The following is a 70999-nucleotide window of genomic DNA, read 5'->3' on the forward strand; positions in this document are numbered from 1 at the left end:
TACAGTGTGCTGGATAAATGTCTGCGGAGGCAAAGAAACAGACATGTAAAAATATGTGTAGATGAATAAATCAATTGAACATTTCTCACTCAAGTTATACGGAAAGGTGCTGTTTGAACTGAGGCGTCCATACAGGGATTATGCCATTTCACACAGCCTTGTTTTTCTCTTGCGACGCGGGAGCGCGATGCTGCATGCGTCAGGCCTGTCGGCGGTCTTCACTGGAAGTGGTGGGTGCAGGTGTTTTAGTGGGAGAGGAAGGTGAGGCTTCGGGCTGCTCAGGGCCACAGGGGTTGTAGTGAGATGCTGGGGTCAGAGGACAGCTGGGAGTGGCCGCCTGTTAAAGAACTGTCTGCTGAGGCCCCGGGGAAGGGGAGGTTTCCTAGAGAGAGAACTTGGGGGGGGCAGGGGGAGGTCCAAGTTAGGGAAGGACAGTGACTAGCAGTCTCCCAGAACGTTGAAAGAAGGAGACATTTTGGTTCTCCAGCCTTCCTTTCCCTGGAGCAGTCTCCCCCCTCCCTGAACCTTCCAGACAGCGCGCCCTGTGCCCTGTGCGCCTCCCCCACAGCGCTCACCGCTCACCGGGGTGGAGGAGCAGCTGCTCTGTGGCTTCCACAGCGTAGGGTCTGTAAGGACAAAGGGCCTCGGCTGTCCCGTTCGCCTCTGTATCTCCGGCATCGAGGGCAGAGCTTGCCATCGAGGCGGAGCTCAGTATTTGTTGAGTGAACACAGGCTCGCGCGAGGGGATGGAAGGTGAGGCCCGATGCTCCACCTGCCACGCACGGTTGCGGAGAGGTTTGGAGGCAGCGTGACTTTCCTCGCCGCACTCGGGAGGCACCTGCTGCGGAGGCTGCCGGGGGAACGCGGCTGCGCTCCCCCTCGCAAGCTCGGCGGCACAGTCTGTGGCCCCGCGAGGGTTCCTGTGCCTGCGCCCGGCGTGGCCATGCTGAGGCCCCAGCTGCTTGTTCTGGGGAAGCAGCAGTCTCTCTCTCTTTCCCTTTTGTTCTTCTCCCCCCCTAAAATAATAAGCAGGTTTGGGGGCTCAGGGAAGGCTTGTGTCCTGGACAGTGCTCCAGAGGAGATGGGGGTGGGAAAGCCTTTGCTCCCCGTTTGCTGCCCCTCCTATAGCTGAAAGAGTCATTTCCAGGCCTGTCCCTTTCCAGGCCTGCTTCCCTACTGTTCCTTGCCCTTCAGATGGAGAGGGGCTTGTTGGGCGGCATGTAAGGGGAAGGAGGGTGGCTTGAGTAGATAAAACGGGCTAGGGAGGGCATGAGAAATGGCATTCTTTATTCATAAATAAAAACAGAAATAGTTTACATAGCCGAAAGGGGCATCAAAAAGAAAATAAAACAAAGCTGTCAAAAGCAAAGCAAACCAAACAAGAAACAACCAAGAGAAAAATAACTGTACATATTCTTCCAAATGCTAGTCCATCCAAAGGCAGCCTTGGCTGGGGGTTCCGGCTCTGCCTGCAGACGCAGCATGGACCCTCCATGCTGCAGGCAAGGGGAGCACCCACCTGCACAGGGTGAACGGCTCTGGCTCAGGAGAACTCGGGGCCCACAGGGAATGACCCTCCTGAAGCTGCTGCTCCAGCAGCCCAGCCTGGCTTACCTCTGGGCAGCCTCGGCTAGGTGAGGACAAGACCAGGGCAGGGGCTGAGGCTCAGCGGTTGCTTCTCAGGGAGAGATGGCCCCCAGCCCCCACAGAGGTTAGTGCCCACAGTGGGCAGAGTGTGCCCAGCAGGAGTCATCTGAACTATTGGTGGCCAGAGGAGACACGTGCAGTGGGCACTGGTGAGAGTCTGGTCATCCCAAGTCCCAGGGGCAGAATCCCCTCCTTGGAGAGGTGGTGCTGGATGCTGCTTTCTGCAGACAGCTGGAACATTTCGTGCCAGGTATTCTTTGGGGAGCAAGTGGGTGGGTCTGAGTGAGCTCTCATGCCAGCAGGAGTGCTCAGAGGGAAGGGCAGCGAAGAGGGAAGGGCAGTGAAGAGCTCACGCTGGCTGGGGCCAGGCTGCCTGCTCTGAGGCCCACGCAGTCGGACTGGACCTCCCCAGTCCCTGCTCAGCCTCTGCTGTTCACAGCCTCTTTCTGGAGAGGCTGGGTCTGGCATGGTCCAGGAGGAGTAAGGACGTTTTTCCAAAGGGAGGGGAAGAAAGCCACAGGGTGGTGAGGTTGCTATGTTACAGGACCCTGATGCACCCTGGTGCTACTGTGGGCCATACTGGGGCCTTGGGCTCGTGGCAGCTCAGGGAGGGATCCATGAGTTGGCTGAGGGCAGGGATGTGGGGTGCAGGGCACTGTCACGTCATGGTTAGCACCCACCTCCCCCAGTTAGCACCCACCACTTCTCAGGTGAAGGACTGCTCTTTGGGAGGGGTGTCTCCAGCCTGGGGAGGGGGCAGCAGCCCCTGTCTCTGTCCTGGGGGGCTGTCTCACGGGGAGGAAGAACGCAAGGCACGGGCTGGTGGAAATGGAGGGAGGAAGGGCCATGGCACAGGCAATGGGACATCTTTGATTGGGGGTCTGCACTATGCCCAGTGGCGGTAGTGCCCTCCAGGCAGGGAGGGGCTCTTGGCCTGTGGACTCCAGGTTTAAATCTGGTTTATGACTAAGAGCCATGGCTTCAAATTCCAGAAATGCTCAGGCATAGCTGAGCCCTGGGGATGGAAAGGCAGAGCCAACCGCAGGGAAGGTGGCCCTCCCCTCACCCCAGACTCAGGGAAGGAACGTGATGGGTCCTGGAGTGTCAGGGGCAGGAAGAGCAGCTCCACTCCCATGGGGTGGGGGGTAGGGGAGGGCTGTAGCCAAAGGTCAGAGGTCAGGGAGGTGGGTGGGGTAGGTGTGGAGCTGCTAAGACCCAGCCATTCTCATCCCCCATCCCCCTTGCCTCCGTGAGCCCTCCCAGCAGGCAGGCATGAGGCTCAGGAACCCGGCAAGGGCTGGCTGTCCTAAGAACAGCAGCTGTGGCTAGAGTCAAAAATAGCACATGGAACAGCCCGACTGCCTGCTAGATCTGGCTTGCTTCTGAAAACACAAGAAAGAAAAAAAAAAAAAATTCTGAAACAAGCAACTGAGACACCCTACCTTTGCTGTCCTCCCCCAGCTCTGCACACCTTCGGAAGGAAAGCAGCCTCCCCAGCACTGGCCCAGCTCCCGGCAGCTGCAGCCTCTGGCTTCTCCACAGTCCAGGGCTCTGTGGGGCTCAGGGTGGAGGGAGGCCAGCCAGTGGCCCTGGGGACCTTCATAAGGCTGTGTCTGCGCCTCTCACTCTCCCTGCCTGGGGCTCCGGCCACCCCTCCTGACCAGGAAGGACTCTTGTCTGAACTTGGCACTGGCGATGTGAAGGGAAAAGGTATGCCGCTGCCCAGGTCATCCTGAACCACCTCAGCGGATATAGGTTATTTTGGATCCAGCAAAGGCTTGATTCTTGGGGGAGAAAACAAGTTCAAAGTGGTCACTGGCCAACTTCAACCAGGCGGGGAAGCCCTGCCTCCAGACCCCACCAGGAACCATCTGGAGGCTCTCCTTTGTTCAAATGGAAAGCCACACTCACCCCGTGTCATGGTGCCTTCAATCTTCCCTTCCTAGCACCTCCCCAGGTCCTCAGTATCTATGGCTTTAAGAAAAGTGGTCACTGAGATTAAAGGCCACCAGCTGCCCAGAGCTGCTCACCTCCAGTTATCAGGACCTGCAGGGTCTGGCCTTGAGCTTCTCCCTCTGCCCCCTGTGGTCCTTGCTGAGTAGACTCTCCTGGGCTACCCAGCTCTTTCTCCCTTCTGTGGCTTGCTGGGATCAGGCCAGTGCTGATGTAGCGAAGCCAGGTTCTCCACACCCCACTCCAACCCCTGCACCCCCTTGGCCAGAGGAAGAGCTCAGGTTATGACAAGGATTCTGATCACCAATGGCTTCTTTCTATTTCCAAGGCATCCCAGTGTATCCAGGGGAGGGAGAATGTGGGAAGAGAGGTCACTGGCCTTCACCACAGCTGCCACCATCCCTGGGGGAGGGTATCTCTAAATATTTGAATAAAGGCCAAGGTTTAGGGAGACCTTAAGCAAATGATGGAGACCCCTGGGCCCATCTCTTGGGAGAGCTAGAGGTCTGGTGGGCTGCAGAATGGTGAGCACTGGACCACGGGAAAAGGAAAGAGAGGCTATGTGGCAGTCCCTCCTCTCCCCTCCACTTCTCTCCCCTTCAGGATCCCAGGTCTGCGTCAGGGCAGGCTTCTCTCAGAGAGGCCCAGTTACTGAGCAGGGAAGCAGGAGAGGGGAGCCCTCCTGGACAGGCTCTGCACCCCTGCCTCCAATGCCAGGTCCTAGCTCTCCCTCTCCCAGGAGGCCCCTCAGATCTCGGTGGCGATGATGTCCTCGTAGGGGATGTCAGCCCCTTCCAGGTCAATCTCCAAAGGCTCCCCCGCACCGTCCCTGTGGGCTAGCTGCTGCAGGGCCTTCTCCAGGCGCTGGTTCCGCTGGTACATGGCCAGGTAGCTCTGCTGTAGCTGCTTCTGGTACTGGATCACCTTCTCTTTCTCCTCCTTCCAAACCAGTCGCTCGTGCTGGAAGCCCGAGGACATCTGGTCGTGGCCTTGCCGCTCCTCCTTCAGCTCGGCCCGCAGCCTCTCCAACTCCCGCTGCAGCGCAGGGATGTCCTCAGAGAAGGTGGGCGCTGGCCCGGCTCCCAGCCCGGGCCCCCGGGACACGCAGTCCCGCTGCAGGGCGGCCTGGGCCCGCAGCTCCAGCAGCTCCTGCTCCAGCAGGTTCACCTTCTCCCGCAGGAGCTCGGACTCGTTCTTCTTGCGCTGCAGCTCGTTCTCGCAGACCTCCAGCTCCAGGCCCTTGGTGCGCAGAGCGCTCTCCAAATCCTGCGTCTTCATCTCCATGCCCTCCAGCTTGCCCCGCGTGTCCTTCAGCTGCGCCTTCAGACTGAGGATCTCACTGGCCTTGGCGTTGACCTCCATCTGGGACTCCTTCAGCTGCTGCTTCAGGAGAGAGATCTCCCCTGACTTCTGGCACACCTGCCGGGGGCGGGGAGGGAGAGAAGAGAGAGTGCCAGGAGGTGAGAGGGCATCGCCCAGGGCAGGCTACCTCTTCCCTGCCTCACAGAATGAAGCTGTCCTGACACGGGGCCTCCAGAGGGTTCCCAGGCATGCTGGTCTGAGTGACCCATGAGGGCCAAGCCCCTCCCTGAAGCTCATTTCATTCTGCAGTCTGGCTCGGTCTGTCCACATGACTCCCTCACCCTAATTCAGAGTAGAAATCTCAGTCGATACCTATGGCCATGTGTCCATCGATGGTCAGTGGTTTAATCTGCCCACTGCCAGCATCTCCAGCATCCACATTTAACATCAGTGGCACTGATTTCCATGTCTGCTACGTCTCCATCGCTGTGTTTATGCCCATACACTCTGACCTCACCCCTGCACACACCCAGCTCCTGTCCTCCCTACTGGGGTGAAGACCACATCCACACATTCGTCCCGTGACGAGCACTGTGCCTGGCTCAGAGGCAGGGCCTGATTCCTATCTACCAAATGATGGCGACTGTGACCTCCCTGCCTCTGGGCCTCCACCATTTCTATTCCTGTTCCCCAACAAAGTTGGCAAAGACCTGCAAACAAAACCAAAGGTGCTAAAGCAGATAGGTGTGTTTCTGGGTCTGGGCCATTCAGGGTCTTGAGTGGCTCAGAGGAAGACCAAGGCCAGTCTGGTTGTGTGTCACAGTGTACTTCCCGCTGCCCTGGGAAAGCTGGTAGAATGAAGCCAGCGCCTGGGGCTCTAACAGGAGGGATTCTGGAAGCCACTTTGGTATTTCCCACTTTTCCTCTCATGGTAGAAACCCCTTTGTTGTCATGAACCACCTTGGAAGCATTGACCGGGACCGAGAATACCTTTCAGGGACAAGCCTGTGTTTGTTTATGGAGGGAGCAGCACAGAGGCATGGTGGAGGCATGGGCCAGCTTGGGATCCTGACTTGACCACTTATGACCTGAGTGACCATTAGCATAGTGGCAATATGGTGCAGTGATGAAAAATGTGAACTCTGGGGCCAAGCTGTCAGCATCAAGTCCTGGCTCTGATACTTATTATGTGGTGGCCGTGGGCAAGCCATCTAACTAGCTATTCGCCATCATAACCTCTCTGTGCCTCAGTCTCCTTAACTGTAAATGGAGGATTAGTAACAGTAACTCCTCCATAGGGTAAGGAGTAGATGAGAGAACCTAGGGCCTGACACTTAATAAACACTCTATACATTATTATTATAAATATGTTTGAATATGTCTATGCTATTATAAATGCTTAATTGAACTTAACTTATTGTTTTGCTATATAGCCTGATTGAGGCTCACAGCAATGTCCAGCTTAGCTCTGGATGGGACAAACAAGGATGGATGCCTAATGCCAGCACTGGCTTATATAGCTTATATCTCTGAGGTGTCCCCAAGCCCAGGCTGAGAAACAGTGGCTAGGGCAGGTTCTGCTGTGCCCACATCCTTTCCACCCTGGGAAACCTGGCAAACAGGAAGCGACTCCCTTCCCACCTGTCCAGTTCTCCATCCATCTCTTCCATAGAAAGGGCCCTTTTCCTCTACTTCTGGTAACACTGTCCTTCTAACTTCCAGGACAAGTACAGAGAGCTCCAGTGCAAGCAGATGGTTGTGCTGTAGGGTGGTGGTGCTGGTCCAACCAGACACAATGGCATTCAGTCCCTTTCCAGGGTGGAGTCTGCCTGGGGTGAACCACAGAGCTGCTAGGTACACTCTCCCACCGGTCCCAGCACCACCTCCAGGGGCCTCCCAGTGAGAACAGCTGCCCTCAGGCAGCAGGATGTGGGGGTCAAGCTGGTTCTCCAGTGGCCAGGTGCAGAGCCTTCACTTCCAAGTGTGCCTGAGTGTGTGCATGTGCGCACGTGAGCCCTTTTCTTCCTGTCCTGTTTCCATCTCAGACGCTTGATAGAATCCCCACTGACACTTCTAGGGGGAGTGATCCATTCTGTCACTGCGACCTGCCACAAATGGGGTCACTCTCACCAGTGGGTGGAGGCCCTTCCCTCAAAAGTAATATATCCTCTCTCTCTCCTGGCTCTTGGACCAGCATGAACTCAGGTATGGCTGTGCTTCTATTGAGCCTGCTGTGAGCAGATGAAGCAAGCTGGCCCTTGCTTCTTATGGTTCAGCTAGGCCTTGCTTCTTATGGTTCAGCCTCTTGGTCAGTGACTTGGTCAATAAATTCAATTCTGCTAGGTACACTCTTCCACCGGTGCTGGGACCGGTGGAAGAGTGTACCTAGCAGACAGGGAGAAAGTGAGAAGCGCGGACTAACTGCATCCCTGGTATGGTTACCAGGAAGCCCCTCATTTGGATCATGAAGCCAGCCCTTTAGTGCAGTGTGCTGGGCGGCTTGTGTCTACACACCACTGGCCAGAACCTGGAGGAGGGGAGGGGCCCGGGCACCAAACATGGAGCACCCCCAGTCTCACCTCCCACTGGGTCTCTTCCAGCGCGGGGGCGAAGCTGGTCTTCTCCTTCTCGTAGGACCGCAGCTTGGTCTCCAGCAGGTCCTGCTCCTTCATGAGGCTCTCAAGCTCCTGCCGGAGCTGCCGCTTCTCTTGCTGGAGCTGGAGCACCTGCAGGTGCAGCACCTGCTGTGTGCGCTGGCTCTTCTGCGAGGCCGCCTTCAGCTTGCTGCTGCACTTCTGCTCGGAGCCCTCCAGCTCCTCCTGGTAGCGCCACTGCCGCTCCTCGTAGGCCTGGCTGGAGGCCAGCTCCTTCTCCTCAAAGCTGCGCCGCAGCTTCTGCAGCTCGCCCTCCCTCTCCAGCAGCTTGTGCTCCAGCTCCTGGATGGTGCACTCGTCCGTGGAGATGGGCGAGCGCACGCACGAGGAGCCCCTGTCTGCCTTGCCTGGGTGGGCCAGCTTGCTGCCCCCATCCGAGAAGGACAGCGCCTTCAGGCTCATCATGTTGCTGTCCTGGAGGAGGATGCCCTGGGTGATGTTGTGGGCCGAGCCCCCGAAACGGCTGGCGGGACCCACAGCTGTGACCAGAGGGTCCAGCTGGTAGCTGCTGCTGGTGCTGTGTGTGGGCAGGCTGGACATGGAGTTGCGGCCGGAATCAGAAAGAGCCCCAGAGCACAGGCCGGGCTTCAGCTCCTGCTCCTTGGGCTTGTCTGGAGCGGCGGGGTGCAGCTGGTGGCTGGTACTCTCGGGGGAGGCATGCAGGACTGCTCCTGATCGAGGCAGCACCGGCTTGAAGGCTGTAGGCCGCACGGCACCCTTCTCGGAGGCCTAGGGAGGAAAAGAACCATATGACCTATGTCTCCCTCCCCACCCAGCCACATGGCACCCTTCTTGGCCATAATCCTAGACGACCTCGCATGGTGCTCTGAAGCAGCCAATGTGCTGAATCTCTTGAGGAGAAGCAGTTCTGTGCCTGGAGGATGTCCTTAACAATCCCCTATGAACTGCCACCTGCCACCAGCTTGTCCCAGCCTCCTGAGATGGACAGCTCTGGCTCTGTCTCTGTGTGGCGTGGACAGGAGCGTTAGGCTGGGTGAGCATGGAGTCCCTGTAGAAGTCAACCCGTTGCTCACCTCCACTGCCCCTTCCAGTAGACTCCCCGGTGATCTCCTCAAAGGGTTGGGAGGGACACTTGACATAACCCTTTCCTTAAAATTGTCATTTTCATTGGTAGAGTACTATGCAATTTATAATCCCTTTAGTCTAAAAAGCTTAAGGCTCTGTGCAGACATACGGGGCCACTTCCTAGTGTATCAAAGCCAGTGTGGGGCCTGGGGATGAAATAGGAACATGGTTTTTGGCATCCACTGGTTGGCCCCATGAGAGCTTGATCTGGCATGAGGACTGGATTTCTGAGTATGAAGGACTCTTTTGCCCTCATTTCTGCTAAAGATGATGGCAAGAAACTCATTGCCCTCATCCAGCCAGTCGGCGGCTGGCCCGGCTTGAGAGGAGCCACCACGCCACCATGCAGCAAATGAGGAGTCTGCTAGCAAGAGAAGCTGTCAGCTCTCCAAGCGGACTCCCCATCTGCTCTTCCAGATGACACCAGAGCTCCCCCTCCTTCCCACGCACTTGAAAATGCTGCTGTTGGTCCTGCCTTGACAATCCAGCACATCCCGGGGGAGCTCAGAAAGCCTTTCATTTCCCCTTCGCTCACGGGCTCACCCAAGACTGACCAACATCTCGCTTCCGTTGCCTAACCTTTGATCTCTGCAGTGCGGCTGGGAATTTCCACCCTCACCAAGTTGCTCTGGCCTTTTGAAGATCTAAATGTTTCGGTCACCACTGCCATCCCTCCCTGCCCTGTGCTCTCCACCCATTTTGCTCTCCCCTGCCATTCCAGAGACCCCCACTTACCATTTCTAGCTGATTGGAAAAGGGCATGAGCTTCGGTGGGGTAGACGGGCCAAAGTCCACCCCAGCTTGGCCCCCTAAGTCTCCACTGGACAGTGCAGTATAATCAGGGTGGTGGGAGCCCCGGGCCTTCTGACTGACTTTGATGTAGAAAAAGTCTTCACTCTTTCCCATTTTGGAGCTGGACTTGCCATGACCCGAGTCCTGGGAGAAGCCGAATCTGAGCAGCCCGTCCGAGTACCGGTTGAGTTTCTTGAGGTGGGAGGATTTGCGCAGCTTGTACTGCGAGGCCCGGCAGTGCTTGCTGTGGAAGCCGTGGCCCGAGATGAGGCTACTGACGCTGCCCATGGCGACTCGGGGCCAGGGCCGGGCAGGGCAGCGCGGGAACCTGGTGCAGCTGCGAGGGGCAGTCCTGGCTCCCTGAGGGTACTGCGGTCATAGCACAGCCTCGCCGAGCCTGGAAGAGCGCAGACCTGGAAGAGACACCGAGCAGCGGTGAGCCAGGGCTAGTCACTGCGGTCCTGGGGGGTGACTTGAAGGGGGTTCTTACAGCAGGGTCTGGGCAGTGGAGAAGTGCATGTGTCTCTTAACAGAAGCTCAGTCCTGTCTCTAGGCTCTCCATTCTTCCTTTGTCCCCAAATTCAACAAACACTCACCAGGGGCCTGCTTCCCAAGGGCGCTTTTCTGAGCACGGACACAGCAGTGACTAAGACACTTTCGTCTCTGTGCTCACGGGCTCGTGTACAGTGCAAAGTGGATGGGCCATGAACAAACAACATGGACCATCTCAAGTGACAGAGGTGCTACGGGAAATAAAGCAGAGCACATGGGACGGAATTCGGGGGGGGTGTGTTTATACAGGGAGCATAAGGGAAGCCTCTCTGTTGGGGTATCACTTAAAGAGATACCCCAAAATGAGGGAGCACGTCACATGGGAATGTGGGGGAGAGAGAAGCAGCTCAGAAGTAGCCCCGCGTGGAAAGCCCCGAGTCCCTGAGGTGGAGAGTGCCTGGCACGTGGGAGGCCAGCGAGGAGACCAGGCGGCTGGAGGCCAGTTAGCAGGAGGAGAAGTCAGGAGCTAGCAGGCCTGGGCCACACAGAGCCTGGTGGCCTAAGGGCTTTGGCTGTTACTCTGATGGCTTTAAGCAGCAACACCATGATCTGCTGAGGCTGCAGAGGGTCCCTCTGGCTGCTGGGTGGAGAAGAGGCTGTTGAGGGGCCTGGGTGGACGTGGTGAGCCAATTATGTTAGGTGAGTGACTGCCATGGCTGGGCCAGGTGGTAGATTTGGATTAAATTTTAGATTTAATTTTAAGTTTCAGCTGATAGGATTTGCTACAGGAGCGAATGCATGGAGCAAGAGAAAGAGAAGAGTCCAGTCGAGTAACTAGAATAAGCCTGTTGCTGTTTATAGAGCTACAAAGATCACAGAAGGAGCCAGTTTAGGATGAAGTGGGGGTGGAAATGTCGGAGAAGACGTGGAGGGTGCTGGAGAGTGGGCGGTAGGAGGGGTGGGAGCTGCGGCGGCTGCAGGTTTCTATGTGGAAGCTGTTGCATGGAGAAGCCAGCTACGGGACTAGAAGAGGCCACCGAGGAAGCAAAGGCAGGAAGACGAGAGACGTCTGAGGACTGACCCGTGGTGGCAGCACTGTGAGGAGTATGAGGGAGAGAAACTGAGAAGCTTCCAGCGCCTGCAGGAGACCTGAGGGAGCCACGTAAGAAGCTGTCTCTGAGGATGGAGTCAGTACTGCTCACTGAGAAGCAGTCAGTGGACTTGGCCGCGGGGAGGTCATCAGTGGCCTCGCAAGAGCAGTTTTGGTGGTGTGGCGGGAGGAAAGGCCTGACTGGAGAGGGTTCCAGAGAGAAAGAGGAGGGAAATAATTACACCCTTGAACGCTGAGATGTATGTGATAGATGGTTTAGATTCCCAGTTATGCCTCCTGCCAGCTCTGACATGTGAGGTAAACTCTCTAACATCTTCAACCTCTTCAATCTTCAGCTTCATAAACTAATTCTAAGATACACTTAGTTTTTTAAAAAAGTAATAAGAACGCATCTTATAATAAACTTTGAAAACAATGACAACGACCTTGCCCTTCACTGGACAGAGGAATGAATACACTGGGATATCAATGCCAACACACGCACAGATTTAGGCAAATCTGTGAGCATAGGTCACATGATTTTCAAAGCAAAGAAAGGCTGTTGTCATTCACTGCAGGAGTGTTTCTTAGCCAGTCAAAACATAGCTGAGCCAATTAGGAAAGACAAAGCTATATGGTTAATAAAACAGGAAATCAGGAGGACCCTGCGCTCTTTATTCCATTCTAAATGATACTGTTGATCCTAAAGGGGCAAAAAATGTCCCAGGCAGGCTATGGAGAGTCGCATGTGCACAGTGGAAGGAGCCAGAAGACGCAACTCCGTGCGTGAAGGCCTGGATTCCACTGTGCACTGTCGTCCTGAAGGATCAAGCGGTTGGGTTAAGAATAAATATGTTCTATGTTCCATTAGTAAAAGCACAACACAGCAAAACATCACTGTGTAACTGTAATGTATGTTGTCCTAGGAAAAGCTTTTATTAAGTTGACGGCCTCCTAGAATCAAGGAGCCGCAGCCATACCTGCCCCCGAGGTTCGTTATGAGGCGCATGTGAGATACCACGATAAGCTAACGGGTGTGGACCAGGCACTCAGTACACGGCGCGCATTTTCTTTGGCATCTATTATTATGTTATTACCATTATTCCCTCCAGCGTTCACCATCCCTGTTGTCTTCAATGCCCCCCTTTTCCGGAATGAGTTTTCACTCTTCCACATGCAACTTTCCTGACTCCCATTCCCTGACAATATAGAGTTCCTGTGCTCATTTAACAGGTGACAATGACAGAATATACTTCTCATCCCCCAGGTCACCCATCTCTTAATCAGCTGAGGCCTTCAGGTCTTTGGAGGCAAAAATTCTTCTGTTTTCCATGTGTAGGAAAGCTATTTTCAGCCAAAAGACTCTCCTGCACTCTGCACAGTACACCCCTTGGGCAACTGGCGACTTATTTTTTTACCCATCCAATTGTACGTTTGTGAGCATCTGTATGGATAGTGTTGTGGAGATCAGGCAGATCGGGGTTTGAAAATCAACTTCCTTGAGGTTTCTTTGCTTACAAAATAAGAATAGTAACTATTTCAGAGGCCGAATATGAGGATGGAGCAGACTAACAGAAGTCAAGGGCAATGCTCAGCACGTGACAGGTGCGCTACAGATGTGTGATCAATGCAAGGACGAGGAGAGGGGTTGCCCTTGAGAAGCATAGAACACGTTCAGTTATAACTAGTATTAGGCAGACATGCTCCATGGATCTGTTTGTGTTCTCCTGTTCCAATGCCATCTCCTCTCGCCTGCAAATTTGTCTTTCCCCAGTCTGTTCATCTTAAGCATCTGAAGCGGCACAACCATCACACACCCTGGTGAAACCCTTCAAGGCTTCCCACTGTTCCTGGAGTAAAGCAGACTCCTTACCAAGTCCTGCAGGCCTCGAGCAGGCCTTGGCTTTGCCTGTTGCTCCAATCATATCTCACCCCATTCTTTCCTTGCTCATAACTACAATTACAGCCCCTCGGCTCTTTTCTGTTGGTTGAACACATCAAGCCTTTTCCCACCAAGGGCCTTCTGCGCCTGCTGTTGCCTTTGCTGACAAGTGTCTTCCCTTAGCTCTTCACACAGAATGTTCTCTCCTCCTTCAGTTCTCAACTCACATATCACCTCTGCAAGGTCACTATTCTGGTTACCCTGGGGAAAATCCATCTCCCTCATTACTTTTTGTCATCCCAATCTGTTTCTTTCTTTTGTAACACTTGCTTTAACCTGTAATAATCTTATTTTTAAATGTGTGTTCTGAACATGTCCACCAGAATATGAGCTCTGTGAGAGCAAAGACTTCGCATCTATAGCTCCTAGAACAAAACTGAGGAAGATGAGGCACACGCTCAGAGACCTGGACTGTGGAATTCAACTGACCAGGGATCCTGGTGGGGCCTCGACCTAAGTTCCATGAATCCATGCCACAGCACATTGCTGAGGGCTTTAGGAGGGGCTCAGAGATGTGAGGGGTCAGTCCTGGACAGCAAAGGGAGTTTCCAGGGTTGGGGAGAGAAAGCCTGGGGAAGAAATCAAGGTCATCGCCTCTGGCTATAGCTTCATTTCCTTTTGGGTGAATGACAACAAGGTTTTAAGTACAGGTGAGCCCCTTTGCTCCCTGAGCAGCAGCCTGGATGACTTGTGAAGCACATGCACTGTTCTAGGCTCTAGGGGAAGGAGAGGAAAAATCCAATGATGTGGGTAGCAATGGAGAAGAGATGGGTGAAGGACGGTGGCCTCTGGTCCTCCGACAGCATACTTAGTCTCTGATGCCTGCCCTTCCTCCACTCCCCAGGTCTTGACACACAGAGGAGCTTTGAAGTTTGAGATTATCCCCAGATCCACTTGGAGCTAAACTAATTACCTTTCAATGTCTGGACTTGTTCTGTTTTCAACTTGGAGAGAACATCTCAGAAAACTTGGCTGTGGTCCAGCCTAGTCCCCAGCCCTAGTTTTCCCACCCACCCACAGGGTTGCATCTCTGTGCTCAGGAAGGACAGGGTCAGGGGCACATTTCTATTCCTGGGAAACATATCCCACTGGCCAGGAGTATGTACTCAGGGTGGAAATAAGCACAAAGATCCTGGTGATTCAAACAGGAGAAAGGAAGAAGGAAGGACTGGGGAGGAAAAAGGGAAGGAATCATATACGGAACCTCACACTGAGTATGTTGGAGTAACCTTGTTCTGCATGACCTCCTACTGGCTTCAAAGAAGGAATCCAGCAAGAATTAGACTTCAGGTCTTAAGAGAAGAGAGGAGAAGAGAACAGCTAGTGGAAAAGGATCCCCCCAGGCTATACTTCTCAGAATCTGGCGCCAGAGAACTTAGGACACTTCCCCCCAGACGCAGTGCCAGCCCGTCTCCCCTCGCCCCCCACAAATGACTGTGGCTGCTACACCAGGGCAAGCAATGTCCTGGATCCTGTGGGACACTCTCAGCTTCAGGCTGCTTCTACTCCCACCACAGCCCCCTCCCCCCACTCCATTCTGTACCCTCCTTCTCAAAGGAAACCAGGGCTGATGCCACAGGACATGTGCTTCTCTGAGCATCCCTTCTAAAACATGGAGATAGAGGCATGGAGGTGAAGAGGGGCCTGTCTACACTCAGGAAGGTGAGAAATAATGCTACACAACCTCCCAACCCAAACCACAGGGAAGAGTAGCTCTGGCCCTGCCCATACCAATGCAAACTTCTGGCCCAGGGAGTGTGAGGATCCATATCTGCCCTCCCCTCTGCCCCAGGTCTAGAGAGGTCACCACAAAATCAGGATGCTCAGCCTCCAGCCACCTCACTCCTTCTCAGCCCCCCACATTTCCCTTCCTGCTCCCCGTTTTCTCTCCCTCCTTCACCCTCCCCATCTCTCCTCTTCTCCACTCCCTAGCAGGAGGGTCAACCAGGCACCCACAGCCATGCTGCAGGGCATCTCTGCTCTGCCTGGCCTTCTCCCACCAAGGAGGTGCCACCGCCCAGTGCATACAAGCTCGGGGAGGCTGTGCCAGCTCTGTGCGCAGCCTCCTCCAGCACCTAGGGTGAGCTGTGCTGCCCACTCTCAGGCCCACCCATTTGGGTGTGTCCCACTAACTGCTGTGCAATGTCACCTGCAGGCTGAGCCTAGAAGATGGGGCTACATGTGAGGAATTTATTTAATCATTTATTCAGTAAATATTTACTCAGCTCCTGACAGGGACCAAGTATGCAAAGTGCAGGGGGAGAGGGGAAAGGAGAACAGTAAGGACACAGAATAAAAAACTAAAGCCAAAGAGATAAGAGGAACAGGTGTGTGTGTGGGCGTGAGGGGGCATTTACTACTTCACTGGCAGTGCCTGGGGAAGGCCTCTGAGGACCAGGCAGCCTGATGAGAATTTTGATAGAATAGTCCCTTGGGGAGAAGAGCAGTGCAAAGGTCTGAGGTAGAGCAGTGGTTCTCAAGTGGGGTGACTTGGCAAATTTGGAGATTGTCATGACTTAATGACTGGGATCTAGTAGATGGAGCACAGGACAGCCCCTGTGACAAAGAATTATCTGACCCAAACTGTCAATAGAAATGAGGTTGAGGAGTCTGGTTTTAGAGGAACAGAAAGACAGTTTTTAGGACCTCAGTCCTGTCATTGACTGAATGTTCTAAAAACTGTCTTTCTGTTCCTCTAAAACATCGCTGCTGTGGAACAGCTCAGTGTGCCAGGAGACCTTTCTTCAGTGTTTCAGCTCCAGCTGGAGAAATCCATTCTTCAATCTTGGAAAGGCCAGCGATGCCTTGGTTTTTGAATGTGATCTGTTCCGGAAGACAGTTCGAGTTCCGAAATGTTTGAAAACCGAGGGATCAGCAGCTGACAGCCAGGCCTCAGGATCCTGCCCTCAGTGGAAGCCATGGGGCATGTTCGACTTCCGAGGCATGTTTGACTTCCGAGGCATGTTCGAAAACCAAAGCATTGACCTCCAAGTTTATGGTGTTTGCAAACTGAAATGTTCATCAACAGAGATGTTAGAAAACCGAGGTACATTCTCCTAACCAGAGAGGAGCTGGCTTATACAGATGGAAGTGCTGCCCCTTGTCCCTGATTGGTCAGAATAGAGCTGCTCTGATTGGTCACAGCTCCAATTGGATGGGGACAGCCTCAGCCCTATTGGTTGAATTGGGACGCCAGGAACGGCTATATAAGGGCTGGTTCAGCGAGCAGAGGCACAGCGCAGGCAGGCAGCTTAGCAGTCAAGGCGGGCAGTCTAATGCAGAAGCTTCTCCGCGAGTGCAGTTTGCTTGGGAGGCCCATGTGCAGGAATGGCTGGTAGGCTGTGTTTTTTAAAAGTTGAGCTCAGTTAGCCATCAGGAGCCCTTCTTAGTAGGTGCCTTTCTTTCTTTAAATTCAGGGTTCACAGTATGAACATGGAAGGAAGTTAGAGCTTAGCAAGTATTTGGAAAAATCACCAGTGCTGGTTATTGTTAGTGTTATTTTTCATGGTTCTCCGGGCCAGTTCGCTAAGATATTCAGTTATACAGATGGCTTACGGCAGGAGTGCCCTGCACTCCCAGATCTACCCGGTTGGCCACCAGCACTGCCTCAGTGGTATGAGGACTGTGGCTTTCCCACGATGCCCTTGTCCCTGGGGAGAGACAGACGGGGTGCCAAGTGTAACCCTCCCCTTTGCTGCAGAGCCTCGGGCCCTCTCTGGGCTGTTTCCAACCACAACATGAGGGGCTGGGTTCAGTTCAGGTCTTCTCTGAGACCTCTGGAGAAGCGAGTGAGCTATTTACCCCTCCTCAAAAAAAGTGTCTCCCCTCCAAGATTTGGCTATGACTTCTTAGGGTTCCTTTACCTGGAATGCCCCTTGATTGACCCAGGTTAAAAAGATTAATATATCCTGCTCTCAGGGGATCAAACATGAGCTTGGGGCTCTGAGGAGGAACAAATAACTTGGTCTTAGATTCTTGTCTTAACTGAAGACTCTTGGCTTTCCTTCAGGGATTGGGGAAGTGGGAGCAAGTGGAAGAAATGAAACTAAAGAAATTATTATCACCTCAGTGCAGCCTGCCCCTCCCAAACTCAGACTCCAGGCCCCACAGTCCCCCTTCCCAGGACTGGGACAGACTTCAGACCTACTTCAAAGGGGGTCATAAAATAAAAGGAGGGGCCAGGCAGTCAGAGGGGCAGCCACCCAGGCCGTGATGAGCAAGGCTCTGGGTAGACACCTCACCAATGCTTGCCCCTGGTCCTGATATGATGTTATTAGAGCTTTCTTTCTTCTATTTAATTTTCATCTTAATTGATTAAAATACCAAAATGCTACAAAAATAACCTGAGTAGCTCATGCAGAATTAACACTAGTATCATTTTGCAACCTCGGCTGCTTTAACATTTTGCCGGTTGGGACCCACTCACGTTGCTCCTTCACCTGCTGCAGAGTCATTCTAGCACACTGTGTTGACCATTTCCTATTCAGGTGTTTCCATTTTGTTGCTAAAACCCTCTTGTATATGATTACTTTGCCACATGTGTGTAAATTTTTGTAATATTTATTTTCCTTTAAGTCTTGGAAGGCACCTAGTTTTTAAAGCCCCTCCCCCTTAAATTGAGACTGTCAAGAAGAGGTGGCATCTGAGACCCATATTGGCCAATACATGAAAGGAGAGCAGCAACAGTGGGACCAGAGCCCCAAATTCCACTTTCCCATATTAGTCCAGGGTGGGGGAGGGGCACATCATTGTCATCAAGAAGAGTGTGCCATTGGCAGAGCAGAGGCAGGAGGGAGGACCCCAGTGACAGGGTCCGGTGAAGGAGTCCTGGCCAGAGATGTTGTCCTGCTGCAGGTGACAAAGAAACTTCCTGCTCTGAGGCAGCCTGGATACTGGTCAAAATTCCATAACATGGAAGCCGTGCAGGACCTTAGAGATCCTTTACCCTGACTCCTTCACAACGTAGAAGCTGCACAGAGGCCAAGAGCAGGGAAGGGATTTAGTTATATCAAAAGTTCTGGACTTGAAGCCAGTATCCTTTCCGTTTTCCCAAGAGGACAGGAGTTCCATTTTCCAGATTGGTGTGTGTGTTTGTGTGAGCAGCTCCCTGCCGTGTATGGGCCAAATGTGTAAGGGAATGTGTGTGTGTGTGTGTGTGTGCTGTGTGCACGCATTCACGTGTGTAAGGCTGCCTGATATGGCTGGGATTCCATCCTGTGAGCTCTCAACTCTTGGCACTGCTCCAATAACAGATGATTCCCCTGGGGGTTAGTGCCTGGGAAGCCAGAGCACGAAGCTGCGGCAGGCTCCGCATGGGCCCAGCCGTGGGCTATGGGGGAGCTGACCTGCCTCCAGCAAAGGCTGATGGTTGCCGGGCTGGGACCAGAGCTCTGCCTGCAGCTGTCTTCCTCACTCTGGGGGCATCACAGTCCAGCACAATTTCCAGTCTTAGCCCAGGGAGCTATGCCTTTGTTTTCTCGGTTCAGATCTATCTGTGGAACCTGGAGAACACACACTCACCGTTATTCATTCACATTGCCCTCCTGGGTAGGCCACATGCCAAATACCATGGAGGGTGCCTAGAAGAAGACAGGCAAGCCTCTCACAAAGAACTGCAACCTCACAGTGAGCCCTCAGCTTCCTTTCAAAGGAAGAATCCTGCCTCTTCCTGGCCTGGCTTGGGTCTCCCCACCTCGGCGGGGGAGCCTTGTAGGCAACAGGAAATCCCTCCACTGGATGCAGGCATTATGGTGCTCAGCTCCCCTGGTACTCAGCATGCAAGGCCTGGGGACAGCTCTCGCATTAAGGTGGAGGGTTATCTCTTCATTATCTTTAAACTTCCTTGAAGGCAGCAATGAAACCAGAGCTGCACTGTGTCCCACATAGTGTTAAGCACAGTGCTAAGGATACAACACACTCTCAGTGCATGTTTTCACAAAATCAGCTCTCAGGGATCACTGTCTGAGTGTGTGGAAGAGCAGGTGGGGCTCAGGGAGATGTGGATTAGGTTGGGTCCCACACATGCAGATCAGAAGCCAGGTCTAGAGAGCTAGAATCCAAATCTGGCTTCAACCCGAACTTCTAGCTCTTAGACTTTGAGTCAATGGTCACCTTGGGGAGAAGGAAATTGACTATCTCCTTCGTGTCCTTCACATCCCAGTCAAGTTCAAAAGTTTCAGCTGAGACAAAAAAAGCAAACAACAACAAAAACACAAAATAAAATAAAACAAAAAAACAAAAACAAACCAAGGCAATCTCTGTTTTCAAGGGAATGGTGGAAAGACAAGACAGGTAAATAAAAAGCATTTTTAAAAAGCAGCACCAGTTGAACTGAGGATCACAGCTGGCTCTCTCAGCCTCCAGCACATGAGTGGTTTTTAATGTTTTCTTTCATACCGAAGTGAGGCAAAGGTTCTCACTCTATTGTTTGCCTATTATGGACTGAATGTCTGTGTGCTCCTACAATTCATGTGTTGAAGCCCTAACCCCAGTAGATGGTATCAGGTGGTCAGCCTGGGAGACGATTGCGGTGAGGTGAGCATGTGGGTGGGGTCCTCATGATGGGATTAGTGCTCTTATAAGAAGAGACCAGAGAGCTCCTTTGCTCTCAATCTACCTCTCTGTCTTCCTTTCTCTCCCTCTGTCTCTCTCCCACCATGTGAGGACGCTGCAAACCAGGAAGAGAGGTCTCACCAGAGACAGAATCTGCCAATGCCTTGATACTGGACTTCCAGCTTCCAGAACTGTGAGGAGTAACTGTGTGTTGTTTAAGCCCCCGTTTGTGGTATTCTGTTAGAGCAGCCCAGCTAAGACACTGCCTGAGACACCCTGGTAGAAGATGCCACCTCGCTCACCCTATTTCTGGAGTTGCCCTCATGTTCTTCCCTCCTGCTTCTCTGTCCACATGGTGCTGATTGCCCCAAAGTGCCCAGACCTGCTGTTGTTTGGGGACAGTCCTATAATAGAACAATGCTTGGTGGAGATCAGGGAAGCTCAGCTCTATTTTCGGTTTGGCCTCCTCCAACTCTGGAACACACAGCAAGCAGGTTGTTTCTGGCCTTGCCTGCTGTGACTTGTTTGCCCCCTCAGGCAATCCCCCTGAGTGCCTGTATAGTGATGGGACCACAGGAGGGAGCCATCAGGCACCATTCAGTAGGCTACCTGCAGGATGGTATTAGGCCCTTGACAGAGGCTCACAGATTAGTGGATCTGATTTGTCACCTGGCATAAGGTTTCACCTTCCCGCATCTCTATTTCTGTACATGTCAGATAAACACAGCCGATACCTACCTCACAGAGGAGGTATTCACGATTAGATGAAATATATATAGATATGAAAATACTTGACCACAATAAGAAGGACAGTATAGACTGCATAAATTTGCACCAAAGTGCTTGTGAAATTATAAAGCAGTGTGGAAAGATGCAAGAACTAGATCCTCATGTCTTGAAGTTAAAGGAGCAGGTCTTTAGGGAAGGATTACCACCCCACCACCACCCCCATCTCCCTGTGGAGAGCAGGGCTGAGCCAGACCTGCCTCTCTGCCTGCAGGGCTACTTGGCTCCCCTTTCAAGATGACTCTCCCCCTGACCCTCTGTCCCCTGCCTCAGTACACAGCCTGACTCAGCTTTCCTTATCTGGAATTCCATTGTTTGTATTACTGTCCTTGACCTTTCCTGCCATTTGCCGCTCTGGATGAGGGTCAGGGGCTGGGGCAGGGGTGAGCCTGGGAGCTGGTTAATCATCTCAGCCCAGTCTGCAGCTCTCCCGATGCTTGCTTTGCTGATGCCTGGAGGGCTCCCTGTGCAAAGCTCAATACATATTTCTGAGTTAACGGATGAATGAAAAAAAGGTGAGGGTGGAGAAGGAAGGAGGCGGAGGAGCGTGGGCAATGTGCAGAGGCTGAGGGGGGTCAAGGGGCAGCAGGTTGCAGGTGGGCTGGGATCAGGGGCCCACGCAGCTCTCAGCCAAGTGCACTTGGGTTCCCTGGAAAGGCAGAAAGTGAAAGGGAAATCACCGGTAGGCTGAATCATCCCATCCGGTGAACAATCAGAAGCAATTCGGCTTCCCACTGCTGGGAGGAGTCAAAAGCCATTCCGCCTGGCAGCCTTTTGTGTGCACATCGCAGCGGTCAGCTGCTGGCTGAGCCTTCCCCCTCCCCAGTGGGCAGTTTTGTGTCTTAACAGAGCTGACTGATGGTTCTCCTTAGGAACATGATTGCCCACCAATCCCAACCTGCCCTTCTCTTTCCCAAAATTAAGCCACAGTTACATGCAAAGCTCATGCAAATTTCACCCCTGCTGCTATGAGCGCAGCAACCGCTCCCACGTGTGAGCAGAAGGTGAGCCTCATCCATGTCCATGACTAGGTCACCACGGGGCACCAGGGCTCACTTCTCCTCTAGCTTCTGAAAATGGTGGCTCAGGTGCTCAAAGGAATGGCCTGTCTGATGGGATCTGTGTGCACAACACAGGAACCTGCGATCGTTCCTGACGAGTCTCTACATGTCCTGAGTTAATCCTCTCTTGGTACCATCTGATGTGTCTGGCTACGGAATCTTGACTTCTGTGTTACCTCTGCCCTCATTCCTACCTCACCGCTTGTTCCTCCAGGGCACGTACCTGCTGGGGAACTAGAAGTCTCACATCTAGCAAAGCAGCCTCTGCCCAGCAGCAAGTAACCCTGCTCCCCTGCTGGAGCCCACAGCCCCCACCGCCCTGACAGTGAGATAATTACTGCAAAGCCTGGGGATCCTGCAGGGTTGGCCACGGCTGCTCCTGAAGTCCCTCATTACTGTCCCCTCCACCCCTGTGATACTTTCACTGATGGGGTTACCCTCTGACATAACCAGAGTTGCATAAAGAAGCTCTGATGAGCCACATGGAGATGCTGGGACTTGAAGGTCGCTCCTGCTTGGCCCCTGCCTTTTCTTGTGCTTCACGCTCCAGTGATGCTGAATGGCTCATGGTTCCCCAAAGCGCCTCTCAGTGCTTTTCCACACGGTCTGCCCTCTGCCAGGAAGGACCTCCCTGACCTTGGCTGCTTCTCCAGGAAAGGTAGACAAGCACCTCTCCTTTTTACTGTGCCTGAAGGAGGCAATGCCAAGTCCTATGCCCTGTTGGGAAATCAAATCCGAGGCCACAGATACCCATTCCCTGAACTCTGGGGGGGAAGGGCTGGGCATACAACATCGGCATCGGATGGAGATCTCAGAGCAGAAGACTTGCTCTGGGCAGGAGGAGAGACCTCTAACTGGGGGATCTTAACCCTCAGCAACACCTCCTGTGCTGTTTTTGCTGGCATGGCAGAATGAGTCACCCAATCCCTTGGCGTCTCTGGCCAAGGACTGCATCTACTCCACTCGATTTCTATGATGAAATGAACAGAACAAGCTCAACAATGACACTTGGTGCCCGGCAGGCACAGCGCAAGCACTCAGTAATCGCCAGCTGTCATCACAGGGTATCCTGAACCCTGCTCACCTGTCAAGACCCACCGGGAACGCTGCCTCTCTATGGAGCTTCCAACGTGAATTCGAGGCCTGTCAACCCCTAGATCCTCTTTGGCAATGGCTCTCAAAGTATAGCCCCCAGCCCAGCAGCAACAGGGGCCTTGTTAGAGATGCACGCTCTCAGGCCCACCCCAACCCAGATTCCTGGGGCCCAAGACTGTGTTTTAGTGGCTCGCCAGAGGATTCTGGTGCAGGATAAAGCTTGAGAACCACTGTTCTGGTATTTTCTTGGTAATTTATCATTTTGTTGATTATAGCCTGACCTGAACTATTGTTAGTTCCTTGAGGGTAGACTTTGTCTTATATTCTGAGGAAATACTGGGTAAGTCCATGTGAATTTGAGTTAGATGAGCATTTTAATTAGATTTCATCTGTGTAATTCCTAACCTTGCATTCACCCCATCCCCATCCCCTCAACCTTCCCATCCACCCCAGGCCCTGGGGAAAATCTTAGCCTCCCTCAGTAAGAGAAGATTCCCTCCCTCCCTCCCTCCCTCCCTCCCTCCCTCCCTCCCTCCCTCCCTCCCTCCCTCTTTCCTCTCTCCCATCTTCCAAGGTAGCCACTTAGGGCTCATGAAAATAACAATGTGGAGTAAGGGTGGAGGGCACTTCTGGAGTGTTGGGAAACTAGATATTTAAGTTTGGATCAGGGGTATAAGGTATTGTGCTGTCCTCTCAAAATGCAAAACCAGGGCAAGGGAGTCTGCTCTAACCCCCTCGCACACAGATTCCTTGCAGGATAGCCGGCAGCCTGCTTGTTGTAACCCATGGCATTATAGCCAGGTGGAAGAGGGCCGAGGGCGCGAGAATCCCCTTTAATACCTTCCCTATCGCCACTGTGCTGGCGATGGGGCTCCTTCCCCAGGTCCTGTGGGCAGTACAATTAAAAGCTGGGGGTGACTATGGCCAAGGAGACATGTGTGCACATAAACATGTGATTTAGCCAAGCTGCCAGCCACTCTTGGTTTTCTCTGTGTCCAACTAAAGCCACTGGTTTGCAAACATAAGATTTCCCAGGAACACAGAAGCTGTGAACACAGCACAGGCTGCCAGTAGGGTGACGATATAATTTGGACACTTTAAAGAGTGAATGGGGGCACTGGTATTAACACATGCGGACTGCAGACAGAAAGTGGGATGTGGGATGTGGAGTCACCTTACATATCAGCCATATTTCTTCCTATGAAGGCCAGGCCAAGAGTGAGAATATTGAGGAGGGAGGTTTGGCGTCTCTAGGTCCCCTGCCCCCTCCCCTCAGCCACTTAGTGTTCAGTTGACTACAAGGGACAAGGAGTGGGAAGCAGCTAGGAACTAGTGAGTGCCAGCTAAATGGACCACTTCCCAGCTGCTCTGCCTACAGTGATACGTAGGGTGCTGCGGCACCTTGTACTTCAAGCACCTACACAGTGGGCCCTTATCTCATCTGTCCTCACCCAGCTCAGGACAGGTATTGTAACACAGCTCCAAGGTCACAGCTAGAAGAGCTGGTTCTAGAACCCAGGACTTCTAGCTCATAGGCCACAGTCATCCACTGCCCACACAGCCCAGTCATGGGGTAAGCAGGGTGAAAGCAGGACTGATATGCCTGACAGGGCAGGCACAGCTGCGTGTCACCTCCCAGGCATATGTCAGTAGTTGCTTTGACAGGTAGAGAGATCTGTCACTGTATCTGTGGGCTGCTGGGAGCATGTGTGCTTTTGTTCAACATTCACAAGTATTTGGTGAACATTTACTGCATGCAGTCACTATCAGGGCCCATGGCCACAGCAGTGAGCAGAACAAAGCCTGCCCTTACTGACATATAATCACCTCAGAAAGTAACAAATCTAACTTGCATTCAACCTAACCCCTGTACAATCTAACCCCAACCTCTCATCTCACCTCACCTGCCACTATCGCAAGCTATACCAACTAAGCATGCTTCCCAATTGGTCCAGGACACAGGGTCATTGACACACAGGGCTGCATCTCACATCTAGAGTGACCTCCTTGCCAGCATCTCTGAGCACTCTTAAGGGCCCATGTAGCCCTTTCCCTTCTCCATGCCTTTGTCATATCACCTCCACCCATCTTAGGCACAGCCCATCACCCTCGCCCAGACCCATCCTTCCTGGTTTCTCCTGCTCAGAAGACTCTACACTGATGACTAGTGCTTTTGTCACCTAGAGAGTAAACTCTTCTTGAGCCCAGATTCCGATGGGCAAACCAAAGAACTGAGACTCTCCAAGAAGCCTGGGCTCTTACCGCTGCCTTTTGTATTTCTGGACAGATTTGCTTGGGACTGCGGGAATTCCAGATTTGCTTGCAGCCTGTGGGGTGTGAATCTCCAGTGCTAAGACAGGGAAAATTCCAGGAAAACCGATGAGTTGGTGGTCTTATCTAGTCGGAAGTGGTAGTTAGTACAAAAGAAGGTTGAATGAGTCTTAGTGACATCCTGACCTGACCCTTGGCCCCTCACTGAGTGGCTCCCTGGGGTGATGTCATGGAAAACAAAATAGAGTGGCTGTTTGTGTGTGTGTGTGTGTGTGTGTGTGTGTGTGTGTGTGTGAGAGAGAGAGAGAGAGAGAGAGAGAGAGAGAGAGAAGGGGCTACCTCTCAGGGTTGGGCTCCTGGAGGGAAGTGTCTGTAGGGCCATGAGTTGGGGGCAAAGTAGAAGCCATGTAGAGGGGGTAGATGAATCTTTAAGTTGGGGGTAAAAAGAAAAGGAAGAATTGAGCATATCACTTAGCCCCAATCCCCACTTCTTCCTGACTGAAGCTTTCCTGGAGACCCCAGAGAGAGAGGTGAGCAGGGAGTGGGGGCAGCACCTGGGTAGGAGGAGGGCTAAGGGCATTTGGGAGGGGTAGGATCCCAAAGGGTGAAGGGGAACCTGGGGAGGGGGAAGAATAAAGAAAAGGGGGAGGGGGGAGGAGGGGGATGGAAGTGCTGGCTGGTTCCATCTGGGGCGCTCCCTCGGAAAGGCCTTCATTGTGATGTAAATACAGTGACTGGGAGGGGAGGGAGTGCGGGAGGTGAGGGTCCATGCAGACACAGCAGTAGAGATAAATGCAGAGATTATATCATAGCTGCTGGTTATGGAGATCTGATTTCTTTTGTGCAGATGTCACATGCTGGATGAGCTGTTATTAACTACAAGAAGTCGCCGCTGACTAGAGGGAGGTGTGCGGCTGAGTGCACTTTCGCATGGTAGAAGAAATCTCATAGCCTGCAGAAATGAAGGCAGCTTTCAGGGACTGGAGCACATTTTAATAGGAAGAGACATCTCTAAACCAGCAGCCAGCTACTCCCTCCCATCACCAACACTATCAGCACAAAAAGTAAAATAAAATAAAATAAGTGTAAGAGGCCTGTAGGCTATCAACAAATAATATAATTCAGGAGTAGACTTATTTTATTCATTTTAAGGTACAATGTCTTGAACAGTGGATAATTACTGAAGTTATCCCTAGGAGTAAAGTATATAAGGCTGGTATTAATTTCAACAGGACAAAACCGAGAAAAGAATGGTTTAAGAACTGGCCTTTGAACTGAGCATTTTCGCTCTGGAGGTCACGCTGACTGGAAGGGAGAAGGGGAGAATACTAGAAAGCCCAGGCAACCGCAGGCAGGCAAACTGTCCCAAAAGCACCCCTTTCTCTGCAGAGCCAAGAATCTCCTGCAAGATCCAAAACAACAGGATTTGTCAGCACTCTGGAAATTTCCCAGAGGGGCTATCACTGTCTATTGCCAATTCTGACTTGGTGCAGTTTGGGAATCTGGGACTGGAGGGAAGCTGGCAGGAAGACAATATGTGTGAGAGCCTCCCATGCAACCAGGAGTGTCCCAGCGCGTACTCGGGAAAGACGTGCAGAAACAGCCCCATTAACTGCGAGTCCCTTGGACTGTCTAATTTAGAACAGTGCCCGGGACATAGCTGGAGCTTGAGAAATGTTCAGTGAATGAACGAACGAGCAAACTTCCTGTTTAGGTCTCTTCTGGCTCAGATAGAGCTTCCACGCTGCAACACTAAAAGTTACCTTTCTGAAACACAGACCTGATCACTTCAGGCTGACTTCCTTTCAGCCTCTCCCCTTTGCAATGGGTCCTAATTTCCTCCCTCAGACACCTGAGCTCCCAGGGCATTCATGACCCTACGTGACCTGGGCCCTAACCCCTCTTTCCGGTTCTGTCCCACCCTTCACCCTCCACTGATTCCTCACCATTTCTCCCAATACCACTCTGCATATAACCCTCACGGCCTTGCTCAGGCTGCTTGCTGGTCAATCTAGAATCTCTTTCACAACTTCCCCTGTGACCCCAGCTTTGAGCCTGTGATAACCTGCTCTTCAAAGTCCCGCTCAAATACCACTTCCTCCGAGAAGCCCTCCTACGTCTCCCCCGCTGCTTCATCAGTCATTTCCCATCAGGGGGCCTGACTCCATTCTCTCTCTTCAATTTTTTGTTCTTTACCTATCACTCCGCACTAGTCTTTGGGTTTCTCGAAGACTAACACTGTTTCGTTGGTCTCCACATACTCAGCTACATGGGTGTTAAAGGAAGGAGGGAGAGAAGCCAGAGAGGCTGAAAGAGGTTGGGAGAAGAAAGGTTAATGAGTTGGTGTTAGGCAAATAAAAAATGGCAGACACCTAGCTACTTGCCTCAGAAATTGCTGTAATTGGCAAAAATCTCCTTTTTCCAGTTTAGCTTCCATCCCAAGCAGCGGACCTGCCACTGAAAGAGGGGAGATGAAGGAGCCTCGTTCCCCCTACCCCTACCAAGTTTCATCAGAGAAAAGAGGAGGCTGGGTTCCCCCCTTTCTCAGTTCTTTCTTTGGGCACTGATCTGAGTGCTTCCCACGATGAGGGCGCACCTTCCTCCCGCTTTAATCTGCCCAGGAATAGGGCTAATTGGAGGGGCTTCCGCGCCTTCTGCAGCCCTGTGGTGTCAGGCGTGAAAGTCGCCTCTCATTTTCGGGATGTGGATACTGTTCAGGCTGGCACCCTTCCTTGGGAGTCCAACTGTCATTCAGGCCTAATGAAAGGCCCCTAACAACTCGCTCATTCACTGTACCTCATTGTTCCTGTCCACTCGCTGACATTCACTGGGATAATTCCTCCCGTGCCACGTGCATGGAGGCGCGTGCACATGTGTTCAGACCCCGTGTTCCATTAGCAGTGAGGACACTTGAAATAAAGGGTAGCGCTGCCTGAATGCAGATCCGCCCTCCCCCTCTAATAGCTGGGGCGGCGACTGTGCTAATGTTATTTCAAGAAGCACCAGGAGAATCGGGGGCCTCCACAGAGCAAGCAGGGAGGAAGGGGCGGGGGCGTCCCGACAGCTCCCTTCTCTAAACACTGGCAGCTACATCACTCCAGACAGACACTGCTTTCCCCTCCCGAGCTTGCCAGAACCAGCTGGTTCTGGAGATCCAGCCTCTGCCTTCGTCTTAGCCGTTAGCCTGGCCTTCAAGGCTCTCCACAAGCCGGCTCTCAAGTACCTTTCAGGCTTACCTGCTGCCTCCTCCCTCACTGAGTCCTACCTCCACCAGCCAGGTCTGCTTCTGGGACCTGCACACAGGCTTTGTTTATGTCTCCTTTGAATTGCTGCTGAGGGGCGGGTGCAATGGCAGGTTGTTCTGTCTCAGCAGCTCAGAGGAAATAGTCTTCCACTGTTTTTTAAGGTTAGGGCCATGAAGAAGTCATTAGAGGATGCAGAGCAAATGTCAGACCATGAAGTTGGAGACGCAGAGGAGAGAGTGAGTGGCCTATTCTGTCACCCACCTGCCAAACTGGAGCCCTGCTCCCTCCCTCCATGGCCTGGCCTCAGAATCAGGCTCATTCTCCCCAGTGTCAGGACTTCAATTCTCCCCTGAGTACTGAGGCCCCACCAGAGGCTCCCAAGACCTACTCTTGCCCCACTCTTGTAGGGAGACACCCCTGATCCCCACCAGGACCCATAGTCCTTCTGATGCCCCCGGGCTTTGGGCAATACCCCCAACTGGCACTTGCCAGGCTCCTCCATGTGCACATATTATAACCAATTAGGTGAGATCCCAAATTTCTGGAGGTAAGAGGCCGAGCTCACAGCTCTGTAACTGTCCAGAGCACTGACAGGAAAGCCTGTACCTGAGAAACTGCTCCCTGGGCTCACAGACTTCTGGTGGGTGGGTGCAGATGCCTGTTTGATTGCAGGGCGAGAAACAATGATATTTGTTCTCTCCCAGGACAGATGGGACCTAGTGGGCAGTTGCTCTTGAACAGGGCACTTTGTAACCAAAGAAGTATCGGCTTTTGGGTCAGACAGATGTGGATAGCATGTCACTTGGCCAGTACCCAGCTGTAAGGTCTCGGGGAAGCTGCTTAGCTTTGAACTCTAGTGTTTCTGTGTGCATTTGTAAACTGCAACTGGGTTTCTCAGTCTTGGCTTGTTGACAAAGATCATTCTTTGTTGTAAGGGGCTGTCCTGTCCTGTGTATTGGAGGAATTTTAGCAGCATCACTGGCCTCTATATACTAGATGCCAATTATACCTACTCTCCACCCTCTCCCACCCAGTTGTGACAATTAAAAGTGTTTTAGACATTGCAAATGATGCCTGGGGACAAAGTCTTTCTCAGTTGAAAAGCACTAATATGTATACCCTGAGGTTGTTCTAAAGATTAGATGTGTGATAGCACAGGTCCAGTGTCTGACGCGTAGAGCAGGTGCTCAATGACTGTTAGTCCCGTTTGATATTTTAAGTAAAATCTGGCAGTTTTCCTTCCATCCTCACCTGCCATGGCATGTCCCTGGGCCTCAGAAGTGGGTGGAATGGGGACAGCTCTGGAGAAGAGCTTAGAAAAAAGTGTCGGAGCCCAATGATTTCTCCAGTGGCTTCACTGGTCTCAGAGGAGACATCTCATGAATGCTCAGTTGTGTCTCAGGAGTGTCTCGTGGGAAAGAGGTGGTATAGTTGGAGGTCTAGAGAGGTTTCCACAAAAAGCCTTTTCCAAACAGGCCAGCTGGAAGGAAGGCCTGAATACACCGACTGCAACTGCAGGCCCCAGGGGACAGACTGCCTGCCCACCTTGCCCTCAGCACATCTGGCCTTCAAAGCAGCCCAGGACTCTCCACTGGGGGGGAAGACAGAGGAGAGAGAGAGGTCTTTGGAGGCTGTACTCCCTTTAGGACTGGGGTCCATGGGGTCCATGGGGTCCATGGAAATCTTCCAAGTTCACAGCTGGACTGTCTAAGAGGCAAAACTACCTCAATATAGGTAATCTCAGTGTCACCCAAGCTACAGACACCCCACCTCCTCTGTTTTTTTGTTTTTTTTAAATGGTGGAGTAGAAATTATAATGGACTAGGAGCTTGAACTTGCTCCTCTAGACCAGCGACTGGTTGAGTGGTCTTGAGTGTCATTCTCTCCTGGGCTCCCCTTCATCATCTCTCTGAGGCAGCAGCAGGACTGCTCTCTCCGATACAGACACTTTGAGAGGCTCTGGTGAGATCAACGACCAAACGCACTTTGAGAAGAGAGAAAGGATTATTGGTGTCCACCACTGCCAAGTTCAGCCTCATGCTGAGGGAGGACTGGGCACAGAGGAGCCATTTAAAAGGGAGTCACCGGATGAAAGGACTGAGCTAACAGGATGAGAGCAAGCCAAGGCGGGTCATCTCTGGGCGGCCGGAGGGAGCGGCCTCTGAAGATTAATGAGGTCCGTGTGTAATAGGAGCCGGGAGCCAGCCCACAGCCCACAGCCCTGGAAGAGGGGGTCCAGCAGAGCAGATGCGGGACAGTTTACTGTTTTGGTTTAGCTTTAATCATGAGATTAGCTGAGAAAGGGTAGAAACCATGAAAGTTCCACCTTTTTTTTTTTTTTAATGGAAAGTTGAGATCCAAAAGCCCCATAGGCATGTTCTTTACTTGTATGCATTGCACTTGGGGAACTGGGGGCCTGACCCCCAGTGCACCCGGCCTGTTCTGTGGTTCCTTCCTCTGCACTGCTCCCTCCTTCCCGCAGGGCCTGCACCATCCCATGCCCAGCCTGTGGCCACAACCTTCAGGATGGCCTGTTGCCTCTCATTCTGCACAAAGGTCTTCTAAACACCGATTTCAACACTCTCACCACTTACCTTCCTGATAACCTTTTCTGCTCCCATGACCTAGCTGGTCAAGACCAATGCTACCATCTGCTAGTGTTAGAAAACCTCTCCATTAAGTGGTGAAATCTATCTTACAACTCACGTCCTCATGAGATACTTTGGCCAAGCCTCTTAACTCTCTGAGCCTTTTCCTTAACTCTGAAAATGACATGAAAAGATTTTACATGTGACCTCATGGTTGTGCTGTGAGGATCAATGACAGAGTAGATGTGATAGGGCTTTACAAACTGTAAAGTTCAGTGCCATCACTACAATCCACTCAGGTCTCTTCAACCTCCTTCAAGGTCCATCCAAGGTAGTTTTCTTGTGTTGTTTCTCTCCATAGGGATTCTCCCTCCTTTAACTGGCCAGGCAAATCCTGCCTCAAGGGCTCACGGACCTTTCCATCCTGATGGTCTCTTTCACTAACTGCACCTTTGGTACCAAGTCCCTGTCCTGCCTCAGTTCTTTTGCACACAGACAAGAGTTAGTGAGCCCCTTGCAATATGCCTGGGGTTTATTCATTATCTCATTTAATCCTCACAATAAATTTAGCAAAGTGTCTGGAGTCAAGGTCAGTGTGCAAAAAAAATTGCACTTCTATGTACTAGCAACAAGTAAATAAAAAAACAAAAAAACATATCATTTAGAAAATGTATATGGGAACAACTGACATTGTATATGATCTCTACACTACAAACTGTAAAGTATTGTTATGATAAATTAAAGAAAATCTAAACAAAGGCAGATATATGTCAGGTTCATGGATTCGGAAGACTTGATATTCTAAAGATGTTCATTCTCTCCAAATCAATCTATGGGGTCAATACAGTCCCAATCAGAATCCCAGCAGCTTATATAGGTATCCCCCCAAAATGTATACACGCTCTTGAATAATTATAAAGTCAGTGTTTATTAAAATACATTTCATTTTCAAAACTGAGCTATCAGTTATTAAAGTGTGTATAGATTTTTGGCCAGACACCCTGTATATTAAAATGCAAAGGGGCGAGAATAACCAAGGCTATCTTCAAAAGAACAAAGATGGAAGGTGCGTGTTACCAGATTTCAAGACCCATGGAGTAAGAGTAATTATGACAACGTGGTATTGACATAAAGCTAGAGAAACTGACCACTGGAACAGAACAGAGTCCAGAAACAGTCCCGTCACTTGCATTATGACAAAGGGGACAATGCAGAGCAGTGGGAAAATAAAGTTATTTTTATTCACTGCTGGTCAACTGGTATCTATTTATAAAAAAAGTAGATTTTGACTCCTGTTTCACACGACATAAAAACAATTCCAGATGACCTGTAGACATAAATATGAAAGGTAAAACACTAAAGCTCCTAGAAGGAAACATAGCAGAACAACTTCTTAACCAGGGCATAAAAAACACTAACCATAAAGAAAAAATACTGACAAATTAAGAATTTCTCTTCCTCGGAGGTCTCCATTGAAATTAAACGGCAAATCAGAGAGTGGAAGGAGGAACTTCTAATACACATATCTGAAAAAGGACTCCCCCAGATTCATATGTCGAAGCCCTAACCCAAAAGGGATGGTATTTGGAGGTGGAGCCTTTGGGGGGTGATGAGGCTTAGATGAAGCCCTCCCTGAGGGAGCCCATGATGGAATTAGTGCCTTTATAAGATAAGAGGAGGAGACCACCATGAGGACACGGCAGGAAGGCGGCCCTCTGCAGATCAGGGAGTGGGCTCTCAGGAGGCGCCAAATCTGCCAGCACCTTGATCTTAGACTTTCAGCCCCCAGCACTGTGAGAAATGAATGGTTATTGTTTCAGCCACCCCATCTATGGTATTTTGTTATAGCAGCAGCCTGAGGTGACTAAGACAGTAAGGAGAGGAAGGCTGGAAGCTAAATCTATAAACTCACCCACCTTCCCTTTTGCTCTCCCTCTCTCCCTCCCTCCCTTTCTCTCCTTTCCCTCCTGGCTCTAAAAAGTGTTCCTGAGCTTGCCTGGTTTTTGATTCAGCCTCCAGACTTGGCAAAATGGTGTAACCTTTAGGATGGGGCTGGCGGGGTGGCTTCAGCAGGGGTCCCAGATGTGGGGGTCTCCTTCACTGAGCTGTTCCTGGTGAGGTCTCTCGGGTAGCGGGGAGCTGGACTGTAGTGTCTGTTCAGCTCTCACCTCTCCCTGCTCCCAGGGCTTAGTCCTGCCTCCTCCAGCTCCCTCTCAGCCTCGCAGCTCTTTTCTCCAAGAGAAGAGGGAGTGAAGCTGTGTTGGCAGATCACTGAGCGAGGCTTCCTTCCCGCTGCCTCCCTCCCTCCCCCGCACAGCTGGGGATTCTTAAGTCTCTGTCTCCCAGAAGAACCAGGACCTGGAAGCTGTCAGAAGCCTCCTCTGAAAAGGTTGATCACCAGCCTCCTACGGCTTAGGAGTGGGGTTACCGCTGCCCAGGAAAAGCTCTGGGGGATAGCTGCTGTCCCCTCCCATCTCCTCTGGCCAGAGGAGGGTGCCCGAGCTGGATAGCAGAGGCCAGTGATGTCAAGCAGGGGGAAGAACTCTCTCTTCAGCTCTCATTGCTGAGTGTTTCCTTAGGTATTGGACTAAGCACTATGTACACATGACCTGGTGCTAGCTGCACCCTGAGAGGGAGGCACTACTGTTACCCCCACCTGACAGACGCAGCACATGAGGCCTCAGGCGTTGAACCTGAGTGTGGTCAACAGCACTCTAGCTCTTTACCTCTAGCACAGACCTCACCACTGGTGATGATCCCCAGGCCCCCTTGTCCACCCACCTCCCCCCAGGCCTGCAGTTCCTCCAGACCTCACCCCAACACTGCCCTATGGCCCAGCCCCTCCTTCATCACCCCCTGTGCTGCGGGGTCACCCCTAGTCTTGGGCCTTGCCACAGCCTCTCTAAGCTTCTACTTCCTTCTGCAGGCTGGTGCTAACAGCAGTACCTACCTCACAGGACTTCTGTACTTATTGAGTGAAATTTTACTTGTAAAGGCACAAAGATATAATTAGGAGCTTAATAAATGGTAGCTAGTTTGTTGTTGTTTTTAAACATGGGATTTGGTGACTCGAGACATTGCTGGGCTCTAAGGCTAGGCTCAAACTCCTGATAGACTTTTCTCCAACTTTGCAGATCCCTGGGCTCTACTGTTTTTGTTTCACTGTCTAAGGAACTGGGGACATTTCCATTTGGGACCTTTAGAGATTAGATTTTTTAAAAGATGAGTAATCATCTATCAACTGTTTAAAAGAATTGCTCTTAAAGTGCTTAGAAATCACTGATCTAACCGAGGATAGTAACACCCCTGAGGACACCCGGTGTCCCTGGGTCCTGGCACAGAGCCTGCCAGGCAGAACTCTGGACACTCAAGGGGAAGAGCAGACAGTCAGAAACTAGATGTGCAGGGGGAAGCAGTTCCAGCCTCTGGTCTTGGTGAAGCACAGGGTAGAGGCTGGGCTGTGTTCAGCAATAGCATCTCCTTCCCCTGAGGTGTTTTGTGCTCCAGTCACAGGCTCGCAGGGGGCTAACAGCAGCCCAGCCCCAGGGCTTCCTGGAGGCATTTCTGTGGCTCTCAGCCCTGCCGTCTTCTTGGGCTGCAGCCCTGTCCCTGGCCTCCACTGTCAGCCCACATTTTCACTACTTCCTTGAAGGAGCACCTGTGGGGTCCTTTTACCGGAGTCTAGGGAGGGGCAAGGAGAGGACAGGGTGGCGGGCTCCGGGGTGTCATCTCAGCTCAGGGGCTTGGGCAGGAAGAGTGAATTTGAGGCAGCTCGGGGCTGGTTTGCCCTGCGCGAGGCTCAGTCTTGCACAGGGGATGGTACACACAGAACACCCTGTGGTTTTCTGGCAAAAGAAATTCTCATAGTCACCAACCACTCTTAGAAGCCAGACTCTACCTTCTGTCGGCGCCCTTCTGTGACTCAATGTGGAAACATTTGCTTGCAAAGGCTGAGTTCTATAAGACCTTTCTGGTCTTCAGGGAAGTGGCTGATTCCTGGGGTCCTCCGCCCCTGTGCCCCTGCAGACTGCCATCCTGGCTGCCTCAGAAGCGCTGTGCAGCCAGCGCAGGTCTGGGCAAGGCAGGGAGCAGCACTGTGCTGAGACAGATCTGCAGCTGACTGCTCCCAGAAACACCCGTGCCTCCCTGTCCCTGTTGCTCAGTTGCTCGGGTTTAGGTAACAGAGCACAATCCTCAGCTGCTGGTGGAATAGGTGTGCGGAGAGGGTCTGTGCTGCCAACTCTTCGCCCTGTCTCCCCATCCTGGACACATCTCCCGAGGGACCTACTGGGCAGAGACATGTTCAGCAGGCCTGTGGTTCTTTAACAAGTTCCACGTCTCTGTCAGCTTCTCAGTCATAGAGACTGTCCCAGGGACTGTACAGAGGCCAGTCCTTCAAACCCTGTCTCAGTCCTGCAGGTGGGAGGTGGGCAGGTGAGGGGTTCCCACCTCCCCTTGATTTAAGGGTCAGGGGCAGAGACTGCCCCAGGCAAGTCCCATGACTTCTTTGTCCCTGGGCAGCTCTTTGAGATCTCTTCAAAGCCTCCTGGTCCTAGAATAGAGGCTGTTGCCACTGGGCTGGCCTCTAGGCCAACACGCTAGGATGGAGAAATTGCTGGACTCATTGGATCAAAAACCTAAGGGCCGTGTGCTATGTGCCCTAGAGAAAATCACTTCCACTCTCGGGACCTCACTTTTAAAGTGAAGAAGTTTCCTCTACTTAAAAAAAAGAATCCAGAGGAAGAGGAGAGGGCAGGTGGAAGGTGTGTTCAGCACCACCCTGCTTGTTTCACGGGGAGGATCCCTGTCGGGGAGCATGTGTCAAACGGGAGCGGCTTCTCCTTGGTCCACCCCGGCTCCTGCCCCCGTCTGCTGAGTGCCAGTTAGGCGGAATAAATCATCTAATTTTCCAGTGCAGACTTCAACTTCGGTCGCTTGCATTCTCCTGTGTGATGCAGCCGGACCTGGGCCCGCTCACATCTGTGCATTCCCCCTAAACTGAATGCACAGAGAAGTTTCACTTTATTTGTTTTTCTTTCTCCCCCTTTCCTGACCTTACGTGCTACATAATCCAGAAAATGATCCAGATGGGAAAGACATTGGCTTTGAAGCAAGAGGCAGGAGGAAGGAAGACAGAGACGCGGCGTACGCCCCTTCTATCCAGCCCTTCACCCTGGGGAGAAACCGTCCTCTCTAAACTCTGTTCCACACAAGTGCTGGAGTGGAAGTTGGGGTCCTCCCTGAGGTGGAGGGAACCCCTAGCTGAGCCCTGGCCTCCCAGCCTGCCTCTCACCTCCTTTCTCTCCCTCACACACGTGGCATGAGCCAAAGTGAGCAAGAGATCCAGTTTCAGTGCTGAGTCTCCACCTAGGACATTCAGTGATGTCTCACTCACCGATTCTGCACAGTATCACAAGTCAAAATTTAGTCAGATTGACAGTGTGGATGGACACCCACAGTGGCAAAGGTGGAGGGGTTCCCTCTTGTATTGTTTTCAGTTACAATGGTCTCTGTTTGCAGAGTAAGCAGATAAGAAGGTAGCTGTCACAGAGAACACTGCCTGGCTCCAAAGTTGTCCCTCCCTGACCCCTGGACATGTGCCTGGACAACGAGCTCAGGACCTTCCAGAATAGAGAACTTACTCTTATGCCTGGTTTCCTTCCACTGGAGCTGTTGGGAAGGGGCTGAAGCTAACGCAAATGGAGCTCCTATGTTTCACATTCTTTTACTTATACTAGCCCATGGAATTTTCATAAAACTTCTATATGGGACACAATACATGTTACAGATGAGAAAAATGAGGCTCAGAGAGGCTAAGTGACTTGCCCAAAACCACACAGCTAACAGACAGCACGGATAGCTGGGATCCAAATACTGGTCTCTGATTCTTTCTGCTGTCCGCTCCCAAACTTGCCCACACTTGTTTCATGGGATCGACAAGCATGAAAAAGCCCATGCCTCACCTTTAGGACTTGCCTGCTCTCTCTGCCAGGGCTGTGGTTGCCATCCAGGTGAGGACTGACATGGCAGGAGCTGAATTATTTCTGGAAGAAGGTGCTGTCTCCAGGTGTCACTTCACTAGAGACTTCACAGGACACTGCCCTGGGGTTGCCCTCTCTTGACTGTGCAGGTTGTTAGCAAGCAAGAAGGAAGCTCTCGGCAGGCGCCAGGCTGAGGAGCCTTCCAGAATAAGATGGGGAATGGTGTTCTGAGAGCTTCAGAGCTGTGGGCAGGGGACTCCCTGGCACCCTGTTCCTCTGAGAGTAAAGGAGGTCCCTGCTTGATGAGACCTGCCTCCTGTCTGGGAGGCTCTCTCCATGTGGCATCACCGCCCTGGGCGGTTAGCACGGCTGATTGGCACCCACGACCTTTGCATTTTGTTTGGATTTGGTTTAGATGGAGCTTATATGAGACAGAGGCAGAGAACTGGTTTTTCATTTTTGAAAGGTGCCAACTGGTAGCAGCTGCAACGGATAGTAAAGCTTCATTGTCACATTAGCTGGGAACTTCTCAGAACCCTCAGAATAAAAGAAAAGGCAGAGGAACAGAGGGAAATAAAATGTCTGAAGCAGCCAGGGAACAAGAAAGAAGATAGGAGAATAAAACGGAGGTGATGGGCATTAGCTGTTACTGACATCCAGGGCATCCCTTGACCTGGGGGGGGGGGGATCCACAGAGACTGAGAGTGCCCACTATCGATACATTCTCGTGTGTCCCATGGGGCACACCTGCTGAACACTCCAGGTTGAGGGTCTGATTAATTCTACTGGCCCTGCAGTCCTTGTTCACAATTACCAGTGGCTGAGAGGAAAATGTCCTGAAGTGGGAGCACAGCCCTGGTTCTGCCACTAACCAGCCTTGGGACCCTGAACAAGGCCCTCCAGTCTGACCTCTGTGTTTTCACCCATAAAAAAAAAAAAAAGGAAAGAAAGCCTGCTGTGATTCGTTCCAGGGCCAAAGCAGTCCAAAGCAAGGTGCTAGCCATGTCTCCTGTTATAAATAATTCCTCCACACAGCACATTAACCCTGACCTTTGATCTTGGACTAGGAACTCCCCTCTCCTTGAACCCTGGCTCCCCCACGTTTCCAGGCTGCATGAGATCTCTAGGAACATGTGCTATCAACTTGCAGGCAGGGAGGAGAGAAAAGCGTTCTAATAAATAATGTTATATCTAGAAAGTGTTCCACCCTCACCTCCATTCTATACTCCATTGCTAGATGAACCTCCTAAAACCCAGGTCTGCTACATGCCAGTCCTCTTATTACTACCAGGGCTCCCTGCTGCCACCAAATAGCACGCAAACCCCAAGCTGGGAAGGCAGAGTGCTCCTCAGTTTAACTCATCTTGCCTTTGTTTTCCTGCCTCTTGTCCCCATCTTTGCCACCCTCTCCCTCCATCTCTTAAAATCACACCCAGCCCATAGGGCCCTACTTAAATTCTACATGTTTATATAGTGATATATTTTTAATGTATCTGTCTCCTCCCCCATTTCCAGGCCAGCTATGCCTTGTGGAAGGGTCTCCTCCCTGGGAGCTGGCAGAGAGCTTGACATGAATATAACATTCTATGACTTTAAAGGAATGGAATTAAAATAGAAAGAACTGTGTTCTTGGGTCCAAAACAGCAGTTCTTGGAAGTAAGTAGAGAAGAGACAACAATTTGGGGGAGAAGTTTTTGTTGGGGAGAGGGTGGACTGGGGCAGATACAATGAGACTTAAACAGCCCTTCAACCCTGAGATTCTGTGTTTCTATGCAGAGTACTGGTCATTTCTTCAATACAGGAGCTTTAGTTTCCAGATACATCCTGGAATCCTGGGCTTGGAGGTTCTGCTAGAACTCTAGCATAGAAGTAACTCCATTGTCAATAGCAAGTTTCGAAGTCAACAGATGGCCCTGGTGCTGTGAGGAGGCCTGGGGAAGCTGAAGGCCTAGTGCTCCAGTCTTCCAGGTCGATGAGGAAATGTCGCGTCAGGAAAAGCCTAGCATCCTGCCCCCAGGCGCCCCCCAGCTGGTGCAGAGCCTTCAAGCAGGGGGAGCTGCAGGCCCAGCCGGGGAGGAGGAAGGCAGCTGGAAGCCCTCCTGGCTTTCAGCGCAGCTCCCTTTACAGTGCAGGTGGAGGCTGGGGCTGCCTAGGGCTCTCTTTTTCCCCACCTGCCTGCAGTGTGGTTTGTCTGCTGGCGCCGCTGAGAGTAGGGGCTGGGGGAATTTGATCAGCAAGGAGGGGGAGGCTGTCTCCCCAAGATGTGAGCCCAGTCTAATCCTTCCCTCCTCCTCGAGCACTGCTGAGATGCCCTTCCTGGGAGGAGCAGAAGGGAGTCTGAAGGCTGCAATAAATAAGGGAGGGTCCTGAGTGCTTCAAGTGTCCTGAAGCCCAGGCGCCTCTGGCCTCACTGCTGAGGTGATGGGCAGACCGCACAGGCCTCCTCCAGACACTCAGACAGCTGCCTCTTAGCCACTGGCAGAAGGTCAAGAGCAGCTCCAGGGCTCACTCCCCAGACTTCTGACCCCTGACATTCGGAGTGTGGTTCCCCAGTGTCCTTGCCTCCCTAGCAATGTGGCGGCTTTTGTCCTCGGGTTTTCCCATTGTCTTACTAGAGAAGAGAGTGGGAGGGAAGAAAAAGGGTTGGGGGCCCACCAGGTTCCAAGCTAGCTTGGGTTGTTGCTCTGTTCACCTTCCACCCTCTCCTTGGGAGACCAAACAAATGTTATCAGTGACTCAGAGAACCTCCTGCCAAGGTCACTCTGCCCTTGCCTGATGCTGTCTCTGCTGTCTGCCCTGAGAACCACTCTTTACCACTTCCTGCCAGCCCCAGTGTAATGCCAGGCGGGCAGTGGATGAGCCATTGAGGAGCATCACATCATGCCTCACGGCTGGAGGGCACCCGGAGCCTCTGCACCAGGACGGGAGGCTCTAGGTGTCTGCTTCCCTGGCCGGTCTGTAACCCTTTCCCTCCCTGTAGTTTCCTCTCTGAGATGAGAGACCAAGCCCTGAAGCTCCCTTGTCATTCCTTCTACTCTTGGCTGCCTCTGTTCCCAGACCCTGTGGCCGTTGGGAAGTACAGGGAGATCTGGTGGCTGGGTAGGAAGGGCCACAGCAGGCCTCAGCACCATCAGTCTCATCCATTTGGGGCTGAGCCCTGACTGTGTCCAGGGCCTGGTGCTACACACCTGAGGCATGACACACTTTCTCTTTCAAGGGTTTATAGTCTAGGCAGGGAGGAAAGAAAGCGATGAGAATTAATAAGACATGGGAACAGATGCTCACTGGTACGTGACAGCAACTATTGTAGAATTTAAGGAACAGGAAGCTAATGGAGGGTGAGGTCTTTCTCTCCCCACAGCTGATGTCCTTTCTTCCCCCCCAGACCAGGCAAGTGCTGCCCCTCAGTAGTGAGTGTACCCCTCTTACCCTAGAACCCTTGCCTCTCCTCCTGCTAAGCCGGGACCCACACACCCACTGCTCACCACCCTTTCCACCCTCCAGTGTTACTGGGGTCATGGGGAAAAGGTGCTGGCGAACCCAAGCTTTGTTTCCCTGCCTCCTTCGCTTCCTCTTAGCTCCTTCCCTCTCTCCTTTCCTTGCCTGCCTAGACTCAATTCTCTCTCTTTTCAGCAGGAATATAATGTTCGGCTGCTTTACACCCACTCTCTGAGCGCTGCCAGTGAATAATGACTGAGGTGGTGGGTGGAAGTACAGCAAGCTGAGACCAATTTAGCAGCCCAGGGTGCCAGGAGGAGGCTGACTGAGCAGCAAATGGCTTTGCCACAGCAAGGAGAGTGCAGATGCCCCGGAGCCGGCAGGCCAGCCAGCCCGGTGCATAGCCCTGCCCTGGGGCCTGGCAGGCACTGCCTCAGCCACCCACAGTCTGTGCACAAGGTTATATTCATGCATGGGGCTGGGTTTGTCTTTAGACGGCAATGGATTTCCAGAGCAATACCCACCCCACCAAGATCTTAGCTCCACTTTTGACACCCTTGAGGGGCAGTTTCCTTGTACATCCCCTGGGCTGGGAGTTTCACCTAGACCTTGAACTCTTCCAGAGGATGCTTTGGCCTGGGGGCAGTGGCAGCTCTAAAGGGCTGATGGCAATCAGACTGGGTGCTCTGGGCATGGCAGAAATTGAGGTTCTGGGGTGTCGGGGAGGGGTCATGCCACAGAGAAGTCACCCAGGGAGACCCAAGTGTGGGTCTGCCAGGTCCCACCATCTGGAGTCTCTGAGGATTCCTGTTGTGGGGTGAGGTGGTGAGTGTGGGTACCATAGGAGAGCATGTCTCAGAGGGAGAGATGACAAGACTGGATGACTGAATGTGTATGTGTGTGTGTGTGTGTGTGTGTGTGTGTCTGCTGGCTGCCATTCTGAAGGCACACATCTCCCACAGTAATTCACTGACATGGAAGCAAATCTATGGGTGATCTGGGTAGGGTAGCTCTTTACTGCCTTTGTTCCAGGTACTGGATATAACTCACATCATCTGTTCAAACACCAATTTGGTCTGTCACTAAGTAAGAAAAATCACCTCTGCTGGCTTGATTAGAAGAACAATTAGCATTAGGTGTTAGTGAGCGCACACGTGCGCACACACACACTCACACAGCTTGTCCTCTGTCTCTTCTATCTCCCTCCAAACCCACTACACCCTCTTCCCTATCCACGCTCCAGCTGAATCTCCCCTAAATTTCTCCCCGTTGGAGGCAGCCTCCATGTGTGATCACCCCCTGAGCCTGATTTCCACACGCTGCTCACATTGCCAGGGCAGAGGCTGCTGGCCCATTTTAGTTTTGAATTTATTTAATGCCCATGGACAAAGTGGAAACACTGAAACAGATAATGGAATCAAGTCTGATATTCCAATGGAATGCCATTAATTCAGATTCTATAAAGGCAAAATTTGCTATAATTTCAACGTGGAGGGAACCAAACCTTATGAATTTACTAGCTATAAAGAAAGAACCGATACAGGTAAAGTTCATTTCTTAAAGTAAGTCTCAAGTAGACATTCCTTTATGCTCAATACTCCCTAGTCTATTGTTTATTGACTTAACATAAGTGCATAACAAGTACTTAGGGAGAGGGCGGGCAGAGAAAAAGTGAGGAAAACTCTGACTCTCATCACACTTGGATTACAATAATTACGAAAGTAACTGAGTTCTTATGATTTTAAAAATATCTTCCTTTTCCTAGACATTAAACACTTGTCAACAATGCCGTGACCCTAAATCTGTTCAATTAGTGAGGCCTGATGGTGGGTGGCTATCGCCCAGGACTGGGGGCCAGGATGGCTGGGTTCAAACCCCAGCGTTCCACTAAAAACCTTGGGTAAACTCTTTGACCTCTAACGGGCTCCCTCAGTTTTCTCATCTGTCAAATTGTAGAAGAAATCTTCCCACAGAGTTGGTAATAATAATGTCCCTTTTAAGGTGTAAAGTCCTGGACAGATAAAAAGGGCTATTAAAATCATTATTACAGGAAGCCTAGGAATGGTGTTCGCCGTCTGGTGGAAGTCGATGTCTGGCAGGAAGCAAGAGAGTGAGAGAAGCAGGATGGAGATCACAGATACAGAAGCAGCTGTGCCAAACGGCAGCTCGCCCAAAGCCCGACTCAGCCATGCTCGGCGTGACACATCCCCACGCACTGCTCTCGGTCCTTGGAGGAGGGGGTCCAAGGCCAGTCTGCACACTCGTTGGCTGGAGGCAGTTGTAAGAGGTGAGCCCTCCCACCCATCATTCCCAGCTCTTCTGGGCAGGGTGACTGGTTGGGGGGGAGGGGAGGAGGTAACAGGTTACCCCCAGGGTTCCCCTCTAGAAGGCAAAGCCCTGTCCCCTCAGCTCTCAGCTTGCATCCTGGAGCTGTGACCTGGCTGCAGTTATGTCTAAGCTCTTATACCTTCTTGAGGTTGAGTCCTTGACCACCTTCTTCCTGACATCTTCACCTTCCTCATGCTGAGCAGCTGCTGTGTTCAAAGTTAGCACAGTCCAAGTGTCAATGTCCTTGTCACTGATTCATGTGTGCTGCTTCCCCTTCCCAATTCTCGTCACAAAATGTCATCTTAAACCATTATTTAGCCATTTTAAAAAATCTCCCATCAGCCTGGCACTTTGCATAGATAAGACCTTTAACAAACAGTGAAATGCAGAGTTTTTCAAACTTGAGTGATGATCTTTGAAAGAAAAACTAAAATCATCACAGTCCCTAAGAAGGCATGTGGCAACCCTGATATGAGAAATAAGGGGGTGATCCAAAGAGCACGGGAAGGGAGTCACCAGACTGTGACCATGTGACCTTGGGCAAATCATGGCCAGATTACCTCCCCAAACATGGTAGCAATTCACACTCCCAGCAGCAGAGTAAGAGTATCCAATTTAGATCAGTGGCTTTCCAACTGCAGCAACACAAAGATCCATTCAAAATCAAACTCAAAGACCAACCACATAAAGCTCCTAAAGATTCCCCAGGCCGTTGGACACTTCTTTGTTGGCAAAGTCCCAGCAACACCTCATCATTGCCCTGGAGCCACTGCCCCTGGGGTTCCAAGTCTAGATCACACCTAGCATCTCCCATTTTATAATTGTACTTGTCCGCTGACTGAGCTGGAGATTGAGTGGGTTGGCAGATAGAGAAGGTATGTGTGTAGGGGGGGCTAGGTTTTCCTTAAGGCTCCCGAACTGTTGGAGGCAGGACCTGGGATGGAGAAGCCCTGTCTAGGCAGAGCCTCTGAAGGAACTGGCCCAAAGCAGAGGCATGAATACCAGAGGCCACGCCAGCAAAGTGTGCCCCCTGCACAAATCTGCTGCTGGGAAAAATGCTCCCTGCCAAGGGTCTCTGACAGCTCTTTTCTTTCCCATCACTTTATTAAACAAGCATTTACTAAGGGCCTACACAGAGTAGCCAGACACTGTACTTTCCTCTGGGAATTCATGACACAATCTCTGCCTCTAAGAATGTTGCTGGCTCTTCAGGAGCCAGTGAGTAAAGGGAGAGCATGGAATGATGGCAGGAACCGAGGAAGGCCCGTGACCTAGGCTTAAGGAAAGGAGAGGGGACAGTTTCTTGGAGGAGGTGATCCTCATGGTTAAAACCAGAAGTGCAAGCAGGAGCTAGCTAGGTGGAAGGACCGGGCAAGAACGTTTTACAGGGAAGAAACACGTATTTCTATGTTCAAAGGAAGCAGGAGCCAGGGGCTGAGCGGAGTTCAAATCCTCACTCCCTCCTCCATTTGCCATCCCAGATGCGCTCTGTAGGTCTCCTCCTCCGATCATCATACATACCCTGCAGGGCTGCACTGAGAATTAAATGAGATAATGAATAAAAAATACTGGGCACACAGTGCACGTAGTGGATGTTATTAGATGTTGTGAACTATTACCCATTACGCTTGTCTCTAAGCTGCTTAATGACAGGTTTGCCATCATTACTTTACTCCTCTTTGAAGCCTCACTGCCTGGCCCAGAGCCTTGCATTTCGTTGGCACCCAATGAATATTTATTAAATGAATACTGAATAAGTGGAAAGGCATACAAATAAATTTGGGGAATTGGAAAGCCATTTTCTTATGGCCGAAGCCCATCCACCTCTTGGCCCATACAGGCAGACACACGGCCTCTCAAAACTGCCTGGCGAATCTTCCCCTGACACATGCCCTACACACACACTGCACAGCAGCGCACCTTTGATGGCAGCCACCTGCCACACGTCTACTGAGGCACACAGACACACACACAAGCACAAGCTGCATGGTGGAAACAGGTTTTACCTCGTGAAGCACACAGAGGCTGCCATTTAAATAACAAACGTCCCGTCCTCCCTCTTGCTCTCCTACAGACACCTTCGAGAGACACCCTTCTTTCTCCACCTGAGTTTCTTCTCACCTCAAGCCGAGTGAGTGTCCCCCACTCTCCTCTATCCAGCTGAGGCCTTGTACTTGAACTCCCAGTTGCTAAGTCTAACTTTGCTCCCACTAGCTGTGGACCTCCTGGAAGGCCCTGCCCCTCCCATGCCTCAGTTTCTTCACTGGTAAACACAGAGAGTGAGCCGTGCTTCATGCCAACCTGGTAGTTATGTTGTGAGGATAATGGAGATAACAAAGGAGATAACGTCTGTGATGTGCAGAAAGTGCCTCAGAAGAAAGGCGCTGGATAAATACAAGGTGCAGACACCACGCCTGATTAGCGTGTATGCCTCTGCCCACAGACTTCCACCCACGGACTTGGATCTTTTCCACCCTGGAGCACAGACACCCTTCCCCCTGCGAACTCTGTCTCTAATCCCCATTTTCACATGCATACATATACATACATTCTTCCAGCACCTGTATTTTCCCCAGCAAGCACACAGAAAATAGTTTTTGAACTTACAGGAAGCTCAGGTTACAAACATTCTCTTGCTCCCACCCACAGACTGTTCTCAAGGGTCTCTCAAGAATTGCCAAGCAGAAAGCTCATCCCTCTGTGGCTGGGCTCCTCTGCTCCCACAATTATAATTAGGCTGCACTTCCAGCAGAGCAGGAGCCCCTTATCTGGCACAGCTCCTGCCAAGAGCTCTCCGGAATTCAGTGCCTCCTCACTCATTTGCCAGCACCCAAGACCAGAGCCGAGGAGAGTGTGGATGGAATGGAAGAGGAAGGATCTGGGAACTTCAGATGCTCAGATCCCCAAGCACTCCTTGTTCCTAAGAAATTGAAGGGTCTGAAGCTAACAAGTCTGGGATACTTTCCTAGGGCTGCCACACTCGTGGGCGAGAACACTCATTTGCTCCACAGTTCAATCCTTTCCACTTAGAGCAGGAAAGAGAAAGATCACCTGGCTCTTGTTTTGGTGCCTTAAACATGTGGAAGGGTGTGTGTGTGTGTGTGTGTGTGTGTGTGTGCGTGTGTGTGTGTGCGCGTGGGGAGAGTGGGGGGCTGGCTGCCTGTGGTGGGTGAGAGAAATAAGTGCATGCTGTGTGTGCGTGCATGTTCAGGACTGATCCTGGTGACTTGCAGTACCAGGGGCCCACTTACATTCTGGGGTTCATCACCCCCCACTTAAATCCTGGGGTTCATCACCCCCTCTCTATCTACCTTATCCCGTGTGACATACTCCTTCAGTGAAATATTCCAAACCTCTGACTGCATCAGTGTCCCTGCCACCAGTGCGGACACAGCCCATCGCCCAAGTTCCAGGCCAAGTTCAGTGGCCAGGCTTCAGCTGTCAGACGCTCCGTCTGGGGCCAGGGCCCCTCCAGTCTCACGATCACCTCTGGCCTCGGACACCAGTGTCACCCAACACTCGTGTCTATTAAGATCAGGTTTGGGGCCGGGGCGGAGATAAACCCTGCCTGCAGGAGAGAGAGACGAAGACAGAAGGACGGAAGTACCATTCTTTCTCCTGGGCTGGGACCAGCCAGCAGCACCCTCCCTGGTGGAGGGGAGACCCTGACAGTTACGTGCAGAGACAAAGACACCTAGACGGACCTGGCACAGACAGACAAAGCCTGACGGACGCGCGGACGCACCGCACGCCGCGGGGAGCGCGGTGTCACCGGAGCCCGGGCGCCCTCCGCGGCAGCCGACCCTTAAGGAAGGGAGGAGACCCCTCGTTCCCCGCGCCTTACCTGCGCCCTGTGCCTCGGGCTGGCTTGAGAATTATTTTTCAGTGTGTTCTGCAGTTTGTTCCCGTCTGTCTTTTCCCAGAGCTGCGGGGTGGCTCTGGCTCGCGGGACGAGGCAGGCGGAGAAACTTCGGCCGCGCCGCCCGCGCGCCGCTCGCCACCCGCCAGCTCCCAGCGCGCCTGCCTCTGCGCGGGGTCCCCGAGCCACGGGCGGGCAGGCGGGCGGGCGGGGCCGCGGCGGGCGGGCGGGGCCGCAGGGGGCGGGCTGGGGAGGGGCCGGCGCCGCTCATTGGCCGGGGCGGGGCAGAACCGCGGCAGGCGGGGCGGGACGGGGCCGGTTATTGGTCGGAGCGGGGAAGGGGCGGGGCGATATCCGAGCCGGCGCCGCTCATTGGCCCAGGCGAGGCCGGCAGCCTGGCCCTCGCCGCTCCTCGGCCTTTGTTTCTGACTGACAGCTGGGACTGCTCGGCACTCCAGGCTCCTCTGCGTCCGCGGCGGGGGCCGGGTCCCGGGGGCCCTATCTCCCCGCTCTCTCTTCCAGCAAAACCCGCCGAGTGGCCGTGCCTGCTGGACCTTTTTGTCTCCTTTCCCCCACTGTTCCCATCTAACTCTCGCCCCCTCCCGTTTTCCTTCTATTACGGGCGCGCCGTTCTTACTCCTTCAGGTCTCCTTTATCCGCTCCCTTCTTTCCCCTTTGCTCCGCATTTCCCACCTTCCTTGGCACCCCTTCTTATTCACCAGTGTCTTTTTACCAGCCAGGCCTCCTCGTTCCAACCCCCGAGCCCCGCCAAAAGGCTAGATTTCTAGGCTCAGAGACTTGACCAGCAGCCCAGTGCGGGGCAGGGCTTCCCCTTGCCAGGGCTGCAGACGGGAGCCGAGCCCTGGCACTCCTACTCCCAAGACATTTCCAAGGCCAGCTTTTCCAGGTCCCTCCCAGGGACTGAGTTTCAGGGAAAAGCCGAGACCTGTTTCAAGTTTATAGCTATTAATTTCACCCAGTACCTGTCTAACACTATCATTTTCTCTACCACGCTCACTTTCAACTTTTGGCAATTGAGCGAGGAGGAAAACCGAGCTTCCAAGGACAGTTAAACGGGGTGCCAGGTGTTGCATGAGGCTCTGGTCCTGAGGGTGCACTGAGACTAATCCTCTCAAACCCAGGCCTGGCTCTGCCCAGGCAGCAACAAAAGAGACGTGTGTGAGTGTGTGTGTGTGTGTGTGTGTGTGTGTGTGTGTGAGTGTGTGTGTGTGAGTGTGTGTGACTGTGAGTGTGTGTGTGTGAGTGTGTGTGAGTGTGTGTGTGTGAGTGACTGTGTGTGTGTGAGTGTGTGTGTGTGTGAGTGTGTGTGTGACTGAGTGTGTGTGTGTGTGAGTGTGTGTATGTGACTGTGTGTGTGTGAGTGTGTGTGTATGTGACTGTGTGTGTGTGTGAGTGTGTGTGTGACTGTGTGAGTGTGTGAGTGTGTGTGTATGTGACTGTGTGTGTGTGTGTGTGAGTGTGTGTGACTGTGTGAGTGTGTGAGTGTGTGTATGTGACTGTGTGTGTGTGTGAGTGTGTGTGTGTGTGTGTGTGTGTGTGTGTAGGGGGGAAAACTGAGTAGCTGACCTCTGATTATAAGAGGAATGGAGGAAGACTGCCCTAAGGGAAGCAACACCCTGTTGTTTCTGCCACCCTCTGCTCAATACCCTGCGGGAGACCCTCATTACCAGGTCTAGACCCTGAAGACTCCCAGCTCTCAATTCCGGGCTTCTGGAAGGCAGCACAGCATGAGGTTTGAGAGCACAGACAGGCTCTGACACTTATCATCTGTGTGACCCTGAGCAGTGCTTTAACTTCCTTAGATCTCAGGGTTTTTTTACTTATAAAACGGGGGTGACAATTCCCAGAATGTAAACTCCCGAGGGCAGGGACTATTCTCTTGTGTTCATGGCTGAGGGACTAAGTCTTGTTTTGTTCATGGATGTGTTCCCAACACCTAGAACTTGCCTGGCACATACTAGGCACTCAATAAATATTTGTTAAATAATGAGTTCATAGTTTGTAGTTTGTTGTGAGGATTCCATAAGAATCCCCGGTAAGTGGTAAGTATTTACACGCGGTAGCTATTACGAGTAATACTACAACTTCTCTGTATCAACCCCTAAGGCTACTCAGCCTTCTCAACTTCACCTCTCCTTTCCCACCTTTGTATGTACTCGTCCCTCGGTTTGAAAAGCCTTTCTTTACCTGTCAAAATTTGAGACCTAAAATGCAATTCCTGTTCACAGCTTCTCGGATCACCCCAGTCAGAATGAGGCCCCTTTCTCTGAAGCCCCTTGCTTCCTGTGGCCCGTTCATGGACACGGCATATGTATGCTTGCTTGCATGTGGCTGTGTCTGCAGGGCTGCCTCCCTAGAATGTGAGTGGTCTGGGGTCAAGGACTGGACTCTATACCTATCTCCAGAGACAAATGTGGTACCTCACAGTTGGGAGTTTCTCAGGAATATTTGCTGAATGGGTTAATATAGATTAGATATCCCAGCCCCTTAAATAAAAGGTAGAATCTTGGAAGGTAGAGTAAGGGATCAGGAGGGCTCTAGACTTCAGTCAAACTCATTTTTATGTCTTCAGCTATGGGATTCCATGGAAGGGGCAAAAAAGCTTCAGGTGGTCTGCTGCTCCTGGTTCTGACCCTACCGTGACTATTTAAATGCTGTTGGAAAAGTCGTGTCCCTGGCCAGGCCTCGGTTTTCTCATCTGCAAAGTGAGTAGTTTGAATGAGACTCTCTAAGAGCCCTCTTTCAGCACTGGTACACGTGGTTCTCTGACAGAAGCATTCTAGGTAGAAGATAAGGGCTGACGTGCAGCCCTCTTATAATGACGGAGTTAGGCAAAGGGGGTGGACAGTGCCTGGGTGAGGGGTGGAACCCGGATCCAGTATGGAACAGCAGAAACACCCTGTGCCAGGTGTTAGAGGTAACAGTGGAGGTGGAAGTAAGGAAGAAAATGGGGGGAGGAGAGCTGTGATGGTATAGTGTGTGTGTGTGTGTGTGTGTGTGTGTATGTGTTCATAAAAGCCTCAGGAATGTGGTCTCCAGAAGTACAAGGCCATAATTAGCTCCCTGATTCAGCTGTTGGGTATGGTAATGCAATGGCTGGGTGTGTCTGCCCCTAAAACCCCTGGTGAGATTCTCAGTGTGGCTCCTCTTCTTTTGTCAAGCGAAGGAGTGCTGGTGTTCCTGGGCCCTGGGTATCCCATTTGGACATCCGTGTCACTCAGGCTTTCCCTTGTCTGAACTGAATCTAGAAAGCTGGGTTATCAAGCATGTTCTCGTAAAGAGTTTTCTCCCACCCTCGTCTACTCATCACCTAAGATTCAAGTAGCTTACTGTTCCAGCTTACCATTCTGTTCTTCATCTCTGCAACCTAAGATTGGCCGTGTAGGACCGGGTCCGTGGGCCAGCTGGCCCGGCAGCTTGTCTGGATTGGAAATACCTCTGCCTTTCTAACGGGCTTTTGCCTATCACAGTTCAACTAGTTGTCTGCCTTCCCGCTCACCTTCAACTCCTCTGTAAGTTCCTCATTCAAGACCACTTGTTCCTTATATGGCATTAAATCCCCAGCACATTGCTGGCATTTAGCAAATGCTCTAAAATGCCTGAATGAATTCTATGGAGGGGGGCAGGGTGATGTTTCAGAGAGGAATGGACTCACACACAGAAGATCCACATCCACTCCCGCTTTTTCAAACGTGTGCTCTTGTCACAAGCTTTTTGAGACTCAGTTTGCTCGTTGGTAAAATGGGCCCAGTCACATTTGCCCTGTCTTGTGGCAATGACACAAAGATGAAAAGAATTAATAAAGTCGAAAGGGGTAAGAAAAGTAAAAAATGTTAAATAATTGTTTAATTTATTTTAAGTCTAAAAATCTAGGGCCTTAAGAAAGCCTGACTATATTTAACTGAGGTTAGGTACTCTCCTAAAGTAGATGAGAAAATGTTATGATGCTAGATCATTGAGAAAAACTTTCAGGGATGAACAGTCTTTCCACTACTCCATCTGTCTTCCAACTACCCTGAGAAAGTACAAGAACGCTGCTTTTCCTGCAGGCCAAGCCAATAGCTCCTGACCTTCGAGGATGCCCATCAGGGTCCTGTCTCCCTCCAGGGTACAAAACAGTTCCTCAGGAGTTGCCCTGGATGTGTAGCTCTTATAAGCAGAATTTGCCTTTCTCACCTGTAAGTCCCAGGGCCCCTTGCCTCTTATCTCTGGGCTTCAGTAAACTCTCCTTTGCATTGGGAGGAACAGCTCTTCCTTGACTTCTCTGGGTGTTAAGTGAGATAAAATGCAAGTAGTATATATCCTTTCCTAGAAAGTACTACATGACTTCAAGGAATTGTTTATCATTTTCATTATTTTCTTCCTCATCAGTAGCATGATTATTTATATCTTTATGCTGAATATTTAACATGTATTTGGGTTCAGGTGACCAGGGAAGTGGTGACAAACTCTTAGGTGCACTGGGGGAAACTTGCTGACCTCAGAATTCCTATCCAAGGGTGACTCATCCCAACTGACGTGCTCAAGTTACCTTAGGAAATATGTCCACCCCACTTTTTCATTGAAAGGAAAACAGTCCAAGAGCAGGAGAAGAAATGGGCCCAGTTTCACTGGAGCCAGGACCCCAAGGTTCTAAGGCATGCGTCCTATACCTGCCTTAGAAACCCCGTAACTGATGCAGTGCCTCAGTGTGGTTTGGTTTGGACAGTGAAGACCACAGGCAGTGAGCCTTCCCCTGAGCAGAGAACAGTGAACAGATATCTTGGCTAATGCAAAGTCAGGACTCAAACGGCACTAACTAGCTTCTAGTGCAAATATACTTTGTTTAGCCACCAGTGGACAAGGCTCATATGATAATCGTTTAGCAAACCCTTCTGTGTAAACGCAGAGTTGAACTAGATGACAGAAAAATAAGAAGGAAGTGTTCTAATTTGACTTCTCCCAACCCCAAACACCATTTTCAGAAGGATGAAATAGGCTATTTCTAATTCAATATCGTAGCTCTGAAAGGTCCAAGTCCATCACCTGTTCTGGAATCTATCTCTTCCATGATTTTGACTAGTTTCTCTAAAGCTATGAATCAGGAAGATGCTTCCACTTAACAACTAACAAATAAGCCTAATCAAACTGGCTTAAACAATAGAAAAAAAAATCTCATGAATTAATAAATTAAAAAATCAACTCCCAGGTTACTTTGTAGCTTGGCTTTACAGTGTCATCAGAGATCAAGTCTTTCCATCTCCCTGTTCTGATGCCCCCAGAGTATGGGCTCTGCCCTCAGGATGGTTGCTTCATGACTGCAGGTTGGATCTATCAGCCTACCTGTCACACTCAGAACCAGCAATGGATTGTGAAATAAAGTACCTTTGTGCCTACATCTCTTTCCTAGGATCAAGGAAACCTTTCCTGGAAGGCTCTCAGCTGACTCTGGACAGGCTTCACAACAGCATCTGACAATCATTGGCAAACTCAATGAGATACCATGGTTGGTTTTGACCAATTGGCTCAGGTGGAATAGATACAGGGATATACCTACACCTCATCTTTGTCTTCAAGGAGAAAGGGGCAAACCGTGGAGAAAAATAGTCATTGCTGCCTATTATGCACCACATTTTTGTTGGACATGTTTATCTATAGTATCTTATTTAATAACCATATAAATCATTATCTCTATTTTCTAAATGAAGTAATTGCAGTTCAGAGTTGTTAAATAATGTGCCCCAAATTCCATCACTAGTAAATGGAGGAAAAAGGATTGGAATCCGGTCCACCCGAAACCTTTGCTCTCTCTGCTATTCCAGCTGCCTGTCTAGAGTTGACTCTTCTCAGTTCTACTCAAGTCTAGAGACCCCAAACTGAGCCGGAGCCTTCCAGGGCCACTGTAACAAGATTGCCCCTCTATCACCAAGTTTAAACTTCTTTGCTTAGCTCTCAAGCACCTGTCCAATGTGTCCCCAGCCTTACCTACTCATCTCTTTTTCTCCTTCCCCAACGTGTATGTCCCCTTGGTTCCATGCTGCTTCCTCACCTCCACCAAGGCTCCTTCCCCTTCCAAGCCCTTGTAGCCCTTCAAGCCAGAACGGCAGTGTCTTGGAAGACTCCCCCCCAAGCCCTGAACCAGCCCTCTTGGGTCCCCCATCCCCACCCCATTGAATTCCCATTGAAGAGCCCATCCATGTCCTGCTATCCTTTCCTTCACTGTGCACTTTGTGACTTGTATTCTGTTGTTTCAGGTGAAGGAATCTCACTTTCTTACTAGATTTTTAAGTGCTCAGCTCAATGCCTGGCACATGGTGGACACTCAACAAATATGTAATGACTAAATGAAGGCCGGGGTCACCTCTTTTTTTCTATACCCTATCACTAATAACTCTCAGCCTGCTGCTGAGCACATGGGGGGTGACTAATGGGCTAATTGACTTTGGGCTAATTTCTCCCCAGGGCTGAGGAACAACATGCGGACAAAGGAGTTGGCATGACCTTTGTCAGGTCCAAGGAGGCCTTTGGCGAATGGGTCCATCAAGCTCACATTTGCTTGTAGCCCTAAACTCATTTAAGCAAAAAGAACACATGAGACCAGGACTCCTGATAAATCATTTAGCTCCCCCATGGGGAATGTTGGTGTGCTCATTTCCTCCCTCCAGGGGGGAGAAACAAATAGCAAAGGCTTTTGAGATCCTGTGTGTTGAAATTTAATTTACACATTGACTCAGTCATGTCTCAGGAAGTCCTAGACAATGGAAAGGCCCATGCTGTCCCCTAAGATTTGGTGGGATCAGAGACTGGAGAGCCTGGGACAAAGGACTGTCCTGGCGTTGGGCTCCTGCTGGCCTGCCTGGCTTTCTGATTGAATCCTCCAGGTCACTGCACCTTTGGGCTACTACTGCTGGTCTCCCCACGTGTCTTCTGGGATTAACCTCACTCCCTTTACTTTGTGTATCAAATTCTCTGGGTGTCGACCACATACTTTGCTTTATTTCCAGCCTCCACCAGAAGGCTTATCACTGGCAAAAATAGAAGAGTAAGGAAGGGACAGAGGAGTGGAGGTGCCTGCGGTTTTACCAGGTTATCTCCAAGGTCACTTCTAGCATTTTCGGACTCTTTTTAGCTGGGACTAAAAGCTCCTGACTCTTTTTAGCTTGAAGGTTGCTGGCAACAGCACAGAAGGACTGCTGCAGCAGCCAGGTGAGCATTTCACCCAGAGGAGGCTCTTGATGAACTTGGAGGAATTTTCCCTTTTGTCTTGAGTACAATTGAGGCAAAGTGCGAAACAACATCCATTAGCTCCAGGTTTCCTAGTACCAGTACCTACCCCCCAGTGTTGTTGTGAGGGTCTGATAACTCGATACTTATGATCTGTGTAGCACAGCACCTGGCATAGAGGAACCCCCTGCAGTTGCTGTTCCTCGCCACCTGCCCCACCCCAAGACAGACTCAGGGCCTCTTCTACCCTAAATCTTCCCATTGGAAACAGCTTTGCGATTCAGCCTGAAGCCGACTCAGCAACGTGCAATAGGAAATGAACAGCATTTTGAGCCTGTAGACTGGAGGTGAGACCTGGGTTTGAATTCGACACTGTACTTAGTAGCTGTGCGACCTTAGCTAAGTCTCTTGCCCTTATATCCTCAGTTTTTGGCATGTTTGAGTGATATTGACAATATAATTCCACAGGCAGGGATACAGGAAGGCACAGAGAGCAGATTAAATGACATTTACTACAATTCTTGGGGATACTCTTAGTGCTATAAATAGAGCTCTTCACACCAAGGTGTGTATGACACACAGCTTAGTGCTGCTTCCTTCCTAGCTCTGAGTTTTATCAAAGAAGATAAGCTAAATGAATGAGGCAAGAGTGAGCTTCTGAGCACTAGCAGTGGGCAGAGGAGGTACTTGGGAGGTCGGCGGGCCGCATCTTGTCCTTGAGATCCCAAGGTCAGGTTCTGAGCAGAGCTGGAGCGCTGCGGGTAGAGAGCCAGCCTGAAGTCAAGGGGAGGCAGGGGAGCCGGTGCAAAAGGGCAGCTTGAGAGGAAGCCTCGGCTGCCTGTTCTGGAACCTCTCAGAACAGTGTTTAGAATGTTCTCTCATTAATCCTATTTAAAGGCCGGCTGCTGAGAACGGAGGCAGGGAGTCTTGTTTCAACTTGCAGCCTTGAGGTTCCCTGCGCCACAGGGCTGAGCCCAGTGCTGGGAGGGGGAGGGGACTCTCGGGCCACCTCTGCTGGCTCGCAGCCCTTTAGAAGAGCTGAGGCTTCCCCTCCCCGTAGACCTGCATTTCCCCGGCCTGCCCTGGTTGGAGTCTGTGTTGAGCGGAGGGCTGCCTGCTTAGGAAACAGGAGGTGTGGGCTGCAGGCTGGCTGTGCTGGCTGGGAAGGGGTGTTGGTGACAGGTGAGGCACTCTTCACTGAGGTGGAGGCTGGTGAGGGAGGGACGAAAAAGAGGGGCCTCTTGTGCAAGAGTGTTTTCTGGGAAAGTCCCTCTTCCTCTAGGCACAGGGAAGGAGCTGGTTTAAAAGGTGATAACAAATACTCCCAGCTTCTGTCTTTGGGGTTCTCATAGCAGAGCCAGATCGAGGGAAAAGAGCCTCCATCACCTTGAAGGGCAATGTGAGTGAACCTGCTACTGATACCGATGGAGGGTCAGCCTTTTGCACAGAGGGACTCACGGACAGGGTTGACCTCCACGGTATTGTTTCTGGGAGACAAAAAAGAAACTTCCTAAATCTTATTGCTCTGATTCTGTAAATCAGGGCCAATGCTTGAGATTCTTCTAGGGCAAGACAAAATCTTCTAGTATTGTCCAAAGACCAGAGTTCACGGGTAGCTCTGACATTTACTAGCTACATATCCATGGGTGTCATTTAACCTCAGCTGATTTTTTATAAAGTAGAGAGAGCCACCCCAGCACCCACACCCCCATCTGTCATACATACCTCACTGGGTTGTCACCAAATTTGTGACCAAATCAGGTGACAATGTGAAAGTTCTTTTAAATTGCAAGTCAATGTATACCTGTGGCAGCTGCCTCCCTTTTACTCAGGCAGACATTAAGCTCCTAGCTTATATTTGTTCCTATTCTGATAAGCTTTAAGTGCTGGCCACTGGAATTTTACAACAGAGGTAAGCTTGCTCTCCTAATTACTTCCTATTATTCCGAGATCACTTTCTTTTTTTTAATTAAAAATTTTTTAAATTGATTTTGAGAGAGAGAGAGAGAAAGAAATATCTACTGGTTGCCCCCCACACTCCCCCGAATGCTGGGGATCGAGCCTCCCTGACCGGGAATGGGTGTACGGGACAATGCTCCAACCAACTGAGCCACATGGGCCAGAGCCTGAGGACCTTTTCTTTGCCTGGGCCTTTCTCAGATTGTCTGAGCAGGTGCCATGATCAAGGTCAGAGCCTTTCCTAGCAAGACTGGCCGGCGGTTGAAGGATCTGCATGCCATGATCGTGAGTGGACTGGAGTAGAATCAGCCCATGGAAAAGGGAGCAGCAGCTGACGATGCCTGAAGATTTAGTAGCAAGAGCGACGTGCCAGTAGGAAGCCAAATCTGTAAGCTGAGGTCCAGCACTAGTGGGACCGAGGTACTTCATTGTAAAGGCGCTTAATTGTTTTGAATCTCAGTCTTTCCTCTCAGTAAAATGGGGATAATAAAACCTGTCTCGTGGTCCCATTTGGCTTGCGTGTGGGTGACAGGGTTGGGAATGAAAGGCTGCAATGTGAGGTTATTTAGACCCCTGGGACTGTCCGGCCGTCCTTGCTAAACACCCATTTGGCGGTGCTCTCGCTGTCTTGAAGCACAGCCAGCCTCACTATGATTTGCATTAAACTCCCATAATGCCAGGCACCATTCTCATTGCCTTAAAAGTAGGAAAGCAGTTGGACAGAATATGCTATTTTAGGACTTAAAACTGAAAAAATCAATGTGAGCATAAAGGGATAATTTAACAGGATTGTACTCATGAAGAAAGAGAAGAGACGTTGTATGTTAACTTCTAGCCAGGTGGAACTTGACATTTATGTACCAAGTAAAACCACCACAACTAAAGAGAACAAGTTAACCACCCTATTATCACCAAGCAGGGAAAGATGAACAGGCGCAGAGTACCTCTAGGCTGTCTAGAGGGAACTGAGGAAAAACACTTGTTTTAGACTCACAGAGTCTTGGCCTGGACATCAGAAGATGTGGTCCTTCAGGATTTCCTTTTCTCCCTCCAGGGCAGAGACTTCATATATTTGTAGAGCACTTTATACTTTTGAAATCCAAACATTGTCTCATTTGATCTTTGCCAACCTTTTCATGGAGGAAGGGCAGGTATTATTACCCCACTTAGCAGCTGAGATAACTGAGACTCAGTAAAATTAAGTCACATACTGAACAGGCCACAGAATAAGGCAGCAGCCACTGCTTTCTTTGGTTCACATTCCTCATGTCCAAGCTGAAACATTCAGCCTGCAGCTAGAATTTCCATAGAATTCCAAATTCCATAGAGTTGACGGGGCTAAAAGTCATCCTGTCCCACCTCACCCAACACTAGAATCCTTATTATCCCACACAGCAGGTAGTTATCCAACTCTGCTTGAAGATTTATATTAACAGAGAACTCACTAGTTTATGAGTCAAACCATTCTATGTTTGACATCTGTAAAGGTTGGGGAGTTTGGTGAAAAACAACAACAACCCTCTCCCTAATATCTGACTATCACTTAATAGGCCATTAAATGTTGACTCCTGAACAGACTTAGAAATGATGAAAAGATGGCTCAGGTCCAAGTGATAAGACTGCTGTGAGCTGGGGCATGAGCACCAGTTGGGGCCTCACATGCCTACCACCCCATGCTCATCCTGCTCACCTGAGCAACCCAAACAAGCTCCCTCCCTCTTCCACCTGAAAATCTTGCACGTACTTGAAAATCACAATCCAGTCCACCTGGGTTTCTTTCTTTCCAAATTTAATGTTACCATTTTACTTTGCCATTACTCATATGATGTGATTTTTCTCACTTATTCAATAAATATTTCAAGAGAACCAACCATGCTCATCACGGTGCTAGGTGCTAGGTGCTAGGTGCTAGGTGCTAGGTGCTAGGAGCAGAGCAGTGAACCAGGCAGATATGCCCTTGTCTTCATGAAGCTTATAGTCTGGCGTGGAAAATGGTCACTGAGCAAAAAAGATAAGGTGTGGTGAATACAATGCTCTGGGAGGTGAGGTGCTATGTAGGAGGCACAGGACATCTAGGAACGATGTTGGGACGCCACCTAATCTGTGCTACCACTAACTACTCTTTTAAAAAAGATGTTTTTATTGATTTTAGAGAGAGGAAAGAAGAGGGAGAGAAACATTGATGTGAGAGAGAAACATCCATTGGTTACCTCGGGTACATGCCCTGACCAGGGGTCAAACCTGCAACCTGGGTATGTTCCATGACCAGCAGCCTTTCAGTGCATTGGAGGACACTCAACCAACTGAGCCACACCAGCCAGGGTGGCACTAACTACTCTTGTTGCTATGTGCCCACACGCTGCCTAGTTAGGGACATTCTCTCCTCCTATCCCTTCCCGTCTCCTCTCCTCCCTTCTCTCTAGCTCTCCACACTAAAATTCTGTTAAGGCAAGCTAAGACTGAATTTGCTTTAAAATTATTATTATTATTATTTTTTTAGCAGATGCATTGTATTGCTGGATTTTCAATAGATTAATGTCTCCTCTACCATCCAGACAGATCTGATTAATTTTTAAAATTGAAATGAAGCAACTCATATTATAATTTACTCATATTACATTTCATCTGTTTGGTTTGGGCCCGAGATTATATTCTGTAGCAATCTCTTCTTGTCTCTTTCTATGGCAAAGATGTGTTTGCAAGAACTGGAAACACACTCAGTTTACCTCAGTTTATGGAAGGACAAGGAAAGCTTCTGCAGACCCCCAGTGAGGGTTCTCAGGGGATGTAGAAGAGGTGACCATAGCAGCTGCAAAGGAGAACCACCCTGGGGACCTGTCTGACACTTCAGCAGTCTCGCTCCTCCACCTCTCCTTCCTGCTCCCCCGTCTATACTTTTCCTTTTTACTTCTGCCTGTGGTTTCTTTTAATTCTCAGTTTTTTCCTGTTGCTTTTTCTCTGTCTTTTCATTTCTACACTATTCTGTCAGCTGCTTTTGATCTGATTAAGCCAGCCATCCCTCTCAAGAATCAAGAACCCTATGGCCCTGGCTATTTGAATCAAGCTCTGTCCCCAGTCTAATCAGCGATGGGCAGGACTGTGTGGCATCGTGTGGCAACATGCACACTTACCTACATACAAGGAATCTCTCAGAAGAGGGACATGATGTGCAGGCCCCAGAGCAGAGACTCTTAAACTCTGAAAGTGTCAGAGTGCTTTGCCACTATCTTGTTAACAATGCAAGGATTTCATTCTCTTAATACTTGTTTTTGTTTTTGGGGTTTTATCCATTTATGTGTCAGTTTCAGACCCTGTACCTTCCTTTTCAAAATGAGCAGTTTCACTTTTCCTCTTCATGTATGTGCTGAAAGCAGAGATCATGATCACAACCGCTTGTCATTTGAATCAGAGGAGATGTATTACTTTTAATGTAAATGATGCCTGTGGTAAGAGGAATGTCTTATGTATCAATGGAGATATTGTCCAAACTTCCAATGGAAGGGCAGTTATTCAATTTCTCTTTTTGTCACTATATCCAGATTTTGAAGGACAACAGGGAAAGGAGACTCAAGGCTGGTTCCCTGGGTGGAGACACACACATCTGTGGTCCCTGTGGTCAGCCATTCCAACATTTTTTGTTTGGGAAAGTGTCATAGTTTCTGCAGAACTTGAAGGCTGCCATTCAAAGTGGCATCTGACCAAGTGTTCCTTGGCTACTGGCTACTTCAACCATGGAATATAGTTACTCCTCCAGTTGCCAGCAAACAAAGAAAGAAGGTGCTCAACTAGTGGCTGGCCTTCGTAACTTCTGAGCTTATATGTCTATGGACATTACAACATATATTAAGGTCAACAAGGAGAGAGAGGTCCTTTAAGTATGACATTAAATTATTATCTAAGGATAGTTGTGTCTGTGGCATCAGTATACTCCTATTGTTTTCTTGTCGTTTTCAAAGTGTGGGAATTTATTAGAAATGCAAATTCTCAGGCACCACCCCCATCTACTGAATCAGAGACTGGGGGTAGGGACCACCAATCTGTGCTTTAACAGGTGATTTTAATGCACAGTCAGGTTTGAGAATCACTGCTTTCAGTCTGAGGACCAGGGACATTTTTACAAATATTATTCAGCAAGGTAAAGATCAAAGTAGATGTACATTATAGACATGTATAATTGTAAATAACAAAACTGTGTGTATGTGCCAATTATATGTGTGTGTATATATATTTAATATACATCTTATATTTATATATTTCATATATACACCAATATATATATTTATATTTTATAAATTTATTTTATAATATATGGGAAATATTATAAAACTTAAAAATATTTTTATTTATAATATTTATAAATTTATATTTTGTATATTATACACAGGTGTGTGTATAAGTATGTGAAATAAGCCTTGTCAACTACTACGCAATTTGAAGATGCTGTTCTTTGGGGGATTTAAATAACACCATTATTTTCTACTTTGCTTTCATGATCAGTTGTCAATAAGACAAAAAAAAGTGGATGGGATTGAAAAATCATCACAACACCTTTATTACTAACAAAGACCAGATTGGAGAATGTAGATGGAGTCAGCAGGCAAATGTGCTGCTTAATATACCGAGAAACGCTCCTGTGGGGAGACAGAGAAAAGTCAGGAATGGGGACAATGTGTTTCTAACAACCCTGGGGGTTTAACCCACAGGGTTTAGCCCTTAAGCCAAGAGTCACCGAGATATGGCGGCCCCACTTCCCGGGGCTGGAGAGCAGCACTGAGCCAGAAGGTTGTGCTTCCTGGGACCTCCGCAGGGCAGTTCAGAGTCTACCCCAGAAGACACTAGTTAAATAAAACCAAGATTTCTCTGTACCCATGGTTGAAAACTGACTCCCTTTCCCATCCCAAATTATGTCTAACGACATTTTCCAACATAGCATATCAGGTTCTTCGTTGTAATTCAATGACTCACTGAGATCTTCCAATTATAAAAGTATGAAGACAATTCCATAATAAAATGTCAACAATTAGGAATGCCCGATTTGAATATGAATGCCCCCATTATCAAATCCCCAGGGAGAACTCGAAGTTCAAAAAGTCAATTTCCTTGCCAAGTCAAAGTTCAAAGACACTAATCTCCATAATCAAATTCGCTTGCTTTTATGAGTTAAAGTTAAGGAAATTAAAGTCTGCAATTCATCTTCCTCCATTTCTTACTGTGTTGAGACTCAGCCATAGAACTTCCTGATGTTGGGTCGAACTGGGGTTCCTTCAGCTGCTGTACCCTGGGACTCTTGATGGATAATGAATTTCTTTAGGGCCTTAAACCAATGCCAAGCCTCAACGGTCTCACTTTCAAACAGCTTGATTGATTAATAGAACACATAGCTTATCAAGTACAGATGTTGGAGATCCCCATACTCCTGACAAAGATTCTCTCCTTGACCAAACTCTAAGCAGTCTCCTCTAAACACTTTTTCAACAGTCCCAGCTCTTGGACATGTTTTCAAGAGCTCAATTTTAGCAAGAATCCTGCTAGGTCAGTTCAGCCAGAATCCCCTATCCTTGGTATCTGATCATCTGAGATTTCTGGTCAGATTCCTCATCCCCCATCATCCCCAGGTGATATCTGATTATTCTGGCCAGCCTTCAGCAAGACTCTGTTCGGACAAGTTAGCCAAATTTTCCCCTATTCCTGATGTTTCCTCTTGGTAACTTTCCATCCACTTGTAATCAAGTAAAAGCTCGAACCATCTTGAGGAAGTACAGAATTCAGGCTTCTTTTATGTCAGGGGAAGGGGGAACGGGAGGGGTTTGAGGTCAGGAGGGGTTTGAGGTCAGGAGGTGATTGATGCCTGCAGACATCTGGACATCAGCAAGGGTCCAAGGGGGATGGTGAAACTTCATACTCTAGTATCATGAGCAATGCAGGGACCACAGCAATTGGGGTTTTGCAGTAGAGGAGAGAGATTGTGTTCAACTTCGAATAGAAGGAAAAGTGAGGATTTATAGCCAAGAAGCCAGGTGGGGGTCAGTGTGTACTAGAATAAAATAATCGGTCTAACTGCATCTTGCTCGAGCCTGCCCAGTTTCCATAACACGCTTAGTTGTGCACGTAGATATGCTAATCGTTAAAGGAATCTAACCTGTAGCCTAGGAATTACTGAAACAACCTCCCTTCTCAAAAGTATCTGCCCCAGGAGATAAGGAAGGTATGTATACTTCCCCTGAATAGAGTCTGCCTTACCAGACAGTTCTTTAACAAGTGCCGGAATGAATCATTTTGTCTTTAACAGCTCCAATTAACAGAAAAATTCAACCTCCAGCAGTTACCCCAGGCAAAGTTATGTTCTTAAATTCCAATATTTAGTGCTGCCCAAGGACCATTCTACCTGGGGGGGGGGGGCGGCGGGGGGGATGACAAAGGGAATCTTGGCTTCTACTTCATCATATGTCTCTCAGTGACACCAGCTGTTTGGAATTCACAGCCCATCGATGAACTTAACCTCAGGTGAAGGAAAGCTCCCAGTGAGAGGTTAATTTTGGCACTGTGCATTGGTTCTGGCACTGTGAATTTACCTAAACCAGGCAAGAATCCACCTGTGCAAACTGCCTGCACTCTCTGAGAATGCTGTCTTGTCACAGAGCTTGCAAATTTGCTAAGCTTTGTTCCTCTAGCCCTGAAGTCCTGGAATTTCAGGGTTGCATTGAGGGTGAGCCCCAGCTGGTAGCACAGCTTCTGCTCTATCTCCTAAGCAGACATTTTCAGTTCTGGGCCACACGGGAGGAAAGTACTGTCACTTATTTTGGAATTTTTTGGACCAAGGACCTTCTAGAGAAAGTTTCACTTCATGCCCACATTTGTTTCAGTTGAAAAATCACTCTGCTGATTCTGGCCAGTTCTAAACCCTTGCCCCTATGGTCTAGAATGGACCAATTCCTTCATCTTGACTTCTCAAGACTCTGTTTTTTCCTGACTTGTGAATTCCATAATTTCTTGGGCCTATTGCCCCAGGACCCAGGCACGGAACCCAATGCCCACCTGCAATGACCTGTAATACCTTGAAACACACCTGCCAATACTTTCACTGTTTTCTTCTCTTGTACCTGAGGACGAGCCTCATGAATACAAAATCAGTTCTTCCAGACACACCTCTCTGCCCCTGTTAAAGAACAAAATTCAACCTAGTACATTTGAAGATCTAATTGGCTTTATTAAGCAATTCATGAACTGGGCAGCATCCCAATTCATGAATTGCTTAATGAATTGGGATGCAACCAAGACTCCTCTGTACCTATGGTTGAAAACCGACTCCCTTCCCCTGGGTATGTTCCCTGACTCGGAATCAAACCCGCGACTCTTCAGTGCTCAGGACGATGCTCTGACCACTGAACCACACCAACCAGGGCTTTAATTTGGTGAATTGTATGGCATGTATCTCATTAAATCTGTTGAAAACAAAACAAAACAAAACAAAACAAAATCAGCTTTGTGTGCCTCTTAGTGCAGCAAACACGAGCAAAGGAGGGGGTGTCACAGATTTCGCCCTTGGTTGAATCTCACCTAACAAGGCTTGATAGCATTGAAAATGATTAAGAGGTTTTATTTCTTAATGACATTTCTGAAGACTGCACAGGGTGAAGGTAGAGGTCACCTCCCAGTGCTCATCTTCTTCCTCTGCAGTTGGCTAGGGCACTTGGAAGAAGGCTGGGTCCAGAAATACCAAGAACAACAGGCACTGGAAGCCAGCCCTCCGTGCCCATGGCTGTGGTACAGTCCATCACTGTTGAACTGCACCACAGATCTAGCCATGTCCCTGTTGGTCCCCCTAGAGTTTCCATCTTCTTTTCTGGCAAGCAGGATCGGGTACAAGGGAAGACAGAACTTGGAGTCAGACAAACCCGCATTAGCACCTGCCCTTCTCTTGTTACCTGCGTAAACTCAGAGAAGTTACTTAACCCCTCAACTTTCGGTGGAGATAATTACAGCTCCCTGAGAAAGCGGGGGCTGCTGGTGGTGTGAAGATTAAATGAGATCATGCAACTAAGGCATTTAGCAGCGCCTGACCCCTGGAAAGTGGTCTGAAATTGGTAGCAGCTGTTATTATTTCTGTCTTGGGCTGGGCCAAAGCTCAGGGCAGTGCGGGGCGGAGGCGCCCTAGCTGGCCAAGGCTCACAGCCTCCGTCTATGCTGTTCCTTACCCTTCACTTTCTTTGTGAAGCAGCTCCCCCAAGAGCTCTGACAAAGGGGAGGCAGCAGCCCCATCCCCCAAATATCCAACACCCTGACTTGACTCTCTTCCTCCCAAGTTTGAGGCTTCTAGGTTTGCTCCTGGGGTCGGGGCTGGAGGAGGGAAAGGGCCAGCCTGCACACGTATTTCTGCGGCCCTACCTCAGGACAGTCCTCTATGTCCTCCCAACCATTCACATTTGGGGAAATGTCAGCCCTCCTTAAATGTTTAAACGCATTTCTGCAAGGCAGCCCCTTGGCCACGAGCACTTTCCAGCCTGCTGGCATCCCAGCCCCTCCCCACCCTACACACTCCAAGGTTCCAGAGTGTTCTTTCTCAGGGCTGGTGTTGTTTCAGGCGGTGGGGACAGGCTGGTCCTCACTGCGTCCCCCAGCAACTCCAAGGCCCCGGACTGGAGATGTTCCTTCCTGTTCCCTGCTCAGCAGCCCTCAGTAAATATTTCTGGACGGATGAGTCACGTGGGCTGCCTGCCTTCTCTGGGAGCCCAGCTGAGTCTGGAGTGAAAGGGAAATGAAGTAAACATCTCAGGCCCTGCAGCCCACCGGGGTCAAGACATTCACAGCACTGGGTGAGTCAGAGCTGACCCTCCTTTGTCATCTACCCAGGCACCGGAACTAAGAGCATAAACAGAGGCACAAGGGGAGGCGGGTTTCAGCACAGAGGGGCTTGTCTCTGTCACAACCCCCAGCCCCCAGCAATAAGCTTCTAGTAGAAACGCGTTAGAGCCAGGCTAGTTGGGAGCGTCTGTGTACAGAATCACATTAAACCCTCCGGATGCCTTTATGAGGGATGGTTTTTAGGGAGTTAAAAGGCGGTCAGAGCCATGATCAAGTTCTCCAAATGATCCCCTTTAGCGTGTGTTCAAAGAAAGACTTTCACTGCATCGGAGAGGGGAGGCACCTGGTTTGTCTGGTTAGATATGTGGCCAGGGTTTGGAAAAGAGATGTTTCGCCATGAATTGTCTGTTTTTAGACAGGCTGGGGGCCCATGATTCAGAGGTAGGTTTTCAATTTTGTCCACGGGCATTTAATGGAGTCATTTAAGGGCATTTTCTCAGGGCTAATAAATGTTGAATTTAAATCTCTTCCTACCCCTCTTGGTTTATAGGTGCCCAGAAGTAGGGTGTAGAGGGGGAAGTGACGCGCTCAAAGCACAGCAGTCAGGGAGGTCGGTGCTAAGACTAGGACAAAGGCCTTCTGCTTTCCAGTCCACGACTCCTTTCGGCTCATCAGGCCGTCTCCTCCTGGCTGTGCCTCATTTTTCCTTCAAAGGCCGTGTGCGAAGATGTGGACATTCGCTGGTCTCTCCTTGGTGAGCAGTTCAAACCTTAGACCAAACTCACTGTTCATTCCGCATCGGGGGGTGGGACAGACGTAAAAGAATAGAGATGAAATCACCTGGCAAGGGAAGCCTTAAAGAACACGATTTCCAAGTTTTAACAAATGGTTGAGAAATTTAGGATTTTGTTGATCTGGTTACTGCCAATTTTCTGTAACCAATAATCTCATGCAGTAAATGATTCTATTGGTTCCTGTCAATGTAACATTTTATAATGAAATATCACATATGTTAGCACTTACATCTGAGGAGACTCATTTACACCCTTAGTCACTAAGCCTGCATGGTTATTAATATCTCCTGTGTGTTGATCTTGGTTTCCTAATCAGCTTATAACTTTCCTGAGTGCAGGGACGACTCCTTAAGTTCCTTTGTATTTCCCACAGTACCTGGCAGTGCTGGGTATTATGAATTTTGTATTGTCAAGTGCTTGATTGTGTTGTAGAGTAGGTGCCAAACAAATATTAATTAAATGGATTACAAAGAGAGCTGAGATGAGCTCTCTTATGCTCCACTATCAACTTGTGCCAGTAACTCAACTTCCCATATCTCCTGCTACCCCAGACATCACAAACAGCATACTGACTTTGAAAACTATGAGCTAGGTTTGAGGAGAAAAACACAAGGCTTTTGGCTACCTAAGGAGATTTATTGACTGAGAAAGTATTGAGGACACTATAGAGATCATTTAGCTTGAAGCTTCTCTAACTTTTCTCCTGAAAGCAAAGCAGAGTAAACATCTCCCCAGGAATGGCATATACATTTTTTTAAAAATTTATTTTTATTTAGTTATTTTTTAATCCTCACCTGAGGACATGCTTATTGAGTTTAGGGGGAGGGGGGAGAGAGAGAGAAACATCGATGTGAGAAACATCAGTCGCTTGCCTTCCAGTGCATGCCCCAACTGGGGATCAAACTCATAACCTAGTTATGTGCCCTGACTGTGAATCGAACCCACAACCTTTCAGTGTACAACCAACTGAGCCACCCTGGCCAGGGCCCAGCTGGGTTTTACAGCCAGAAGTGATGGGAACTTCTCTTCTGGGCACTGGAACCCTGGGCTGGGGGACCTGGTGTTGGGCTTTGACCCCTCAGCTCCTCGGGGGGCCCTCTGCAGCTGAGATATCCCTCCCGATTTTTATCCAGCACACGTGAGTGTGGGACCAGCCTGTTCCTCGTCTCTGCCCCTCCTACCAGTCTTGATGTGGCTTCTTCTTTATATTCCTAGTTGTAGGACTTCTGTTCAGCTAGATTTCAGGTGGTTCTGAATGATGGTTGTTCTGTCGTTTAGTTGTATATTTTTTTAAGTATTTGCTAGCCTTTTGTTATTTATTATTATAATTATTTTTGAATTCTCACCTTAGGATATGTTTTTTTAAAATTTATCTTTACTGTTGAAAGTATTACAGATGTCCCCTTTTTTTCCCCATTGACCTACCTCTACCCCACAAGATATGTTTTTTAATTGATTTTGAGAGAGAGAAAGAGAGAAACATTGATCGGTTGCCTCCCATAGGTAGGTGCCCTGACTGCAACCTAGGTATGTGCTCTGACCAGGAATCAAACCCACAACTTTTTGGTGTATGGGACGACACTCCAACCAACTGAGTCACTCACCAAGTCTGTAGTATTTTTTTTTAAGATTTTAAAATTTTATTTTTAGAGAGGAAGATGAGGGAAGGAGGGAGAAAGAGAGAAAGATTGATGTGAGAGCAACATTGATCAGCTGCCTCCTGCACACCTGGCACTGGGATCAACCCTGCAACCCTGGCATGTGCCCTGACTGGGAACTGAACCAGCAACCCTTCAGTGCACAGGATGATGCCCAACCAACTGAGCCGCACTGGCCAGGGCAGGGTTGTTATATTTTTGATGTTGTTGTGGGAGGATGCAAGCACTTCATTTACCTATGCTGCCATCTTGACTGAAAGCCCAACAATTATTTTTGACATTTTTATTTAATTAGTGAAAATCCATTGCTCCTGATTAATTTGGATATCTTATGATTTTAATTATGTAATATAGTTTGCTACAGGTAGGGCATATTAAATGCGGAAGATAATGTATAAGACTGAACCATTTTAAATTGCTGATTTGACTGTTTGACTATTTTTGACCTATAGCAAATTCATATGTTTCAAACAAATTCATCTTAAATTTCTCAGCAAGAACAATAAGGAATATATACGGACATATAATTGTTCATCCTCTCAATAACCATTCACTGAGTGCCCTCATGTGCAACTCAGTCCATTAGAAGCTGAAAGAACCACAAAAAAGAATGATATACGGACTCTATGCCCAAGGGGTTATAAAGTAGACAGTGACACATGATAAATGAGGTTCTGATTAAGCCCTGTGAGAGAGGAGAGAGATTTCTTCTAAGAATATTAAAGTTTTCATGAATGTGATTGTTTTAGAGTGGGCTTTTAAAGATAGGTAATGTTTTTATATTCAAATATTTGGGATAAGAAAATTATTCTGGAGAGAGGAAAGAAAGTGTGAACTGAGAGAGAGAAGAAAGCTGGAAAGTTACAGTTCATGCACAGGAACCAGAAATTAATGTCTAGCTAGAAGGCAGCGTGAAGGAAAATCATAGGACCAAACATCAGAAGAGAAAGTTGTGGCCAAATTGTGGAAAACTTTGTAGCAATGTAAAATTATATAGGTTTTCCTACCAGGGAGTGATGCAATTAGGGTTTCATTATAGAAAATATTATCAGTCAGCATGAGGAGGCTGGATTGGAGTGGGGACGACTGGTGGCAATAGTCTAGGAGCAAGGTGATGGAGAGGAACTAGGGTAATAGCAGTGACATGACCTCTTAAGGTTTAGCCTGGTCTAATTAGACCAAGGGGACCACAAACACAGTTAATTCTCTTTGATATTTTAGAAATGAAGATTGGCCATATGGCCTTTATTCTGTGAGATCCTTAGAGAAGGGAATTGAAAGGACTTGTCTCCTTTCAACTGGTAGCTTGCATTAACTTGAAGTAAGGAGTCAGTCAGAAGGACTTGTGTTAAACAAGGAAAAGTATAAAGTTTGAACTCATTTTATTAGAAATAGAAATACTCATTTAAATATAAATATAAAACATATTTATAAAAACATAAATTGTGAATTCAGTTCTATCAAGTGAGTCCTCAAATAACTTCCTCTATTGCTCCTGGGCATTTGGAATTCAGTCCTTGTCAGGTCTAAGATAACTAAATATTGCAACATGAATTCTAGAGCTTTAACCAAGAAAAACTCTCCAGGTAAAAAGCGTGACAATAAAAGAAGTCCTGAACCTTCTTCCAGTCATTTTATCGTCTTGGGGATGTCTTACCTTTAGCCCTATTGGCAGAGCCCTACCAGGTCTCTGGGTGCTTGCTCTGAAGCTCTCTATTGCTCAAACCTAGGAAGGTTTTGTAGCTTAGTTTACAATACAGATAAAAAACTTCCACATCAGTCCATGTTGGAGTAACTGAGACTATACTTACCTTCTGCTTTAAACAACTAGAAAACTGGGAAAATATATCAGGCAATAGTTTTTGTACATTAGACAGTCCTTAACTGTGGTCCCAAGAGAAAGAAAACAAATGAGGTGAGCTCTAAGATTGCTTCAGCTTCTGTCTGGAGGCACTTTCTGGATGTCAGCACAGGGTGGTAATCCCAATAGAACCCAGCAGCCTTTCAGAGTGGAGTAAACAGAGAACAGAGTTGGGAAGGCTAAGGTAATCAGAATTTCTGGAACAGTGTGCCAGAGATGAGGGAGCTGCATGGAAAAAGAACTCCAGAAATCTGCATAATAGTCCCCTTAAATCTGTTGTTCAGTAATAAACTACACATGCCTAGGGTGAAATGCTATCAGGGAAACACTGAACTGAACAGTCTGGAAGATGTTTGAGTTCTGACCAGCTGGAATTTAGGGTCCTCACTGAGCATTCAGAGTTTACAGTGGAAACTTCAGAGGGGTTAATAGTGGGGTTAAGCTAGTGATAGTATAAGGACTTCTCTAAAGCCATTATAATAAAGCTTAAAAAGAAGCTTTGAAAGGATTAAGCAGATCCATAAGAAACTTAACTGTCTGCCAGAATAAAGTGTAATAGGGCAGTGAAGCCCTGGGGAGGGGGCAGGAGAGGGGTGGAGGGAGTCGATGGAGGGAAATAAAAGGGGACAACTGTAATACTCTTAACAATAAAGATAAATTTTAAAAAATGCTCAGCACACAAAATATAAAACATGATTTCTAGCATCCAATTAGAAATTACTAGACTATGAAGAAGCAGAAATATGAGACTCGTAATCAGGAAAACCATCAGCCAATAGAAATAGCCACAGAAATGACAGAAATAATAAAATTAGTTGACAAGGGCTTTTAAAACAACTAACAGAAATATCCTCAAGAATTCAAAGGAACATATGAGTAAAGAAAGAAGTATATTTAAAAAGAAACAAATGAAATTTCTAGGGATTAAAAAAATAGAAATATAAAATGAAAAATCCACTGGATGGCATTAAGAGAAGTTTGGAGACTGCAAAAGAAAAGGTTAGTGAACTTGAAGACTTAACAATAGAAACTCGAATGAGCTGCACTTCCACTTTAAGGAACTAGGAAAAAAATGAGTGAATCAAACCCAAAGTACCTAGAAGGGAAAATAAAGAGCAGAGATCAATAAAATGGATAATTGACAAAAATAGAGAAAATAAAAAACCAACAAACCAGAACAAAAGCTTATTCTTTAAAAAGATAAACAAAGTTATAAACCCCTAGCTAGGCTGATCTCAACAACTAAAAAGGAGTCATAAATTAACAATATCAGGGCTGCGAGAGAGATATCACTCCAGACACCGACAAAACTGACACATTTCCCTGTTTGATGCGTGGGCTGAGGATGTGGTGATGTTGAAGATGCTGGAGGCCTTTACCGAGTGAGTCTTAAGATGCTCTCTGCCATCATGACGAAACAGGTTGAGAGTAGAAAGAACGGATGGCAGTGGAGGGCAACAAGCTAGAGATGAGTAAACTATATCTTGAGTAACCCTTGTAAAAATCTTATCTCACATAGAAGAGTCATGGAGCCTCATCACATCTAAAAAACAACAATCTAAGCAGACATCAGATCTTTACCTCTATCTCCTATAGTCATTCAGGGGGATAGAAGTAGGTTCATAGGGTCTCTTATTAACATCTCCTCTCCTCACCTGTTCTCTAGTGCTCAGCAATTCCCCCCAACCTCTAACTCATCTACTCTAGAAAATAGTCTTACTCTCCATGTCTCCCTGTTTCCCCAATATTGCTCCCTCCACCATCTCCCTTAATCTGGCCATGTCCTTCAGGAAAATGTGCTTCAAATACTTGACCCCTCTATCCTCTCATGCAAACTCCCTCGGGGGTGTATTGCATCTTCATTTTGACTGTTTTTTTTTTTTTTTTATACTGGAATTCAATTGTTTGGCTTTTGTCCATGTCTTTCTCTTAAAATAGAGATGAAGATGGAGGCTATGGTGGTGGTGGCGATGGTGAGATACATTTTTGAATCCCCACATAAACATTTTTAATTCTGACATTCTTGTAAAGCTTGGTTATTTAGCTTGGTGTTATTTTAGGCATATATTTTCCTTTAATTCTTTTTTTTTTTTTTTTTAATATGTCTTTATTGATTTCAGAGAGAGGAAGGGAGAGGGAGAGAGATAGAAACATCAATGATGAGAGAGTCATTGATCAGCTGCCTCCTGCACGCCCCCTGCTGGGGATCGAGCCCGCAACCCAGGCATGTGCCCTGACCGGGAATTGAATCGGAATCTCCTGGATCCCAGGTCGATGCTTAACTGCTGAGCAACGCCGTTAATTATTCTTGAACTTCTACAAATATTTTGTTAAAAATTTATGTTTTATAATTTGTGCTACTGGGAAAAATATAAAATTTGTAGAAGAAAAATTAGGATAGTGTATCAAAACCTTAAAGATATGCCAACTTTTACAAACTTCATTTCTAAGAAAAAAATCTTAATAAAATTATTATGAGGTTATGCAAAAACAAGGATATTTCCACAACGATGATTATAAGAAGTGATGTATTAGAAAG

At 49.5% G+C, this 70999-nt stretch overlaps 1 protein-coding gene across 1 annotated transcript; it reads right to left on the reverse strand.

Moving 5' to 3' along the window:
- Window positions 1–1264: 1264 nt before the first annotated feature.
- Window positions 1265–46330, reverse strand: LZTS1 (leucine zipper tumor suppressor 1). Its single transcript, XM_081135776.1, has 4 exons — window positions 46148–46330; window positions 9378–9847; window positions 7482–8285; window positions 1265–5019 (listed from the first exon to the last, which is right to left on the reverse strand). Exons 2-4 carry the CDS (start codon window positions 9720–9722, stop codon window positions 4348–4350), a joined length of 1821 nt encoding a protein of 606 aa, XP_080991902.1. The 5' UTR covers window positions 9723–9847; window positions 46148–46330; the 3' UTR covers window positions 1265–4347.
- Window positions 46331–70999: the final 24669 nt, after the last annotated feature.

Source organism: Miniopterus schreibersii (genome assembly GCF_964146895.1).
Source record: "Miniopterus schreibersii genome assembly, chromosome: 4".
Taxonomy (NCBI): Eukaryota; Metazoa; Chordata; class Mammalia; order Chiroptera; family Miniopteridae; genus Miniopterus; species Miniopterus schreibersii.

Excerpts from the sequence above, each read along its gene's own strand:
- LZTS1 (XM_081135776.1), bottom strand. The coding sequence starts at position 9,722 with ATGGGCAGCGTCAGTAGCCTCATCTCGGGCCACGGCTTCCACAGCAAG. Across the intron at positions 8,286-9,377 it reads TTTCCAATCAGCTAGAAATG|GCCTCCGAGAAGGGTGCCGT; the intron begins GTAAGTGGGGGT and ends TTTCCTCCCTAG. Across the intron at positions 5,020-7,481 it reads TGGAAGAGACCCAGTGGGAG|GTGTGCCAGAAGTCAGGGGA; the intron begins GTGAGACTGGGG and ends CGCCCCCGGCAG.